Source organism: Tauraco erythrolophus, chromosome 2 (assembly GCF_009769465.1).
Source record: "Tauraco erythrolophus isolate bTauEry1 chromosome 2, bTauEry1.pri, whole genome shotgun sequence".
Taxonomy (NCBI): Eukaryota; Metazoa; Chordata; class Aves; order Musophagiformes; family Musophagidae; genus Tauraco; species Tauraco erythrolophus.
In genome coordinates, this window is record NC_141466.1 from 32,837,931 (window position 1) to 32,889,046 (window position 51,116).

The 51,116-nt window shown below is 40.9% G+C and overlaps 2 protein-coding genes across 6 annotated transcripts; both read right to left on the reverse strand.

Annotated features, from left to right (window-relative positions):
• Positions 1 to 2,967: 2,967 nt before the first annotated feature.
• CYB5R4 (cytochrome b5 reductase 4) lies at positions 2,968 to 47,326 on the reverse strand. 4 transcript variants are annotated; one of them, XM_086631330.1, is made up of 17 exons: positions 47,252 to 47,326; positions 45,813 to 45,966; positions 42,842 to 42,942; positions 40,640 to 40,724; positions 36,755 to 36,796; positions 29,073 to 29,127; positions 24,087 to 24,144; positions 23,884 to 23,977; positions 23,286 to 23,318; positions 22,478 to 22,600; positions 13,734 to 13,874; positions 12,418 to 12,570; positions 11,613 to 11,763; positions 6,216 to 6,380; positions 6,027 to 6,113; positions 4,477 to 4,641; positions 2,968 to 3,589 (listed from the first exon to the last, which is right to left on the reverse strand). In XM_086631330.1, exons 1-17 carry the CDS (start codon positions 47,324 to 47,326, stop codon positions 3,535 to 3,537), a joined length of 1,737 nt encoding a protein of 578 aa, XP_086487456.1. In that variant the 3' UTR covers positions 2,968 to 3,534. The 4 variants fall into 4 exon arrangements, with proteins under 4 accessions (XP_086487456.1, XP_086487457.1, XP_086487459.1 ...); XM_086631331.1 differs by lacking the exon at positions 6,216 to 6,380; XM_086631333.1 differs by lacking the exons at positions 6,216 to 6,380; positions 47,252 to 47,326 and adding an exon at positions 46,742 to 46,798.
• Positions 47,327 to 48,089: 763 nt separating this feature from the next.
• Positions 48,090 to 50,545, reverse strand: RIPPLY2 (ripply transcriptional repressor 2). Of its 2 annotated transcripts, XM_086608219.1 has the most exons (4): positions 50,266 to 50,545; positions 50,157 to 50,194; positions 50,056 to 50,121; positions 48,090 to 48,255 (listed from the first exon to the last, which is right to left on the reverse strand). In XM_086608219.1, the coding sequence occupies exons 1-4, from the start codon at positions 50,455 to 50,457 to the stop codon at positions 48,090 to 48,092; spliced, it is 462 nt and encodes a 153-aa protein (XP_086464345.1). In that variant the 5' UTR covers positions 50,458 to 50,545. The 2 variants fall into 2 exon arrangements, with proteins under 2 accessions (XP_086464345.1, XP_086464344.1); XM_086608218.1 differs by lacking the exon at positions 50,157 to 50,194 and having other exon boundaries at positions 50,056 to 50,120; positions 50,221 to 50,457.
• Between the last annotated feature and the right edge of the window lie 571 nt (positions 50,546 to 51,116).

The window sequence follows — 51,116 nt, forward strand, 5'->3', positions numbered from 1 at the left end:
CTGCTAAATGTTTCAAAGTTCCTTTTGGAAAACTAAAAAGGGTTTGTTGCTTGGTGAAATACCATCCAGAGATGGCCCAGAGTTTTAATTCAAAGGAATGTTTATCTGACTTCAACCAAGTAATTGATAAAAAGTGGGAATAGGATAATACTCTTCCTATGTCATCTTCCAATTTCAGTCTTATTTCCTGGGAAGATATAGTTCTTCTGGTCAATTCCCGCACAGCACATGAGAGCCTATTCCCTCTCTCCTCTCTTCCCATCCAGTAACTCCAGATCTGCAGGCAAGCTTCAACAGAAGCTGGGTAGTCTACAACTTTGCTGAGCACAAACTTACTGTAAAAGTAATTTTAACCAACTGAAAGCTTATAGGAAGATCCATTCAATTTCAGCAATGCAACTCAGTGAACTAATGCTAAAGAATCAAAAAGTTGTACCAGTACAGGAGAAACAAAAAGCCACCTTTCGGGAAATTAACATGTTGCATTCCCAGATATGTGCAAATTCTTAACAACTTACACCATAGGCTGACAATCTTGGCAGGGAAGCATCACTTAGAAATACTGGAGATGTGTGTATGTATATATGTATTTTCTTAAATTCCAGAAGATATTTAAGTATTGATCTCTTCCTCTGTAACAACCAACCATAGAATATAACCACCAGAACCTGCCAGGTAACTTGAGGCATTTTCTGAGAACTAGATGCCACCACAACAGAACTGTAGTGCAGATATATTGGAAAACCTCACTTCCACAAAAATGAAAAAAAAAGGGAATAAATTAAGCTACTCACACTAATTGATTATAATTTGTGACAGTCAAAATATCAAAATATGAAGCTCTGAATAAAAATGCTAGTTCTGTATTATGTAAAACAAGACAAGTCAATAAGTCTATTCAGTCATCTCAAAAGAAAGCAGAAACACTCCCTCACTATTTAATGCTCAACATAGAATCATTTATGTTGGAAAAGACCCTTAAAATCATCAAATGTTGTACTTTGTAGGAAGGATCATCAGCCTTTTTCTCTCCCCCCATGCAATGGGATCCCCATAGCACATTGGTCCAAACGATAACTTGATGTTGATTCATGGATGATCTCAAGCAGGAATCTCCAGACTTTCCCCTTGTCTAGACCAGATTTAGATACACTTCTGAACTTAGTGCTTGATAGTGCCTGACAGTGAATGAACCAGAAACCACCAACAGCAGCCATTCAAAAATTTTAAAAGGTAACACGTTTGCATATTGAATCTTCCAAGGATGTCTCTTTTGCTTGTCACAGTCTCCTTTTGCTCGTCATCAGTAACATCATCATCTCAATATTACTCAGTTTTGATTGCGTATTAATATTTAAAAAAAAAAAAGGTCAACAAGCCCTGGAAATAGATTCCTCTTTTCCCTGTGGACGTCTTGACGGACTTGTAAGGCCAGCTACCAGTTTGGTTGCTTTCACTGCTTCATATTTAAGATCCACATGCCTTATGACACTGAATGTAATCAATCATGTCAGGGTCTTCCTTGCTTCAGGATGACAGTCCTAAAGTCTCCAAGAGCACAACTTTCTTCAAGCTGCAACTGTAAACAGCAATTACCACTAGTACACCAGACTGGAACCAAACTCTCAGAAACCAAAGGGGATGCACACTAACTGCACAAGCTTCTAGACCTAGTCTGAAGTAGTACCACATCCATGACTGCCACCTGGACAACACCAAGCCTTTGAGAAGTCAAATATACATATACATATATCTAAAGATGTATATGGCCTATGTCCTAAGGCAAAGGATAAAGTCATTGATGTACTGTCTCTCAACAGCCACTTATCCAAAATACTTTCTTTTATCCTTCCGGATAAAGGTAGATAAGGACAATCAAACCACAAAGGACAGGATATTGGCAAAGTAACCTGTTAAAAAGCTGAGAGGGAGGCAATTAATGCAATTCTTTTACACAGACCATCCCATCATATCTTGAGTGACATGAGAAATTCCTCATTAGCCTACGAAAGATGTAAGGTTTAGTCATTAACACCAAAATGTAATTTTTAAGTCATCACAGTAATCTTCATTTTTGACAAAAAATGAAAAAACTTCAATGAATGTTTTGTTTTCCCACTTTCTGCTCAGTGGAAGAGAAATCTGTTCAGAGCTTTGTAGTATAAATCTCCACAAATAATGCATTGCAAAATTACAACTGAAACCATTTAGATCCTTCTAGATGACAAAATGATGACACTACCGCTGTGTCTTCTTAAATAACTTGTGACCTATGGGCAATGACTAACAACCAGATCCTTTTCTAACTTCAAGTCTAATAAACAAGAGGGTGCTGAAGAGATGACAGCTCAGTTTAGCATAGCCAGTCACTGTCAGATAGCAATTTAACCTTTTTAAGGGCATTATTAAAACATATTCATGAATGCTCAAGTATTAATGCCATAACCACAAGTCTGGCTTCTTAGGAGGAAGAAATACCCATTCAATACAATAGGAGGATGCAAACAGTGCTAGATGTCATACGAAACAATGCCTACAGATATTACTGACAACATCTAGAAAGGGAGTAGCTGCCTTTATGCTTTTTCCTCTCCAAACTGTTATTAGACAGCAGATTACTGCCTCATGTAACGGAGTAAAAAAACCCACTGATTCAAAATAATCTCATTTAATACTACTTCAATCTGTCAAATATTTTTAGTACTTCGATGGTCCTTACCCTGGTATCTGCAGGCTATAAGGTGTCATGTTTTTACCCTCAGAATTGCCCAAGACAAGGGATGCCTGATGCCTTGATCCCCATCATGACAAGGGATGCTTTGTGTGACAGCAAGGTCACACAAAGTTTTGTGGGAGACCAAGACTGTGCCTCTGTCTGAGTTCTCAGCTGGTGTCCTAAGCTTGTGCAAACTCTTCTGTAAGACATTATAAACTGAAAACACAAAAAATTTACAAAAACGCGTAAGGTAATGTAAAATTGGTATTTTTTTATTATTTGATGTAAATTTTTATATTTTACCAAAGGTACTTCTATTCTTTGTTTACAAAGCCAAAAATGTTTCTGGATCACTTGCAAGTCAAATAGAGATATCAGATGAAAAAGAACATTTTTCAATGACCGGTTACCTGAGTTACAGTGCAATATTTAATTTCAGACAGTATTGCTCTTAAGACTTTTTACAGTAAGAAATAATACACTTTTCAAGTCAAAACCTAAATCAGTGCTTGTCATAAATTTAAGAATTCCCATGAACCAACAACATGAAATATCTTACATAATGCATACTATACATTTTTGCTTGTCTCTACAATAAATTAATACCCTGGATGAGTTAAGTATTAGCAAAAATATTTACAAAAACATGATAAAACACAGTATAAAATTTTTTCAAAGATATATTTCTTCCAAGAAACAGTTTGGTAATAAGAGTGAAATTTCAAGTCTTACAAAATTGCTTCTCACTTATTTAAAGTCATGAAGGTAAATAAATAAGATCGAATTACACAAACAAACATTGATATCCTCATATAGGTTTATGCAGTAAAAGCATGTATCTCTTCTTGGGAGTATCCAAGATCCTTCAGATATCTGAAAATCAGAAATCAAGTTGGTAGCATTAATATTTGGAACTCAAAACCCACCACAGACACAGCTGAAGCATAATTTCAGCACCACTATCTTGTTTTCATTCAATGAAGTTTACCTTTGCAAATACATTTAGAAAACGATTCACACCCAGAAACCCGTATGTGCTGCCTGATCTTTTAGGTCACTGAAAAAGTTTCTAAAAATGAATACAGGTATCATGTGAATTATCTCAGATTTCTCAAGAGGTAGTATAAATATTGGTCAATTCCACCCTCCATTAGATCCATGCATCTGAGTTCAGTAGGGCTGCAGAAATGCAAGTGATGTCCATACTGGTTCAATATTTTATATATTTTATCCTTAAATATATGGCAGTCAAAATAAGGAACGTATCAGGTACAGACAAAAATAAATGCATTAATAAAAAAAAAAAATCAAGTGCTTGTGATAGAACTGCTTTGAATTTTGCTTTTAATAACTTAATTTGTCAAGCTAACAGCAACACAGAAAGCTTATCTCCTATTATAGCAACTTTTCTGTGAACATTGAAATAAAAGCAGCATTAAAAACCTTGGGGAAAAGAAAGAAGTCATTGTTAAAGAGATGCTCTTAGAAAGTTTAGGGCAACTTACTAGAGCTCATTAAATTTACATATTATTGGTATTTACTTATCTACACACTAAATATACTCCTAAAGTATGAGGTTAGGTTTTTTTTTCTTATTTATTTATTTACTTTAATTTTTATTTAAAATGTTTTCTTGCAAACCAGAAAATATAAGGCTGTTTTTGAAAAACTACCAAGTGAGACGCACTGTAGCTGGTTAGGTGATCAAATTAAAAAAAAATAAATTCCTCATTCTCTAGTTAATTGTTTAAAATACTCACTGTACTCCTTGTTCTGTAAAAGGTGTTGGACCACAGACGCAGATAAGCACTTTGGAGTCTTTTCTGCTTCTTTTCACAAACTCAGAGAGAAGAGACGAACAAATCTTCCCCTGTTTACCCACCCAGTCCTTTGTTGGTTGTGAAAGAATGAACTGAACCTCAAACCTGGTGAGCAGAAGACTGTGTCAGAAATATTGCCGCCTCTGGTTAGAAATCTGCTACGCAAAACGCTAGTGACCAAGAGACACAGTGATGTTTCCTATGATTACTTTCTTGTTCTGCTAAGCTCCCACTGCACAATATCAGATCTCACAGACATTTAGTTGTTCCTACCAATCAAGTCAATCAAATCACCTCCAGTATTGTGTACGTAATTATTTAACCCAATCTTTCAATCTTAATTTTAGCTACATATTTCACCTTACAAAGAAAAACAGCTGGTATCCATCAAGATGCTAAAGCACAGATTTTACTGTTCTGTTATTCACTTACACAAATGTTGGTGGAGCTCAATAGACAAGTAATGAAATAAGAATTCTTAGCCAAACTTGTGAAAATGTCAGTACAATGTCTTTAACGAGAAAATACTGTTTTAAAAACCCCAGTAAAAGCGTAGTTACTGAGTAAAAAAACCAAGCTCTTGTGTATCTGAGGCTCCTAGTGAAAGGGAGAAAGGGTTTTTACTGTAAATTTGCACAATGTCTAGACTATGAAGCTTTGAATGTGCCAGACATCACCAGGTTATGAAATAATATTGATTTTTCACTTCAGTGTTATGAAGGAACAAGTGAAGTTAATTTGTTCGTACGGTTTCAGCTAAGAATTAAGTAAGCATAAACAAAACGTACTTCTATCATGTAAAATCTAGGCAGTGACAATTTATCTAGTGATAAAAGCAAAAGTACTGAAATTTAAAGGCAACCTGGTATTCCTATCTCTCCTGACAGAACCATGGCCTGTGAAACTAAGTTGATGTTACATATGCACCAGTGCATTTTAATCTGTAATTACACTGTAATTGAGGAAAAAAATGCAACAATTAATAAGCAAAAATGAAACTAATAGGCCTAATTTAAACTCTGAATTTCTAGATAAGCATTTTCCCAACTAAGTACTAATAAAGAGACTTTTCAAAATTTCTCTCTAAACTCAGAATGTTGTTTCCAGGGTACACTGCCCATGTCTTTCACTTCTGTGCTGCTCCCTGCATATCTCCGTTTTCTACTGCTAATATTATTCACCTTCAAAAAGCTTCTCAGACAGTCTTAACAATCACCTCATCTAAGATATCATCTCCAATAAGCATCTGTTCATCAAAACAAATCCCTGGCTTCCTATGGGACCTACAGAGCATAATGGCATAGCTTGCTGCTATGCCTCTGTGACCGATATGAGCACATCTCTTTCCACTCTCTCATTAAATTCTTAGCCAAGTTTCCAGAATCAGGATCTGTCTTTGTGTCAAAGCTGTACTGTTAGTTGAAGCCCCAAGACTTGTTCTTTTATACACTGTGATTGTACAAGTTGCTCTCCACAAGACTTTTAAATACCTTTCATCTTTAAGAGCTAATTGCTCTAGTTGGTTTCTCCAAAGTATGTCATCTTCTGTTTTGTTGAAGAAGATCAGCTTCACTGTCCTTAGAAGAAAAAAAAAAATTAAGAATCTGACTGTAGATTGTTTCTGTATTTGAAACACGTTAAAGAAACAGAACTTACTGCATTATACAGAAGCCTTTTACTTATATTTTGTTTGTTTTGCAACTCTGCAATCCTCAAATCTTTTTGCCACTAACTGAACACAGTGCCTTTCTTGCTGTACCTGAAAGTCTGTTGGACTCGTAACCTCTCTTCTAAAAGTCATAACCCTGCCTGCAATTGCAACCTCTAGTTCAGGAACTGCTGTCCTAAGAAAAATAAAGTCTCTTGAAGTTACTAAGACCTGACTAAGAATACAGTATAGCTTGTCAAGTTTTATCCAGTGGTTTCTCAGTATTGTTTGAGCACTACTACCTCAATTAATACCTAGTATATGAACTTTGCACGTTTTTAATATTACATACACCAGCTTGTAGAGGTGAAATTGGAATTTCGAGAAGGTTATTAATTTCCTGAAGATGGAATTTAAACATGTAGACATAAAATTAACTCAACTTGAAGAGCAAACTACAGGTCTTTACCAGGTTATCTCATTCCTACTTTATTTGTTGATTTATAAAATCTATTTTCCTAGAAAGCTACAGTTTACAAGCATTATATTTGCTCATGTAAAAATAAATGCTCTGTCATTAAGGTCAGTGCTATTATTTCTTCAGAATTTTATGCTACAACAGAGGTAAAACACAAAGATTGACTGTACAAAACAGAATTTACAATTTGATAAAGCCAAATAAACCTAACTTCTCCTTTATTGCTAACAACAGACTAATACCCTGGGGACAACTGATATAAGACAGATCATCTCCTGTTAAATGTAAGCAGTTCCTGAACTGCGACCCACAGGGCTTTAAGTTACTGCTGTTTTTTCCCCACTCAGGCACAGCTCTGAGCTGAGAGAGCATGTTGCTGTGGTGGCAGAAGCAGTTAAGTTCAATGCCGTACTTGCAGGAAGCCAGAGCACCAGGATACCTGGCACAGAAACGCATGCAGAACCACACGGGTACCTGTCAGGGCCACCACTGAGGATGAGCTAAGCCTGCTGGTCCTTCACTCTACACAGTTCCATAAACAAGGCACTCCACTACCTACTCTCCTTTTACGTGGTTGGAGAAGAAAAGGCCCTGGGGAGACCTTCTAGCAGCCTTCCAGTACCTAAAGGGGCCTACAAGAAAGCTGGAGAGGGACTTTTTACAAGGGTGTGTAGTGATAGGACAAGGGGCAATGGCTTTAAACTGAAAGAGGGGAGATTTAGATTAGATATAAGGAAGAAATTCTTCCCTCTGAGGGTGGTGAGGCACTGGAACAGGTTGCCCAGAGAAGTTGCGAATGCTCCATCCCTGGAAGTGTTCAAGGCCAGGCTGGATGAGACTTTGAACAACCTGGTGTAGTGGAGGGTGTCCCTTCCCATGGCAGGGGAGTTGGAACTAGATAATCATCTTCAATGTCTCTTCCAACCCGAACTATTCTATGATTCTATGTGGCCAACATTGCTTTTAAAAGACTAGCACTAGACACAGTATTATGCTTACTTGATGCTGTGCTGAAACTATTAATTCCCATCACCTCATCCTCTGTACCTTGCAGAGAACCATCTTTTACACATGCACACCACATATGCTAGGGCTTCTGTGGAGAGTTCATGATCTGCAGCTGTTCTTAAGATGCAGCTGAAAAGCCTATATTCTCCCAACCTGAAGACAGCACATTTTTCTGACTTCTAACCTTTTCCCTTTTTGCAGTTTGGTCACACTTGAAGATAACAGGAAATCTCTCACAAGCTACATCAAATGCCGAAGATAACAAGATCATCTTCTACTTATGAGAAGCACATTCATTTTCTGCTGCCAAAATATAAAACTCAGGTATGATAGTTGTGTATAATACACATCATCAGTAGTGTTATTGAGAGAAAGAAGTTCCAGATGCATTACAACTCAAAATAAGTGACAAGGTACAAGCTATGAAAAACTTGCCCAGTATAGAACAAAACAGCCTCAAATCAGCTATGCTGCATCTTTAAATATTAGAATAAACTCATTCAGAAGCTAGCACGTGCCAAAAATTTATGTTTCTTACATGCTGCCCAGGGCCCACTTCCCTGAAAACATGGAAAATAAAGCTCACTTAAACAATGTAGTGCTGTCAAAGCTGGCATGTGCACCACAGCATCAAGCGCTACTCAGACAGGGAAAAAAGTCAATAAAAATGCATAGGAAAGCCATTGGGAACAAAAGTAGGAACTGGGTTATCTAGGGAATAATGCTTTGGGACACCCTTACTGATTATCCCCAGTGTAGATGAATGTGTCTGTTGTAGTCCTTGCACAGTACTCAGCACTATAAAGAGAAGAGACAACTCAAAAACTTGGAATGAACTGATAACAGTTTTGCTACAAACAAGGGAGAATATAGCTAAGAAGAACAGATGGAGATTTAGATATAATCCTCACCAGGACAGAAGAGCTAGTTGAGAGAATGATGAGAGAAATTTAGATAACAAATGAGAAACTTCATCAGCTCTTTGGAAGGAAATAAGGAGAATCTAACATACTGGAAAGTACCTTAAGGGATGCAGATTTTAATACACTCAAAAAACTGGTACGCGAGGTCTTATAGAAAGCTCTATATAGAGAGGAGTTAGAGACCCTGAGAGGATTTTAACAGAGAGGAAGAAGAGGAGGTAGAAAAAGTTACAAAATCATCTTCAAAACCAGAAAAGCATGATGATGAAACTGGTACACTATATTAAAAAAGAACATGGGAACAGAAAGGTGATTTAGGAAAAGTTGAAGACAAAACAAGATACAATTATCAAGGATAATCAAGAATAGACTACAAGCATCCTATGCCTATTTGAGAAGAGCGTTAGCCCACTACCTAGCGTTTAGTGCTACCTTTGTGCCTCAGTCTTCTTTAAGAAACATTGTCTACCTGATTGCAGTTATACACCACCAGTAAAAAGGAGCAAAAATCTCATCTTAAAAAGGAAAAAAAAAAATAAAAATCACCAGCTTAGAGGAGTGATACTCTTTTTAAGTTAATACTTTGGCCAATACAATTTAACCTGTAAGAGAAGAAATAAGGCTGAAGGAAGAGCATTATGACTTCATGCACAAAAGGACACTGCAGACAGGAAGAGAACAAATCGTTTTCCACACTTACCATAGGCAAGAAATACAGACTAATACCTACCTTCCACATAGGCAAGAAATAACAGACTTAAAAGATAATAGGGAGACTTTGGCTAGACAGTAAGAATGGAAATCCAATGATCCAAGCCCATTACATCACAGCAAGTGCTGCCTAAGGAAGCTGCGGATTCTCCAGCGTTCACAGTGCAGCCCCAGGGGTTCAGCAGCACTTGCCCAGTGCTACAGACAGAAGCTGCTTCTGCATCCTCAAGTGACAAGTCGGTCATTATTCAGATCTCTCCTCAACCTTCTCTCTGAAATTTGTGCTCTACTGTACTTAATTCAAGTTTATACAGTAAAATAATTTTATGCAAATTATATTTATATTGGTTTTATATGTAATTTTATATAATCTCATGTATAAAAGTTCTATATATAAATAGATACACACACAATAAAGACACCCTTGCAATATTTTCCTAAAAAAAGTGAGGGCTAAACAGCAAATATAAAGTCAAGAAACTAAGTTGCCTAGAGCAGTCATAAACATCCAGCTTTAAGTGTCTGCACATAAACAGAACCTGTACCAGATCAAGTCATTCTAGTGCCTAATGAGCCTCCATGGTGAGAAGGAAAAATTTGTTTACTTCAACTCGTAAGAAAATATATGCTGTTGCATCCTAAGCTAATTGTTAGCGCTGAGTTCTCATAGCAAACTCTGCTGAAGAGAGTTAAAATAAGCCACTCTGGTCATCTTTCAAGGACAGAGTAGATACCAGCACTATCTGTGCAGTCGTAGTCTTTCACGCATGTTATCTGCTGTGTTTATACTGGTTACGGACAAAACATCAAGATTTGCATCTGGTCTCCTTAGTTGTGCTTTCATATTATCACAATTACCTTTACCTGACATACTAGTTTCCCCCTCAAGAAGAAAAAAACCAAAACAAACAATTATTCCAAATTCACTTCTTAGCACTTCTTAGTATATCTGAAGCTTTTTGTCAGATGATAGATTTATATTTTGGATTTACAAAGTCAGCCAGCCACGTGTTATTTGCTACTGACAATACACAATGCTTTGGAAGAGCCAAACAGTACACAGTGTTTCTGCTCACAAAATAGGGTTATATGTAATTGCAGGACAATAAACAACACAAGAATAATGTCTGGGTTTAGATGCTCTTCTAGAAACAGACTTCTGCAGTACATGTAATCCCTTTTAGCTTTACTATGAAGACTAGTGTCCAATTAATCTCCCTACGTTGTTTCAAAATGTGCTTCATGAAGACATAATGTACCAAAACATCCCGTGCTTATATTGAATAAAACTCAATAACAGAAATTAATCTCCATTACAAGAGTCTGAATTCAAAGGTACAGGAAAAGAGCAGCAAGTCTGTTGAACGGTCCTCTGCAACAGCTTTAAAGAAAATACAGTTCAGGCATATTTTTCATTTTTATACTCTCCCAAATTACAACAGTTCACATTGACAAAAATGTCATCTGCTAAGAAATTCTGCAAGACATGATTCTAGAGGCAAACTTTTGCAAAAAGCAACAGAAGCACCCGTCATGTCTATCAAAGTATACTCCTGCAGTAACTCTATGCATTTGTTTTTGAAGTTTAGCTATTGTATACCCTCTTACAGTTGTAAATGGACAATCACATCACACAGAAGTACTAGTTCTGGGGTTCTGAAGGACATAAGGGGCCAAAACAACCTGTTCACTTGAACAACAAGAACTGCTGCCTTCTGCACATTTTACGAGTGGAGTACAGAATCCATATGCAATACACATCTTTTTATGCATTTGAATATGCTTAATGTTATGCTTACATAAGTCTCACTTTTGTGAAAACTGGGACTCATCTGGTAAAAATGTGTTACTGTTGCTTAGCAGGTGAAAACAATACAGAAGTATGCTAACTATTCAAACAAAATAAAGAGAAGTCATAACTAAGCAGCTGTAAATCTTCTCAGTTGAAAAAACAGTATCAACATTGAAATATTTCAACACTAGAAAAAGGCACTCAAATGCAAAGCTAGTTTTTAAAAAATAAAATCTCAGCTTTTCTACTTGGTGAGCTCATTTGCATCACAACAAAAATAAAAAATGCCAGTGAGCCCATTTTACTGATGGTAGCCAATAACCAAATGTGTAAGCTCCCAAAGATTCTGACAGACTATGCCCTAAAGCATGCCAGCTTTTAGCATAAGACAAATAAAAATGCTTTCATACAATTTATTAATTTTTAAGAATTGTTTTATTAACACTGAAGCTTGCCTATGATATCCTTCCTATGGATTATTCTACCTTGGGGTTAAATCATAAGAACTGTACATACCGGAGGCAACTAACTTCAGTCAGAGCAAAATTCAGGAGTTTAACCATCGGTGTGAAGCCTGTGCCTGCTGCCAATAAAAAGAGATCTTCTAAAGTTTGAACTTGTGACTTCTTGAAGTTACCTTCAGGATTGCTGACAGAAACATAGTCTCCTTTATAGCAAAAAAAAAAAAAAAAAAAAAAAAAAAGAGTAAACACTAATGACATAAAACCCAGCTAATTAGTATTCTGATTTTTAAAAAGCCCTTTCATATTGCCTTCTTCTTCGTGGTATTAGGGTTCCTTTCAGAAGGAAACACAGGATCTTTCTTGTTAAAAGAACAGATGTTCAAGTAAAATGTCTTGTTTTGGTAGATTTTGTACTATATGAGTACACAAACATTTGCAAAGTCAGTGTTAAAAACCTGTCTCATATCTGAAACAGAAAACTAAGTGCATCTTAAGTCTTTAAAATTGACCTAGCTTTCTTTGTTCAAAAGTGTAAAAAGTTGTTCTAAGAATATATACAATCAAATACAAAGTAATCAACTATGATGTATGATACAGTTGACATATCTGAACAGTTAAATATGAACACATTTGGAAGATCAGCCAGGAGAGCTTTACATAACGGACAACTCCTAGTTACAGTGACGATAAGCCTGAACATTTGGGGCATGGAGAATAAGGTTTTAAAAAAAAAATTAAGTATGTCCTGATGTATAAGTAGGTAAACAATAAAAACATCACAATACCCAGACAGTCAATCTGAAGAGATAAAGCATTCACTGCAAAATCAAACATAAAAAACTCCAGCATATATTTACCAATTTGTAGGTGGTCAAGTGCCCGTGTGAATAGTCCACAGGAATAAATTTTAATCATTAGATATATACGTGCACCAGCATTGCAAGATGGTTCTTTGAAATCCAGTGGCAAAAAAGGCAATACAGGTGTATATGGTTTTACTACCTCTGTTCCTAGACAGAAGACAAAAAGACGAAAAATTCTGTATATTCAGCAAATCTACCGCAAATAAATACCAAAATAAGCAAACAGCAAACAAATAATCTGCATATCTCTTAAAAATAACACCATATCATGCTTTTAAGCAAGTATGGTACTTTCCACTGCACCACTTATTACAGTAGCCTTCTACTTCCAATTAAAATATTCAGGCCACTGTACTGTATGTTATTTCTACATTACTTAGCAATTCAAAACATTGGAAGAAAAGACCTAGAGTCATCCCCAATGAACATGAAAATCTAATTGAATTTGCATTTAATTTCAAGTACCACAGCTTGATTTTTCTAAATTGAAATAGCAGGTTTTTAGTGCTGCATGATTATATTTTCTTCCGCTATCATTTCAAAAAGCTATTGTATAAGGACAGAAAGAAAGATTGCAAGAATTGGACACCAGCAAAGAATTAGGTTGGGAGGAGGACAAACCAGTTCGCAATTAAAGGATATTTCAAAATTCTTCCAATATCTCTATCATGTATAGAGCAATGCAGTGACCAGCATAACCATTAAAAGGCAAATTTTTAAAAGTACCCTTAAAAAAATAAAATGGATATTTCTTTGACCTCTCATTTTATTTAAGTTTGCCTTTTACAAAATTTTGAAATAAAACACCTAAACAATGCTTTTCAAGATGCATCGCTCTCACAACCTCATGTTATCATTAACATCATGCAACTGGAGCATAGTGTTACCATGACTCCTATAAATCCCTCAGAGAAAAAAAAAAAAGCAAACTCGCAACATTACCCTCCGCATGCAAAAAAGCTGCAAACTAAAAGGAACTATTAACTATTAGTTAATCATACATAATACATTTACAACGAGCTTCTCTCTCTTCAAAGATGAACCACACTACTTCAGTAGAGAAAATGTTTTAAAGGGAGAGTTGAAAGACGAACTGATAAGGTCGATGGTAAATGCCAGTCACCTCGACCATTAGCTTTCCAGCAATATTAATCCAGTCAGTTCATTATTAAGCACTGATTGTAACCCTGGAAGCACAGACTTTCTAACTACAACCAGGGAATTAGTGGCCACACACTTGGCATTCTCCCAAGACTATGAAAAGGGATTTATCTTGATATATCCATGGCTACATTCTCAGTTTTTCTTACCTGCGATGATTTTTTTGAGGTACACATGTTGCCCAGCGGGGACACGGAGGTGTGTGTTCTTAGGCAACATTAAGCAGAAGAGCTTGGTGTCGTGCGTAACTTCTGTCTTAGAAACCAACTTGCATTTTCTGTAGAACAGTCCTAAAAACATGGTTTTACTTGTTACTGAAACGTCAATCTCTCTTTCTATTCTTATACATCTTCTAATAAGAGATAGAGAAAGGTATGTATTTCACTATATAGACTTATAAAAAGATTACAAACCGATGCTTCTTGTATCATTATATTCTTCCTGATTTTGGACGCTTATAGCCTTACATCAGGCTTATGATAGACCGAGTTTGTGAGTTATCAGCATTGACTGAAGAAGTAGAAAACACCAAATACTACCAGAAAGCAGAATCCCCTGTGCTACATTGCACCTGCATTAAATTCACCATATGACTACAGCATGACTACATATATGCAGAATAATATCAGTTTGGGTAATGCAAACAAAATGTAAGCAAGGCACAGCACCACAGTCCTCAGTAACAGACTATCTAAACCCAGCCAGCATCCCACATATTTATTAGGCTGACCACCCCACAGCGTTGCAGTTTCACTGCTATTAGCACAACGAGTATTTCTGACACAGCTTTGCAAAATTTCTCAGGTACACAGTACCAATACTCAAATGCTTACACTCAACAAAATGACACGAACACCTGTGCCTAGGTAGGCAATGCACACTTCAGCATTATCAATAAATATTTTAGACATGAATTGGTGCCTTTTGGCTAACTAGAAATTATAAACTCCCATTATATATTCGCATGCTTACTTAAATTAACTACAAGGCCATATGTACAGCACAAACTGTTGTTGATACAGCTGTTTTGGAAGCAAGGACATGGGTTTCAAATACAGTGCTTTTCAACCTGTGTATCAACTAAATGCTGGGCAAAAGGTAACAAAAAAAGAAAACATTAAAAAAATTAAAAAAAAAAAAATCACTATGCATGGGTCTACATTTCCACCAAAATTTTTCCAGAAACTGAGAAAGAAACCAGGGAAAGAACACTGCTAAGCAGAGTAACTATAAAAAAACCCACTCCCTTCTACATTCCTATTAGTGATGGGGATTAAAAAAAAAAAAAAAAAAAAAGAAAAGAAAAGAAAAAAGACAGTGGGGAAAAAAGGGAAGGAAAACCCTGGAAAAAACCCTGGAATATTTCCCCTTTGTCTCTGAACAAAACTAAAAACTAGAACAGTTTCACCAATATCTTATGGAAGCTTAAAGTAATGTGTTTTCCCTGTATTCATAATAGGCTCAGAGCAAGATAAGCCATTTATCCTGCCTCTGCTACTGCAAGGGCAGTAACTGACCATTTACACTGGAAATGATCTCTGTGCCAAAGCACTCAGCAGAAGGCTGGCCAGACCTGCACCCATTTTAACTGAGCAGCCATCCTGATCTATGCCATCTGCATCATTACACCACTTCAGGGTCTAAGAGAGGATTGGAAAACACAGCAAAATAGAGGGCTATGCCCTGCTGATTACAACCAGAGACTGCAGAAGGTAAGTAGGGGCACAGCACCAAAAAAGAAATACTTCAGAGAACAAAGGGCAGGGATGCAAAAACAACAACATAGTAGCTTTCATTCTGGAATGAAACATGCTTACAAAGGTTAATTTAGCAACAAATGCCCAATATAGGAAGGTAGTCCTCAACTCTCAACTGCAATATTCTATTAACTGATACAGGCCTGTTGCTGTTGCCACCATAAGTTAGTATTTGACTACTTAAGAACAAGTGCTCCAGTCTTCCTAAAATACCAGGGGGAACAGCAATTGCTGCATAAGGCAAGCAACAGCATATTGTACATATCTAGGTACAATACCAGAGGTATAAACTGAAGATGGCCAGAAGTCATTTTTCCTTTTCTACCTTTAGAAAAGCACTTTTCAGCTAAGCCTTTGTTTCAGCACTGCAGTATTATAGCTCTGACCTGAAATACCAGCGTGACGATACCACATTGCCTAAACAGGTCTGTAATTCAATCAGTTTCATGGGCTATAGGATATTGGAAGCTCAGCCCAGGAAAGAATACAAAAAAAAAAAAAAGCAAGCAACAAAATCCCATGAGCAGTACTATCTAAACTTCATAGTTCTAAAACAAGCCAAAAAAAAAAAAGGCAGAGAGAAGAAGCCTCTTCCTTACACTAATCCCACCATGTAATTTACCATTTTCAATGTAAAATTTTTAACCAGCCAGCCCTAGTGAATATTTTCATGTAAAGCCTCTCAAAATCTGACAGGTTCATATATGAGAATACTTGAGCATGACTCCCTTCTAACGACACTTTCTGCACTGAACCAATTTCAGTGAAGCAACGTTTCTTCTTCCCCACTCTTTTTCTCATGTTATTGAAAAATGCTCAAATCTCTAGCATAAATAGCTCAGCTACTCATGAAACAGGATGAGATACACAGGACATAAGCTGCAACTCAGGAAATTCCAACTAGGCATCACCACAGGGACGGTCTGGTCAAACACTGGGACAGGCTGCCCAGAGACAGTCTCTGGCCTTGGAGATATTCAAACCTTGACTGGACAGCTTTGAGCAGGAGGTTAGACCAGAAGACTTCCAGAGGTCCCTTTCAACTAAGTTGGTCTATGATTCTAGTATTTCTTTAGGTCTTACTAGTTAGAAGCAGAAGCACCTTGATCTTTTGTATTATGCCACTGCACCAGCAGATGCATCTTTACTTCCTAACTTTAATCACATGCTGATTCTCTTTTGAACAGTGATGGAGTACCAGAAAATCTGCAATCAGTATACATCACTTGTACATGGCCTAAACCCTGAAATCAGCCAAACTTCTTTCTCTAGTCAACAACTCTTAAGCGAGTCTTGCCTGACAGAGGGCTTATGCAAGTTTCCAGTGAAGTCTTCATTAAATGCCAGACAAAATGCAAAGGAAATTCTAAGCATTGCTGCAGCTCAGGTGACCACTGCCATTGCTTCCTTGCTTTTATCTCCAACAGCACCACTAAAGGAAAGCCCAAGCCAGCAAGGCTGGCTGAATTTTATTCTTAACTAGGGGTACAGTTTAAGAACAGACACCAATTGCTGGACTTAAAAAAACCCAGAAACAACAACAAAAACAAAAAAAAACAACACAAACAGAACAAAAAGGCTTGAGAGGGTCTCAATAAGCTCCATTCTCCTTCACCAGTGTTCTCTAAGAGTCATTTAAGGACTGCTTCAAGTATTTCAGTAGCTTCATCTAATGAATTCATTATGTACCACTATTGCACAGTAGGTGGCCATGGCATTCTTCTGCATACACTTTTCTAAAACTATTTAAATACCCACTAGTGAGTTATCCACTGTAAGTGCCTGCAGAGACATGACGTAAAGCCTCTGACTCGGAATAAATCTTTCTTCGTTAACATTTGCTCATGTTTTTCACCTAATATTCTACAAACTGCTTATTTTGAATCAGTAAACATTCCAGAAGCACCAAAAGAACACCTTCAGCCCTGAAAAATTAAAAGCAATAGTTCCATTTCATACCAATCTCGAAGTAAAGCAAGACATCAGCAGCTTTCTGGCTATATGAAAGGAAGTTTATAAGTTTGTTGTAATTTGTTTTTCTACCATTTGTTTGAAAAACAATACATACTGATTGCAAAGTACAGTATACAAACAAATATGCTAAGATTACTGCCAATTCTGCAGTCATCCCTACTAACACATATTTTTTACTTGCATTTGGCTATTTCTATTCTATACACAGTCATTCTAACGCATTTTCCAAACTGGCATGCTAAGTATTTATTTTTTTTCCCTTAAATTTCATTCTTACTGTGTAGAAACAAATTTCAGGGCAAAGATATTTGGTATTATCACATACAGCCCCAACATCAGTTGCTTATTCTATTGGCAACAGCTGCTAAGAAACCAGAAAAAAAATGTAAAAAATTGTACTTAATTCCAATAATTCAAAGTTTCACTCTCTGTTGACCACAACTACAGTTGAACTACTACTCACAAGTCAAAAACAAAAGCCCTAGACACCTAGAAATACTTATGTACATGCAATGTTTTCTTTTCTCATTCAGAGCAAGAAGTGTTTTGAAAGGACATCGTAAGCAGATTTGTAGTCAACAACAAAATTTTATTTAAGTGGTCAGTAGCAAGGATCTTGATTTTTTTAATTTGGCAGAATTCAGTTTTTCCACCAAAACAACTATCACACTAATACAGAAAAATCAAAGACAGAAGATCTGTTATTACCAACTAAGATGAACAAAGATAGCTGAAATTCAAGGTGGGGTTTTTTTGGGTGTTTTTTTTTTTTTTTTTTTAAATAATTCCACAGTAAAAGCTAATTTTTTAAACATTTTTCCAAGTGGTGTCTTTCTAAACAATCTTTGATAGACTGCAGGTCTATGTAACAGGATTACAGTGCTTGCCTATCACCTCCAAAACTTCGCTGCAATTCCATCTTGATACAGAAGCATGATACACAGTGGTGATCACAACCGATCCCCTCATGAGTAGGCTTCCATATCTTATTTCCCAGAAAAGCCACCTGCACAAAAATCATGTCTTAACATCTATGAGAAAAGCTGCACTCTATCATATATCATATATCTGTGCTATAGATATCATATATCTATCATATATCTGTGCTATATGTTGGTTTTTGGTTTTTTTTAACTGGGGAAGTTCTACCTCACTTTTTTTAATATCGCATTTAAATTTCAGAGGACACTGGCACTATGACCACTGGTTTTTGTTTATGCTTCCTAACGACCAGTTTCGTAACAGCTACCGAAGAGTAATGTCACCAACTTCCCTACACTGACAATCTAATTATACTGAATTGTGCTTTCTATGCAATGCTGTTGCATATACATAATTGTACCTCCAGAAAACAAAGCACCTAATCCTTCTTAAGGAGCAGAAGCACTACTGAATACTCTTCTGAATCTACCAACACATCCTAAGATACAGCGTAGTTCCCTGAAATTACATTAATCTTTTTTTTTTTAAAAAAAAACACTCAGCTTTGAAGAAATTCCACCATTTTGTTCTTTCCTTCCAAATAGTTAAACAGATATACTGGCCAAAATACTAGTCTAAATTCCGCAGAAATTTGAGAGCCCATAGGCAATTTACCTGGGAGTATGACTTTCCCAGCTTAAGGAGAAAAAGTAGGGGCTGATGCTTATTGTTTCTTCATAGCATAAAGTTATCATAGGCTTCCAGTATCATCTCTGCATTACGTCATTGCCTCTGAAGAAGAGCTTCATCACTTTTTTGTAGAACTTAGAATTGGCTGTTGTAGAAAATAAAGATGAAATAACTTAAAAGCATAGGGACTTGGAGCAGGTGTGGTGGTCACTCCCCTTCCTTTACAAACTAAAGTTCATGAATGTTGTCATATGAACAAGTAATAGCAACTACTTAAAATCAAGTAAAGTTTTCAAGTGCCAATCCTGCCTGGTATTCAGCCCTTCTTCCTGTGCTTTGAATAGAATGGAAATGTTTGAAATTATCAATACACAAGGAAATACTACAGAGAAACTCAAAGAGAAGAAAAAGCTGAGGAATTAGACATCAGTGCTCCCATAAACACTTACTGTTCACAGCCTCAGAATAACCTTGCCACCAAACTGGATGTGTAGAAACACGATTACTTTTATCAGGAAGTGTCAGTAACTTACCAAAAGAACTATGAATACACACAAACTGAGTAAAACACATAAAAAACAGGTATAACATGATAACATAACTACTTTCTAATCTGTTGCCAGATTTTCAGGCACTTTCAAGAAGTGGAAATTATCAGCTACGCTGGCTTCAAACAAGACTCTCATACTCATGGGAAATAAAAGGTAACACTGAGAGTAGGCACTGGAAGATACATAAATCCAAGTGGAAAAAAAAATCAGAATATTTAAGGCAATGCATCTGTGCTACCTTATATATAGCGCTGCATAGAAATACCAGATACAAAGCTATAAAATAGCTTTAAGTAGCCAGTTTAGGTCTTCCAAGCAAAGCAGCTCTCACAGGGAACTACTTCAACACTGGTACTGCTTCTGCTTCAGTTCACACTCAAATCACAATATACCTTATGCCAGCTGTTCCACCTGCTCTTTTCAGCCATGATAAAACTTAAGGAACTCTACTTCTCAGTGAAATAGGGGTAAGTTACTTCATTTACAGCATGCACATCACTGGGAGTTTTTAATAGCAACCAATAATATCATATAAGTGCAGCTATTTACAAAGCTTGTATGTCCTCCCTCTGTCTTGTTTACAGTCCTCACTGGTCTTCTCTCATCACAGCTACACACTGGTATAGTGTAAGTGGCTAAGCATCTATAGTGAATCAGACTCTGGTCAGTGACACACGAATTTATGCCATCTTATTGCAGGATTTACTTGTCCTTTATTATACTTGACATTATGTTCTGCCTGTGTTAAAAGCACTCCTAGTGTGGGCAGAGGTAACTAGGCAAACTGCATGTGTACAACCTCGATAATACTACTAATCCCAGCACGCAAAATAAACTGAAGTGTAAGTAGTATTAAGGACAACCTCTGTATCTGCAACACACTTCATACTAAGTGTTTCTGCATTTTATCAAAGAACAACCTATTTCTCTCTTCAAAGACCTATTTAACTTCATATACAAAATGCATCAATTCATTTATGAGGTCAGAATTACTTACAGGCTGGAAGTCTTGATTATTTCATTTCCAGAACAAAGTCCGTTTGCTTTAGAGAAAACTAATACATACAAAACCAACTGCACACCCAATAAAGGCAAGGAAATTATCTAAAGCTGTTAATTACTGTTTCTGTGCTGACATTGCACAAGGTATAAGTTTCTTCATCCATAATATTATTTTGCTCCTGCAGAAGTGGAAGCAAAATTGAAAACTCAGCAAACTAGACTAAGAGAGCACAACTCTGAGCTGAAAAGGAGAGCGGCTACTCAAGACCAAACTGAGTGAACAGAAGCCTCCAAAAAGTAGATTTTATGGCTGAGCTGAAAGCACAGGGTTGGAATAAAGAAAACACATCGAGGCCTGAACATTCTTCTTCTACAAACCTTCTGGCACGTTCAATTTTAAATTTGGGTTTTTTTTAAATTAAAAACCTGAAGAATAAAAGTTTCAGGAATAGAGATTAAAAAGCTCTAGATATCAATATATTTGCTAAATTTGTCACCTCTGTAATCAGGGCACTGAAGAAACTCAAGCTCAGCAAGCCCTTTAACTTAAGATTTCTGGAGACTCAATTTAAAGTGGTCTGAACTCAGTCAGTGAATACATAACAAAGTTATCCAATACCTGTAACACTTCTCTGAATAACATGACAAATGCCATGTTGGAGACTGACTTAGAAAAAACTGCAGAATAACCATCTAGGAAGCATTGGTTACTAATGCTTAATTTGGATTCTTGACAGTTGCATCCAGTCATCCTCACCGTCCTCATTTGAAAGGATCTATACAGCCACTATGTTCTACACCTTTTGTTCTTTCAGGTTATTTTCTCTTTCTGTTTTCCATAATTATGAAAAGTGATAAAGGGGTAGAAAATGAGCATTTGACAGTGGACAACATATTAGTCCAGGCTGTATGCCCTTAAACAGAGGATTCTATTGAAAAATCTAATATTAAAGTGGATGACAACAGTTTCTGAAACTCTCATAAGGAAAATTACATTGTAGATAAGCTAAAGGTAACTGAAGTGATGTATTTTTATGCAGTCTTCCTTTTTGTACCACAGTAATCTCTCAACTGGCTCAACTGAGAGCCAGTAAGAGGTGTAAAACACATTGATCAACATTTAATTAGCTCTTAAAAGTGTATAGCTTTGCTTTCACACACAATAAGGTAGACTAACATCGAACAGTCAACTTTTGAGCATTATTAGACAAGAGGGCCAAGAGGGCTTTTAAGAAACCAGACAGCTGCAATAACAGCAGGAGCATGCTTATTACATCATGTAATTGTGCAGAAATTTTTACTTTAGCTGAAAAAAAAAAAAAAGCAGCACACTAATCAGGCTAATGCACTTCCATGCTGCATCAAGTTCATGCTATTCTGTTACCATAAAATGAACTCATAGGCAACATCTACTGCTTCTTGCAGACACACCAGCTTATTCAGAGCTGGCTTTGATATCTACACATGGCTTCAAGTGCCTTATTTAATCATAGCTCAAGTTACAAAGATACAGGGTGCTGGAACAAACAACACTATAGCATTAAAAGATGTTACTACATCTGTAGTAACAGTTGGGAGTGGAGGTTTTTGTTCCTTGACTACAAGGAATGATTGACACAAGTCCATGCATCTCCTCAGGATCTACCAAGGCTTTCATAAGGACGCAAAGGATATTAAGCACACAGGCAGCCATGAGATGCGACAACACTCAAGCAGTCTTCACTTTGCCCTACTAGGTTCTTTCAGTCTTTCCGCAAGCCTGGAAGACCACAAATCCTGTTGCAGGACAAAACAAATCAACAAAGTAAGGCAAGAAACCACCTCTAAGCTGAACCCTTCCAAGAGAATTCTTGAGTAGCTTTCAACAAGACCAGATAACATTGCTAAAAGAAATGAAGTATGACTACAAGGAAAGAAAATCCTAGGAGAAACCAGATACACCTAACATGCTCCAAAAAGTCTTAAAACAACTTGTAACATGGCCACGAAGATGCTAACCTCTGTCCGTGCGTTTGATAAACGTATTATGACTCTCCAAGGGCTGTCCCAGCATCTTCCAATGAATGTTATCCTTTTTCTTTAAGATAATCTCTACTTTCCCAATTTTTTCTGCAATATTCACTAAAAGAGAAAAAGATTTCATACTGTTACTTTTAGATACATTTTGTACAAAAAAAATTTTACTTTTCCATTATAATGACATTTTAGAAGGATTAGTCATTTCTCAAGATACGCAGAATTAATCCACTGAATTAAAATATCAAATTAAATGTACTTCCAGCTATCTCTTTATAATGTTTTACAGTGCACTTAGAACAACAAGCACTAACTTAATATGCATAATTAATGTATCCTATTTTCTAAATACATTGAGAAAAGCTTTACAGCCCATCTGGTCAAAAAAAATGCCCATGAATTCAGAGTCCTCATTTACTGGAAATTGGTAACTACCACTATTTACTTCTTCCCTTCTTTTCAAGGCCATTTGAATGAATAATTAAATCCAAGAAAATCCCAGTCTAAGCAAAGAACAGTTTACAAACACACAACAGAACTAACGTCTAATTATTTTAACATTTAGTCATACTCAGAGGGATGAGAGCACCATCAACTTACTACCTTTACAGGCCCAAATGCCACAATTTAAAAAAAAAAAAAATTCAATGTTACAGTTTGATTTGATTCATTGTGTCAGAACCTGGCCATTAAGCAAAGCTAAAGTATCTGATGAGTCAGAAAAACAAACTGAAGTTCCACATTGTGATATTAGAAGAGATACAGAAGTGCTGCAAGAGACAGAACTTACCAGCCAAGTCATCTTGAACTGCACCATCCAGGTCTGAAACAAAAAGAAACAAACTCTATTTTAACCAAAATCATACTTACATTCTAGTCACCATATATACATACAGTTTAAGGCTAGAAATACAGAGTGAACTAAGCCTAGAATCTTATGCATCTTTACCTGGCCCTGAAATTTCAGTCATGTATCATAGTCCCAGGGACTTCTGCAGGCTAATACACAACATGAAGAAAGGCATCATTTTCCCCATTGCTTTTAACAATGACTCGTATAAAGCTAACAATCTGCATTTATCTAAATCATTCCACTTGCTCTTTTTGAATAAAAGCATTTCAATAACCATCAAAAACATGTGAAGAAAAACTTTACACTTTTACATCAACTCCTTACTGCACTTTATTCCACATGTAAAAAATTAAGTACATACTAAACAAATGAAGATGTGAGTTGATAAACAATGAAATTCCTTTACATCAAAGTACTTTGAAGTACTCATCTCTAATGAAAGAGGAATAAAATTATTAATTGGTATATGTAAAACACATAGTAATAAAGTAGAATGAAAATTCAGTATTTTCAACTGCAAAATTACAGTACCTACCAACTTCTACAAGATATGAGTGCTCATCCATGATGATCTCTCCCCTTAATCGTTTGTCTCGACAGTCAACTATCACCAACTCTGCATTCATATCCTTTCACAGACAAGGGAAAAAACAAACAAACCACATTTCAATAAAGTTCTCCCAGAATTCAAGCTGGGTCACAACTGGATCTTGTAATTCTTTCATAAAATACACTTACCTTCTGCTTAGTATATATGACAATGGTGATCAAACTATCTGTTTGGAACCAGTCATAACTGTAAAACAAAAAAATACAGTAAATAAAAAAATATATAGAATCATAGAATGGTTTGGGTTGGAAGGGACCTCAAAGATCATCTAGTGCCAACCCCCCCTGCCATGGGCAGGGAAACCCTCCACTACACCAGGGTGTTCAAAGCCTCATCCAACCTGGCCTTGAACACTACCAGGGATGGGGCATCCACAACTTCTCTGGGCAACCTGTTCCAGTGCATCACCATCCTCACAGTGAAAAACTTCTTCCTTGTATCTAATCAAAATCTCCCCTCTTTCAGTTTAAAGCCATTTCCCCTTGTCCTACCACTACATACCCTTGTAAAAAGTCCCTCTCCAGCTTTCCTGTAGGCCCCCTTTAGGTACTGGAAGGCTGCAATAAGATCACCCCGGAGCCTTCTCTTCTCCAGGCTGAACAGCCCAAACTCTCTCAGCCTGTCTTCAGAGAAGAGGTGCTCCAGCCCTCGGATCATCTTCGTGGAGATGATCCTCCAGAGGAGGACTCGCTCCAGCAGCTCCATGTCCTTTTTGTGTTGGGGACTCCAGAGCTGAATGCAGTGTTTAGGTGGGGTCTCATGAGAGCAGAGCAGAGGGGCAGAATCACCTCCCTTGACCTGCTGGCCACGCTTCTTTTGATTCAGCCCAGGACATGGTTGGCTTTCTGGGCTGGCAATGCACATTGCTGGCTCATGTTGAGCTTCTCATCCACCAGCACTCCCAAGACATTTTCCTCAGGGTTGCTATTCTTTCTTTGGGCATATCAATATATATTTAATTGGCAGTTTTCAAGAAGAGCTTCTTTTATGAATATACAAGCCAGATATCTCTTAAAATAGTAAATAATCTAAGTCCAAAGCCAATACTTTTGAAAAGAATATTAAAATAAAAACAGTGTAATTATGCATCCTGATAATCAACACACCATAGCTAAAATTATATGGCATTCGTTTTACTTAAAAAGCACATGCATCCTCTTCGCAGCATATGAACCTTCCTAACAAGATGATTAAGATAGAATCATAGAATCATAGAATGGTTAGGGCTGGAAGGGACCTTCAAAGGTCATCTAGTCCAACCCCCCTGCAAGGAACAGGGATATCTCCAACTAGATCAGGTTGCTCAGGGCCTTGTCCAACCTGGCCTTGAACATCTCCAGGGATGGAGCATCCACCACCTCTCTGGGCAACCTGTTCCAGTGTTCTACAACTCTCATGGTAAAAAATTTTTTCCTAATATCCAACCTGAACCTACCTCCCTCTATTTTAAAACCATTACCCCTTGTCCTATCATAACTGGCCCTCCTGAACAGCCTCTCCCCATCTTTCCTGTAGGCCCCCTTGAGGTACTGGAAGACCGCTATAAGGTCACCCCGGAGCCTCCTCTTCTCCAGGCTGAACAGCCCCAACTCTTTCAGCCTGTCCTCATAGGAAAGGTGCTCCAGCCCTCTTATCATCTTCGTGGCCCTCCTCTGGACCCTCTCCAACTGGTCCATGTCCTTCTTATGTTGGGGACTCCAGAACTGGACGCAGTACTCCAAGTGAGGTCTCACGAGGGCAGAGTAGAGGGGGAGAATCACCTCCCTCGACCTGCTGGCCACGCTCCTCTTGATGCAGCCCAGGACGCGGTTGGCCTTCTGGGCCGCAAGAGCACATTGCCGGCTCATATTGAGCTTCTCGTCCACCAGTACTCCCAAGTCCTTCTCCTCAGGGCTGCTCTCGATCCAATCACCACCCAGTCTGTATTTATGCCTGGGATTGCCACGACCCAGATGTAGGACCTTGCATTTGGCCTGGTTAAACTTCATGAGGTTGGTACGGGCCCACCTCTCCAGCCTGTCAAGGTCCCTCTGGATGGCATCCCTCCCTTCCAGCGTGTCGACGGCACCACACAGCTTGGTGTCATCGGCGAACTTGCTGAGGGTGCACTCCATGCCACTGTCCACGTCACCGACAAAGATGTTGAAGAGGGCCGGGCCCAACACGGACCCCTGAGGGACGCCACTTGTGACCAGTCTCCACTTGGACATTGAGCCGTTGACCACTACTCTCTGAGTGCGGCCATTGAGCCAATTCCTTATCCACCGAGTGGTCCATCCATCAAACCCATGCCTCTCTAGTTTAGAGAGAAGAATGTCGTGCGGGACAGTGTCAAAAGCTTTGCACAAGTCCAGGTAGATGACATCCATTGGTCGACCCTTGTCCACCGATGCTGTCACCCCATCGTAAAAGGCCACCAAGTTGGTCAGGCACGATCTGCCTTTGGTGAAGCCATGTTGGCTGTCACCCACCACCTCCTTGCTCTCCATGTGCCTTAGCATGGTTCCCAGGAGAATCTGCTCCATGACCTTGCCAGGCACAGAGGTGAGGCTGACCGGTCTGTAGTTGCCCGGGTCCTCCTTGTTCCCCTTTTTAAAAATGGGGGTTATGTTCCCTCTCTTCCAGTCATCGGGGACCTCGCCAGACCGCCATGACTTCTCGAATACAATAGCCAGTGGCTTGGCAGCTTCATCCGCCAGTTCCTTCAGGACCCGCGGATGGATCTCATCAGGTCCCATGGACTTGTGCACCCTCAAGTTCCTCAGATGTTCTCGAACCTGCTCTTCAAGTACAGTGGGCGGTGGTTCATCCTCACAGTCCCTGCTAGTTCTTTCCACAGCTTGGGTGGTAAGACAAGAGGCTTTACCATTGAAGACTGAGGCAAAAAATTCATTGAGTACCTCAGCCTTCTCTATGTCCCGGGTAACCAGAGCACCAGTATCCTTCCGGAGGGGGCCTACATTCTCCTTGGACTTCCTTTTGTCCCCTACATACCTATAGAAGCATTTCTTATTGCTTTTTATATCCCTTGCCAAATTCAATTCCTTCAGGGCTTTAGCCTTCCTCACTTGATCCCTGGTCACTCTCACAGCTTCTCTGTATTCCTCCCAGGCTATCTGTCTCCGCTTCCACCCTCTGTAGGCTAACCTCTTCATTTTCAGTTGGTCCAGGAGCTCCTTGCTCATCCACGCCGGCCTCCTGGTCTTTTTGCCCGACTTGTTCTTCGTCGGGATGCACCTCTGCTGAGCTTGGAGAAGGTGCTCCTTGAATGTGGACCAACTTTCCTGGGCCCCTTGTCCCTCCAGGGCCACCTCCCACGGCACTTTGCCCATCAGGTGCTTCAAGAGGCCGAAGTCCGCCTTCTTGAAGTCTAGGGTACAGAGCTTGCTGAATGGTTTCCTTGCTGCCCCATGGATCTTGAACTCCACTGTGTCGTGGTCACTGCAGCCAAGGCTATCCTTAAGTTTCACATCGCCCACCAGTCCCTCCCTGTTGGTGAGCACAAGGTCAAGCATGGCACCCCTCCTTGTCGGCTCCTCTATCATCTGCAGGAGGAAGTTGTCATCCACGCATTCCAGGAACCTCCTGGACTGCCCGTGCCCTGCCGTATTGTCTCTCCAACAGATGTCAGGGTGGTTGAAGTCCCCCATGAGGAGCAGGGCTTGTGACCGCGAGGCTGCTCCTATCTGGCTATAAAGCGCCTCATCTGCTCTGTCCTCCTGGCCAGGTGGCCTGTAACAGACTCCTACCGTAACGTCCCCTATCCGTCCCCGTCCTCTAATCTTGACCCATAAGCTCTCTGTCAGCTCCTCCTCCGACCCCAGGTGTAGCTCCACGCACTCCAGCCGGTTGCTGACGTAGAGATCCTTCACTCCAGACAAAAGTATTAAACAGCCAGGGTGGCTTCCAAGAGTTATCAATTCCACACACATACCACAAAACGACAGTTCACTTCAACTCCCCAAAATCAAGATTTTATGCTCCTATTCCTAAGAAACAGCAGGTCTTCAAATGTAATTGCTTGTATTGCCTTATACTTACCAAGAAGTAACTTACCGACCCAACCCCAGAAAAGCTACTCCTTTCTCCAGTCTTTTTCATGGGGACCATACATCTGAATCTCATGCCTGGCTCTCCACCACACACCTGTAATTCTCACCTGATCCCAGCACCTTGAAGGCTCTAAACCTAGCAAGTGGAAGCCAACTCAGTCCCCACAACAAGATTAAGCCCTCGCATCTTCTCCCTTCCCCAATGTCCTAACCATTTCTGTCTACTGTTCGGACTCTCTGACAGAAAAGAAGGCAGAGAGAGGATGCTCCCTCCAGCAGACACTCCTGGCAGCCAACACATTCTAGGCTGCACATCTTCCAGTCACACACCAGAACAAGCCAGACACACAGGGGAAGAAAGGTAGCAAGGTTTGGGGAGCACTCCAGAAGATAAGCCACGTTCCATTTGTTCACAAGCCACAGCATTTTACATGACTGCACGTAACCAGCCCAGAGATTACACGGTCCCAGGAGACTCTGATGCAAAGTGCGAAACTGAACCTTGGCAACTCAAGGCATCATGCAGTAAAACGATACCTCAGTGATAACAGCAAGTATATCACAGTGGGGTTTTAGGGCCTGCTTTGCATATTGTAGAAACTTGACTACAGATATCACATCTTAATATATTCCAGCTTGAAATTAAGTTCTTTTCCAAAGCATGCCAACTCATATGTTTATGGACAAATTAACTAAAGTCAAAAAAGAAATCAGCACAGTTGGAATCACTTTCCAGGAGTTTTCTCAGGAAGGAAGGTTGAGGGTCCTGCCAATACAAGCCTTACATTTGTATACGATACAAGGCAGTGCAATTGGTAGAAACCAACAGTGCAAGCCAAGAACTTTGCGTCATCATCATCATCTGCCTATACGGTCAATGTGACCTTTGGCAAGTCATTTAAATCTGAACCTCAACTTTCCTGCTTATAAGAGGATGGCAATGACATATACTCATTTAGCAGAAACATCAAGAACTAACCATGGAAAAAGCCTGCATTTGCTAAAAACTGCACAGAATTATTAAATACAATGTTGAACAGACAACGAAAGACACAAGTTTACCTTGGAGTTAAATCTTTAGCAGAAGCACTCAGTACTTTCTTCTCACGAAGCATACCTACAAAGAACAGAGCCATTAAAATATTTGCTGTGATGCTCACTTAATAGAAACCAGAATCAGAGATGGTGGGGGTTTTTTGTTTGTTTGTTTGGGGTTTTTTATTTGTTTGTTTTAAAATTGAATGTTCTAAATACCCCTCCACAATATTCAGTGGCTTTATTTCCACAGGCAGCCAGAAGTATCCATGTACTTCTTAAATTTTGGTTTTCATTCAGCACTTTCTCTTGGAGAGCAGGCTCCTAAAACATGAAGTTCTACTTCAGAAATTAAGAGTTCCACATACAGAACAATACACAGAACCTACGCGTGCAGCCCTTCTGGTACATGTAGCTTGGTCTTGGTTTCATCTGTTATTAGCTTATGCTCTCAGACTTTGTGATAGTGAAGCATGGAAAAAAGGTTATCTGAATTAATTTCCTTTAATAGAACTATTTGTTTATGCAATTCAGACAAATTCAATTTGGCACCTCTGGTCTAACCTAATTCACAAGTCAAATTTCACATCAGCCAGTTGATACCAGCCTTAATCTACTTTGCACTTTGCTAGGAATTGTCACAGAATTCAGCTACTCACTTTAATGAACAACATGAAACACTCTGAAAAAGCCTTTGCTGGGAGGCGACACTTGGTCAGTCTTTGAAAACACCAACTGTACTAATCTCTAGTCTAACAGAAACTCAACATATTTGGCAAAAACTTGAGCAGAGATGACAGATAAAAGCAACTGCAATCCTTCATCAATTTTAACACAAAGAAGTTATATAGAATCACGATGGAGGAAGCTGCACAGACTGAAATATAGTATGACTTGTAACACCACAGGAACAGTAGGAGTTTTCCTGGACAGTGGTTAGGCAGAGGTCTAAGACAACAGTGTGTAAGTACTGGTTTCAAGCCCATTCAGAAGCAAGTCTTGCAAACCTGAAACAGCTATGCATAAAATAATTAACATATGAACTCTCAGTTACCTAGATGATTATCTTAAAAATGCCAGTAGGTTTCTTAGTTTGACTACAAGCTTAAACACAGTAATTGAGTGGCTCCACCATGTAGGAAGTAGATAAAAACAAAGTGAGCCACTCTAGTGTAATCCAATCTGTCAAAACTATTTGATCATCCAGATGGAGGAATTAACGCAAAGCGATTAAAACTCGAATTGCTTATTCTTTGATCCTTAATTACCCCTAAGTACACACCATCTGTATCTGCCAAGGAAGCTAACTGGCAGAGCAGTCAGATCATTGCAAAAGAAAACCTATTATCTAATGATAAAAGACTTCTCAAAAGGCTAAGCCTTTCTTGAGGACACACATCATATGCTTAGGTTGGCCTCCATGGATAAGCGGAATTCATGGTCATACACACTTCTGCTTGCTTTTACAGGTGAACAGAAATATATGAACAGCCACAATAAAATAAAACGTTCTGGCAAACTAAGTTATTTATGAATTATTCTTAAATAGTGGAAGATGCTACAAGAAGTCACATTGCAATAAAAAGATAATTACTCAGGTGATCAATGAATCAAAGAAAAAACTCTACTGGTCATGGTGGTCATAAATAAAAAAAAAGCTGGTGGTGAAACCAAAGGCTGATGGCAGGTATGAAATGAAGGAGTTTAAGGTGACCAGGATGAACAACAGAATTATAACTGCATCTCACGAGCAAACTTCAGCTTGTTCCAGGAACTGCTTTGCAGAATCCCATGGGATAGCAAGGCTAGTGATAAAGAGTTTCTCACATTATCCTTGTAGCCACACCAGAAAGAGCTGGGTTTGATAGGTGGACTACAATCTGGATAGAAAATTAGTAGGACTGCCAGTCACAAAAGCTGTGATCAACAGTACAAAGTCCAACGGGTGGCTAGTTACAGCTGGTATTCCCTAGGGAACAAGGAATATTGTCTGATACCATCATTAGCAACCTGAAGGGCACACACTGTCCCACTGTCAGGAAGTGCATGAGCAAGAACAAATCCTGGGAAGCAGTAGAAACACGAAAGGTTATGGCTACCATTCAAAAGGACGTAGACTGAAGAAATAGGTCAATCAAAGCTTCAAGAAGCTCAAAGCAAACACAAAATTTTTCATATAGGGAAAAAAAAAAAAAATGATGCAACAAAGTGAGCAGGAGGCCTAGCTGGATAGAAAGGAGCTTTGCAGAAAACTTTCCAGGGACTTAGTAGACAAGCTGACTTGGGGAGATACTGCATACTTGTGGTGATGAAGAACAACTTTATCCTGAGCAAGGGCATAGCAATCAGTTCAAGGGAAGTGATGATTCTTCATTGTTCAGCACTTGTGAGACCACATCTGGAATACTGCGCTTGGTTTTGACTCCTCAGTGCAGGACAAACATCGACACAACAAATCAAGTCCAGGGAAAGGCCACCAAAACGGTCAGCAGCTGGAGCACAGGATATATGAAAAGAGGCTGAGGGAGGCGTGTGTGTTCAGCCTGCAGAAGAAAAGGCTAAGGGCTAAACCCAACTGGAGTCTTCAACTACCTACAGAGAAGGGGGTAGGAGAGAAGGAAGTATAAAGAACATAGCCAGACTCTTCTCAGGGAAGGACGAGAGGCAATAGACAAGTAGCAGTGAAAATTCTGGTTGGGGGCAAGGGAAGGAGGAGAGAAGAAAATAAAGCCAAAATACCATACCCGGCCCTCTTCAACATCTTTGTCGGTGACGTGGACAGTGGCATGGAGTGCACCCTCAGCAAGTTCGCCGATGACACCAAGCTGTGTGGTGCCGTCGACACGCTGGAAGGGAGGGATGCCATCCAGAGGGACCTCGACAGGCTGGAGAGGTGGGCCCGTACCAACCTCATGAAGTTTAACCAGGCCAAATGCAAGGTCCTACATCTGGGTCGTGGCAATCCCAGGCATAAATACAGACTGGGTGGTGAATGGATCGACAGCAGCCCTGAGGAGAAGGACTTGGGAGTACTGGTGCACGAGAAGCTCAATATGAGCCGGCAATGTGCTCTTGCGGCCCAGAAGGCCAACCGCGTCCTGGGCTGCATCAAGAGGAGCGTGGCCAGCAGGTCGAGGGAGGTGATTCTCCCCCTCTACTCTGCCCTCGTGAGACCTCACTTGGAGTACTGCGTCCAGTTCTGGAGTCCCCAACATAAGAAGGACATGGACCAGTTGGAGAGGGTCCAGAGGAGGGCCACGAAGATGATAAGAGGGCTGGAGCACCTTTCCTATGAGGACAGGCTGAAAGAGTTGGGGCTGTTCAGCCTGGAGAAGAGGAGGCTCCGGGGTGACCTTATAGCGGTCTTCCAGTACCTCAAGGGGGCCTACAGGAAAGATGGGGAGAGGCTGTTCAGGAGGGCCAGTTATGATAGGACAAGGGGTAACGGTTTTAAAATAGAGGGAGGTAGGTTCAGGTTGGATATTAGGAAAAAATTTTTTACCATGAGAGTGGTAGAACACTGGAACAGGTTGCCCAGAGAGGTGGTGGATGCTCCATCCCTGGAGACGTTCAAGGCCAGGTTGGACAAGGCCCTGAGCAACCTGATCTAGTTGGAGATATCCCTGTTCCTTGCAGGGGGGTTGGACTAGATGACCTTTGAAGGTCCCTTCCAGCCCTAACCATTCTATGATTCTATGATTCTATGATTCTATACCACTTCACGTTCTGTGAGGGTGGGGTTGCTCATGAGCAACCTGACTTAGCATCGAAGTTCACCCTGCTTTGAGCAGGAGACTGGACTGAACAAGCTCCAGATGTTCCTTCCAATCTACTATTTTAGGATACTCTGAAAACTTTCTGTGCCTATTGTTTTCTTTGTTCTTAGAACACCCAGAACAAGCTTGACCCGTATTTGTACACTCCAAATATTACTAAGAACTAAGAATAGGAATATTTATATTACTTAGGCTAAAGAATTCCAGCTGGTTGAACCTCAAGATCTAGTTTTTTGTACTTGAAACTCTAGCTCAAACTCTCCTCCCATCACCCTTTTCCAGACCACAATTTTTTTTCAAGGTCTGATGTGCATATACTCAAACAGCAGCTTGTTTTCAGATGGTGGAACTGCCCAAGTAATTTTTTTTTTAAATTTATTATTATTAGTATTACAAAAATCATCATCATAATAGTTTGCGTGAAAAAGAAATTCAGTTTAGCTCAAAAGCACAAGTCTGAAAAGATAATTTTTAAAATAGATCTTTGACACATATTTGTTCTCAAACAAAAATGTCATCTACCTGGACTTGTGCAAAGCTTTTGACACTGTCCCGCACGACATTCTTCTCTCTAAATTAGAGAGTCATGGGTTTGATGGATGGACCACTCGGTGGATAAGGAATTGGCTCAATGGCCACACTCAGAGAGTAGTGGTCAACGGCTCAATGTCCAAGTGGAGACCGGTCACGAGTGGCGTCCCTCAGGGGTCCGTGTTGGGCCCGGCCCTCTTCAACATCTTTGTCGGTGACGTGGACAGTGGCATGGAGTGCACCCTCAGCAAGTTCGCCGATGACACCAAGCTGTGTGGTGCCGTCGACACGCTGGAAGGGAGGGATGCCATCCAGAGGGACCTTGACAGGCTGGAGAGGTGGGCCCGTACCAACCTCATGAAGTTTAACCAGGCCAAATGCAAGGTCCTACATCTGGGTCGTGGCAATCCCAGGCATAAATACAGACTGGGTGGTGATTGGATCGAGAGCAGCCCTGAGGAGAAGGACTTGGGAGTACTGGTGGACGAGAAGCTCAATATGAGCTGGCAATGTGCTCTTGCGGCCCAGAAGGCCAACCGCGTCCTGGGCTGCATCAAGAGGAGCGTGGCCAGCAGGTCGAGGGAGGTGATTCTCCCCCTCTACTCTGCCCTCGTGAGACCTCACTTGGAGTACTGCGTCCAGTTCTGGAGTCCCCAACATAAGAAGGACATGGACCAGTTGGAGAGGGTCCAGAGGAGGGCCACGAAGATGATAAGAGGGCTGGAGCACCTTTCCTATGAGGACAGGCTGAAAGAGTTGGGGCTGTTCAGCCTGGAGAAGAGGAGGCTCCGGGGTGACCTTATAGCGGTCTTCCAGTACCTCAAGGGGGCCTACAGGAAAGATGGGGAGAGGCTGTTCAGGAGGGCCAGTTATGATAGGACAAGGGGTAATGGTTTTAAAATAGAGGGAGGTAGGTTCAGGTTGGATATTAGGAAAAAATTTTTTACTATGAGAGTGGTAGAACACTGGAACAGGTTGCCCAGAGAGGTGGTGGATGCTCCATCCCTGGAGACGTTCAAGGCCAGGTTGGACAAGGCCCTGAGCAACCTGATCTAGTTGGAGATATCCCTGTTCCTTGCAGGGGGGTTGGACTAGATGACCTTTGAAGGTCCCTTCCAGCCCTAACCATTCTATGATTCTATGATTCTATGAAATATGAGGTTCTCGGGCACACTTTGATAATGGCAGTGTTTTGAAATTTTGGTGTCTTTTGTTTGAGACAAGTATGAACAAATGTTGAAAAGCGCATTATGCTACACCCACACTGACTGTTATCACTAGCAATATATTCTGAAAACTTCAGCTTTAATTGCCCCTAACATTACATACAAACGATAGTCATAAAAGTCAAGGATACATTTGAGTTGATTGACCAAAGTACACTCCAAACACAATAATTATTTATACATTTTAGATTGATAAGACAAAAGTGTCTTCACTAGTGCCAACTACTTTGAAAAATCAGAGCCCATGCTTCTCTTTCACACTTTCAGACAGCGATGCTTATTTCTAGACTCATTTTGACTTAAATTTACAAGAGCTAAGCACCAAGATGCCAGAACTGAATATGAAAAATCTGATGGAAGATATAACTTCAGGAACTGACCTCTCCTATTTTGGAAAACGTCTTGCCAAACAGGCAAACTGCATAGAATAAGCAAGCAAGAGTATTTTGGCAGTTTCATTGGAAACTACCACCAGAATAATTTCCTATGTCTCCTGACAAGTCATGTGATCTGGACAATAAAAGTTATTGCTAGGTGCAGGAGGGGAAGCAAGACAGAAGAGAGAGGGAATATCACTTATTTCTCTTTACCTGGATCCACTATGAATATGAAAGACACATAGGAAAGCTCTGGACAGCTAGACAAGCACAAAAACTAAGGAATTCATGAATCAAAATAACCAAGAGGAGAACAACATTGAATTAGATGTTAAAATTAGTCTTTTTCTTGAACACAAAGTATTTAATGACAACTAGCTGCTAGTGATATCATTCTGATAAAGCACAGTTTGTTTTCTAATTCCCCCAGTCCTTCAGAGCAAGATTAATAGGTTCCTGCAACTTGTTCATTGCTGAAGAAAAAAAAGGAAAGTCAGGCAGCAGACCCTGTCAAAGTTTAGTGTAACATCTTAAGGCTATAGAGCAAAACATGAACAAATAAAGTCAGTATTGTTTACTTTTATACGATGTATGTTTAACTTTTTGGGTGGCTCAATGCTTGTGCATACTAAAAGGTAAACTGCCTTTTAGAAGTCAAATGCAACATCCACAGAACACAAAGGGAGGGCAAAGAAGACAGTATGAGGAAAAAAAACAAACTCAAATTTACCAGAGAAAGCATGAACAAGTTATCTTCCCCTCACTGGGTCTGCACTTGACACCACCCTGAGAACTTCTCTGGCTCCCTCTTAAGACACATCTAGGTTTCTGCTCCTCCTACCACTCCAAAATTTGACTGCTCTAGACTCCTTTTCCAAAGTTTCAGCCTAGACTTCTCCATGACCAATTTACACCTGTCCTCTTTCATGCCAGTAGATCAGCCTTGAGTTCAAATTGTATTACTGACCTATGCAGGTGTTCATCTTATTTGCTCCACCAACACACTCCCATCCCACCTCATTTCATGGGACTTTATAAATCATATTCTTTTACAAAGTCTCTTATACTAATACGACTAATCAGTCTGTAACATTTCCCTAAAAGCATCAAAATCAAATGCATAGTTCTTGATCACTAGCAACCAAAGCTACCTCCAGCACTCAAGGAAGGGCTCAGTGAAGGCTTGAATGGTTCCCCAACTCTACAAGGACTACTGTCAACCTCATGATATAATTCCAGGACTATACCTGCTTCTCTTAGAGCTACATCAATTGTAAGCCCAGTCATTCTCACAGTTACATTTCAAGTAGTTCAGTCATGGTGTAATCAGCTAATTCATCTCCATTTCAACTTACCTCCCAGTGATGACCTTCCAGCTTTTAGTAGAGACTTATTAATTCTAAGTGTTCCCCAAGATTCTGTCTTGTCTCTGCTACTCCAGCCCCATGGCCACCTAGCTTTTCTGATACAGAGAAGGATCAAAAAGCCTGGCAATTTTGTAGTGGCAGATTTCATAGCACACTAATTTGTGACCTATCTTGTCCGACTTGACCAGAAAGCTTGTCCATCTCATATCTCCCTTACCTATACTACCCTGCTATAGGCTTATAACGTTTTTAAACACTGAATTCACAATACCTGATTAGAATTTTGCCTTCTGTAATTTCCACAGATCACTAGAGCCTCAACATCAGATTAAAATATAAAGACAGACAGAAGTCTGGATAAACACCGCTCATTTGATAATATTCAAATAAGTTTAAGATTCACTCTCCACCTGACTCCAGGTGAATACTTACCATTAAGCTGTTTCTTCTCTTCAGACAGTGTAGAAGACATCTCTACAAGCATTAAGAAAAAACAACGAGCACAACAGTAAGAAGTGACAGCACAGTACTTGCACACATCACGCTAAAGAAATAAGTCAGGGTAAGTATTTTCAAATAAAACTTCCAAAACATTAACAGATTGACTAGGAAGCTTCAAATATCAAGAAGTTACAAATAAATGCAGCACTGATTACTATTCCAAAAGATGATATATAATTTAAAAAATACTATGGTAAAAATGCCTGAAGTTGCACAGTACTAAAGGGTAGGAAATGCAAGAACTCTGGCACTTCAAAACAAACATCACAGATTATCTTGTGCAATTATAAACCTCATAGCTGAGAAGCTTGCTAAATCCGTCAGACTTTTGATGACACTTGTCTCACAACAACAGACTAGACACTGAATCTGACTGACCCAGTGCTTGGCAATCTAAACTCAATCCTTGGCAGAAACCCAGGAAAAAGCAAATCTTCCTATAAACTCCTTCTGTCAAATGGTTTTCTTTGACTAGTTATTATCTCAGTTTTTCATTAAATCTACAGTGTGCTGCAACTACTCCAAACAAACAATAGCAGAAAAGAGAAGATAAAGACCAAGCAGGTGAATTACACAGTGTCAATTCACATACAACGCGCCCAACTCAAGGGGAAAGGTACTGCATCTCTCAATCACATATCCTTCGGTGCATAGCAAATCTGTGGGGAAACTAGTCCTCTGGATGTATCCAAGCCCCTTTCTGCCTTCTCTACATTGCACATTTCAGAATATACCAGTATGAAGGCTTATTTTGTGTTCTCTTTAATGGGAGTCAGGTTTGAGGAAGTGGGAGAAATCAATGTGTGCGTTCTTCCTGCTCCCTTCTATGAAAACCAAAATGTGAATGTTTCTTCCCTGTTCTTCTGAATCCCTCCCAGTGCTTCACATCACAGCAGCCAGGATTAGAAGAAAAATGCCATTGTGAGAAGTGAAGGAAAGACTCCTAGAACAAAGCACAAAGCATACGGTACTGCAAAATTACTTCAGAGCTGAAGAAGATTCGCCTTCATCAGAGGCTTTCATGTTGTGCCACTATAAGGTAAAAACAAAACACTCCACAAGATGAATGGGACAGTTCACCCAAAATTTTTGATGGAGGCTGTATTTGTCTGTGTATTTCAAGGTCAGGTTGGATGAAGCGTTAAGCAACCTGGTGTAGTGGAGGGTGTCCCTGTACATGACAGGGCGGTTGGAACTAGATGATCTTTGAGGTCCCTTCCAACCCTAACCATTCTATGATCCCGCTATACACCACTTTGAGCTTTCTGCCAGGTTAGGTGAGTCATTCCCAAAAAATCATTTCTGACTAAAGATAATTTTGTGTGTTCAAAAGTCTACTCTCATTTCACTACATTTTAACACACTGCACTGAAACTGGAGTTGCAATTTTAAAGACAGTTGGAGGCATTTCCAAGACACAGCCCTACTTCCCTTCCTTGGATGACACCATAGCTCTCACTGAATTAACAACAACAGAACATGCATTCTGACTCCCAAGTTATGTCACCACTGAAGTAACACAGGGACATATACCAACGTGTCTATGAGAAACAGCAGTAGTATTAAAAGATATCAGACAACAAACTAATGCCCATGCTAATGTTTACAGCTCAGTACCCTGAAGGAAAGGCAAGCAGTTTAATGCTGTACAGGTCTGATGAGGGAGATATTGAAATCGCCTCTTACGTGCCTGGGTACTGATGTAGTTACTGCACTGGCCTTCTAGGCAAGTACAAACACTACATGTTTCAGTGCACAGCTCCACCGTAAACCACAGAGGGACACTTGAGAATTTCCTACTACTATACCACCAAGCAGAGTTCCCAAAAGACAAGCTGACAAAACATTAAGTATCACCAGCATCTTCAAAAGACTCTTCCTTCTTAAAACAAAAAACAAAAAACAAAACAACCCCACACAAACCAAAAAAAAAACCACACCTAGCGTATGCAAGGACAAGCTTCAGCTTCGTTAAACAGCTCAGTGAGCAAATCATGGTACCATCTTTCAAAAAAACACCAGAACACAAGAAACAAAAAGTAAGCTAAACAACCACAAATCTTCCAGCAATGCCCCCAAAACCTACATCTGCCTTACCTGCACAGTACTGAGATTGTACCAAAAAGTAAGTACTAACACTTGCCCTACTACCACTCATCCTCTGTCACAAAAAGAAAGCGATGTATTCCATAATGTGAAGTCCTGTCTTTCCTCTACACTTATGAGCCCATCTAATCTTATATTCAAAAACATGCACCTTAATTTAGTATTTTTTTCTTCAATTTTCTTCTATTTTCAAATGCAAATTTTGCTGGATATGGTCTTCTGGAAGGATGCAAGACTAGAATTATTGCTGGCTGATAGTGAAGTTAGTCAATCACGTTTTTGATAATTCAAGAGAGAAGGATACATAACCTCCCAGGACACAAAGTAAACTGTGAGAATTTTACAGTACAGAATTGCAGCAAATTCAGTCTAATCAGTTTGATTCTTAATTAATCTATCAAGTCTGAAATGGCTAAAAGAGACATAGGCAACAGAACTGTTTTTTACACAGCTGGCAACCTTTATCCTGCAAATTTTCCTACAGCAAAATGGACAGAACAGTCCTATTACACAAGAAAGGAGAAAAAGCAAAGAGCAGAAAACGGACTGTCGTAGCTGGCAGTGGCAAAGACATGTTTATTTTTAACTGACTGGCTGTCACAAGAATTCCTTCCAGTTGCACAAAGTTAGCTTAACGAAACTGGCAAAAGTCAGGTTTACTTTTAAGCATCTAACACAGCTGACAAAGTAGCAGTAACGTATCTGTAACACCTCAACTCCACAAAGCAGTTACGCTGTTGACGTTTCTCCACACTTGGCAGCATTTACCTTAAAAGCTCCACACTGGAATTAGCTACCTAGCAACCCGGAGATGTAAAATACTATTCTCTTCATGCATAGACCGAGCTCAACGTACTGTTAGGTGACACGATGTAAGCACTAAGTATGCAGCGCACCTTGTCAGAAGTTGAAGAGCTACAAGAGACAGCTCAATTTGTGAGCTAAATGACACCACAGAATTTGAGAAAAATAGCTGCAAACATTAATACTTTCATGTTTTCACTGCAGTTTTGCTAAGGGTCAATATTCAGTAACAGTGTCTGCTTCCTAGGTATAGGCATTTTTTGCTGTGGCCTACAAATCAAAACAAACACTGAAGATTAAAGTCTCTGAAAACCATCACCAGCATTTTAAGACAATATACTACATCTCTTGCTGTCGCGACTCAGAGGAGTCTGTTGTCTCAGCAAAATTTTCTCCACGTAAATTCAAACCAAGGGACCCAATAAAGTGTTCTGGAAAGAATAACTGTCCATAAAGTGTATTCAAACATCTCAACACATATGCAACTTGCCAGACCAGTGTCTGGTGCTGAAATCACCAGACTGAAAATACAGACTTTTATTTCAAGATGAGAGAGCTGCCTATGACAGTTTGTTCTCTGGGATCAGAAAAAGAAAGACGGATCGAGAAATCTTGGGGAAAAAAAAAAAAAAAATTATTTCTATATACATATGCACATAACACACACATGCGTCTGTTTTCTGATGACTAAAAAGAAGAAATGTAGTAATACATGCTTATAAAAGTCTTCATGCATAAACCAGTTTCATTTTTAAGTATCTGCTGTAAGAAGACTGAACATATGCAACAGGTTTCATCTCCATGCAAGAATAGAGACTCTCCTCATAAATACGACGATTTCTCAGAATTTCCAGATAACTTTGGAATAAAGCATAACAGAAATTACTTCATTCTTAAAAACCTCACCTTTTGGAGCAGCGATAGGCTTGACAGCCATTCTCCCAACAAGACATTCCTTCAGCATCGATTCATAATTGACCCAACGATGAACCTATATTAACAAAATTGGTTTTCACAAGAGTTGTAATTCTTAGTGTATTGTTCTACGCACTGAAATAGAAAAGTTCATTTTTGTACAGAGGCTAATGTAATTAATTTAGCAGATTTTTTTTTTAACAGATAACTCATTATTGCATCATTAAGTACTTATTTTTACTTCTACTACAGATAGCATGTAATTAAGTGAAAAAATAGGACCATTAAAAAAGTGACGACAGTTTAATTTATTCATTTTATGTTTTGCAGTATCTGAACATCATAATCTGAGGTACAGAAAATATTTCAGAAGGGTATTTTATGATGTATGCTATGCAATTAACAGAATAAAGACCCTGTCTTTACCACAAGGGTAATTAGTCTTGTTTAGATACAAGTGAAGGGAAAAGGGTTGAAGGAAACAAAGATACAGAATAGTAGTTTAGCCACACAAACACTTCCTACCAAGTTGCTGTATTTCTGTTTGTTTCTGTTGTACTATCAGTGAATTATATGGAAATTACCTGTTTTAGAAAGTCAAATAAAGTGAAGAAAAAGCAGCAGCTTTATAGACCAGAACTGGAGAACTTGCAGAGGAAATGGATGGCAGAAAAGCCAATTCCGATAGCACATCCAGGATAACATCAAAGGAAAAGAAAAGGAAACAGTGCTTCGTAACAAATTTGAATTGTACGTAGAGATTTAAAAATAAAAACTTTAAACTGGACAAGCTGAGGAGATGAGATAAAGAATACCATCCACAAGTTGTAGCTTCCTTATACACAGATAACAGAAAGAAATGTAGTATTCTGAATGACAGTTAATTTCTCCAGAAATTTTAGAAACACTAGCAACCTACCAAACTCTTAAAGAGGTCAGTATCCGACAGACACGGAATGCTAAAGCAGAGGGGACATCAACAGAAATGCCTCCAGAACAGGAAAGACATCAGCCAGAAATAAAAACGTTAACAGCATATTTTAAGGATCTGAACATCGCTTTCCACTTCCATGACAAAACAAACTAAAAAAAAAAATAAAATGTAGCAAGTACATATCTGAACTTAGGAACAACTTGAGGGGCTTCCCCAAACATTCCTGATGTCAAGACTCCAGTTTCCAAGTGCATCATGCAATACCTGACAGTGATCCAGCTACAGAATTCCAGGCCACAACTTGACACTGGATGAACTTTTAGGAGAGAAACTCCAAATTTCTCGAAACCAAAGAACTACGCCCAAATCCAACACTTCATTTGTGAAAGGATGAACCAAAAATAAACTTAACAAAGTTAAAACATAATCACATCTTTACTTACATTCATTGTTAAAAACGTTTTGCAAATAAAAGCATAACACACTGTGATGCACGAACCGTACAGAAGTAACAGATTTCCTTTCAGAAATAGAGGAGGATTTCTTTCTGCTCTCTACCAGTTTCTCAAACTCTGTGAGTCAAGGAGACTCAAAGTACGTCTGTTTCTGAAAAAATACCAACGCAGTGAATCATCTTTTACAGCACCAGGTTTGCAAGCGATTCTTTACAGAGAGTACAACCATTCTGAAGACTCTGTATTTTCTGAGCCTTTTCAAAACATTTAAAGAAATCGTAAACAAAGAAGAGACCAACTGCCATCTTGTGATTTGTTCCCAACCAGTTAATAGCAGCCCCAACTTTTTTTCTTCGTATTTTGTTTGCTGATAATGCAGCAGCCAAGTTAACAGACAAAAGAACACTACATACGTTTTTCAAAAACTGAAAGTTCTGCAAGGAAAATGCTTTTCAACTGACAGCAATTAGTCATTGTAGCAATTTATTAAGAAAGTGGTATCTCAAGTTGTTGCTAGCTTTATTGCTATTTCTGCTAAAAAATTAATAAAATGGTCAAATTGAAGCATCATTCCAACTACATAAAGTGACAGTTTCATTATTGTCTTTTGGTATAAAGTTTAAACTACATGCCTCTCTCAATACACATAAGTGTCATTCTGTGCAGTAACCCATTGCCTTTCCTTAAGTCTGAAACAGTTCAAATCACCATTTCCATTGGAATGCCCTAAAAATAATCAGAAAACATGCTTTTTTCAAAACACCTTTCAGTGGTCAAGTGTCATTCGCTGCCAGCTGTTCTCACCTGATCAAAGAGATCCGTACCATCAGTTCCTGCTGCTTTCATCAGTTCATCCTCACCACCGGGATGATATTCCATGTATGGTGTGACATTATATACAAATCCTGCAGAAAATGGAATATAAAAACGTGAGCAGCATTTCTACAACCACTCTTACCTCCGAAACCAGTCAAAGGTTAGTGCACACAAAACACTGTAACAGCAAACAGCAGACATGATTGGAATAAACAGCATGACTTTCCGAAAACAGAAACATGTTACACAATTGTATAGAGCACAAGACGTATCTTATTACATAGAGAGACCAATCCTACAATGCCCTATCGATTGTCCCAGTGAACGTCTGGAGAAACCTCCAGGGTTAAGGCTTTTAACAAAATAAATCCTTGAAGTTGAACATGATGTATCCTAGCTAAGGGGCAAAAGAACCAGAGGCTGGTTTAAACAGAGACATAAAATTGAGCCAGTTAGCACACAGAATTGTTTTCACTCTCCCTTCCAATGAAGTTACTCCTAAAGCGCTGTCATAGTTGCTTCCCCACCACCCATCACCTATGGAATAAAATGCCTACAGGAACGAACTGCCTCCCATAAGGAAAAGCTGCGACCATCAGCAACAAAACAAACTTCCATTCTTCAGATTCAGCAATACAAAAAGCTAAACACAGCCTATGCTCATTAAAGGCTTACAACTCGGGTACCAAATTTGTCCCAGCAAAAGGGCTCAGCATTCTTTCTACATGAGTACTATTCTCAGTATTTCCAGGGAGATAAAACAACGCTTCTTCATAGGTCTGAACTGATGAAGTGTAGTTATTGTTGCTATGCAACCGGAGTCAGAGCCTGGAGAATACACCTATAGAGAGATTTAACTACAGACATATTGCTGCTAACAGGACTATCACAGGCCTACCTTTAAAGACATCTAACGTTACCCAAACGTGAAGCTACCAGAAGTGGAACCGTGCCAGCGCTTTCATAAGATGCTTTGAACACATTGAGAAGTGTACATTAATTACTTCAGGAGACGTAGGCGTTCAGCACTGGGCTGGAGGGAAGCATACTTGGGACAATCCTAGTGGGTAAAAACAACCATCCCAGACAAGAAAGGAAGGATCTTTGCATGTTTTACTGACCTGATCTTCTGATGGATGTATCCACTATGCCATCTTGTGTGCAGCTCAGACTACTGCATGCAATAAAATCTAAGTATCTACATAGTTAGGACCTCCTGAATATTAGTCAGATGTTCAATTTACCATGGAACTTGCAAGAGCAAAAGAAGTCTCATTTACATACCCTTCATGCTTTTTTTAACCCCCTGACATCCCACTTTATATATAAATAAATTTGTGGCCTACATGACAACTTTCTTTGATGATCATCATACTGGGTTTTTGAACAAAACTAGCTCTTGTTCTTCTTTTACTTTACATTCCTCTCATCGATTTCTGTTTTTTCTTACAGACACAGTCTAACTACCAATGCAGAGACCTCATTTAGCTTTCCCATAATGACGTTATTTTACTACTAGTCCACATATCAGGTCTACAGATAATCTACCAGGATTCCCAGTTATGCTGCTTTTTTTCCATTAGTAGTCCTAGAACAAAAAGGCAGAGCTGGAAAAATTTAAAGATAGATACAAAAGCAGCACGATGGAGTTCTTGGAAAAACCAACCTCGGAGATGCAGTTGAGAGGAAATAAGAGAATAAAAACAAAACAGAAGCATTTTTAAGCAGTGATCCTGTCTGCAGTAGTAGATGTTCCTTTCTGAGAGAGAGAAAAGAACAGACCTCCACAGTAAGCAAGCTTTCTTTAGCTCTCCTCCCACTACAGTTTTGCTAGCATGTGCAAGAGCAGCACACAGAGCATTAACAATCCTATTATTTTGTTCAAAAGCCAGCACTGAATGACATTTTACCCTTACTTTTGCTCTCATCCCCTTTAACACCCAACAAAAACACAGTCACACTCATATAGAAATTCTTAACTTTCTTTTGCTGGAGTTCAGAGTTGACATTATGTCAAACATCAGTGCTGTTCCTTACCACTAAATGAACCGCTCTTCCGAGAGAAATGTCACATTAGATACTCTGAGCCTATTAATTTACCTTCACAAAAGTGCTGTTATCTCATAACAAATTTAAGGCAATATTGGTGTATTTTAGCCTCTAAATGATTAAATTGGAGAGAAAACATTTTACTCCTTTCTGTAAGACCACTAGGAACTTCATTTTTGGCACTGCAAACACTCTTCTAGCCACAGCTATTGCTCTAAACCACCTTTCACACATTGTTAACTTAAAATATGCAATACTTCCAACACTTGAGCTAAATTTTCATAAAAATAGTAACATAAATAGAACAGCTTAGTTATCACAGGTATTTGTTATGCCAGCTAGAGATCACAATTGCACTGTGTGGCAACCGTCATTTGCATTACTAAGTTTAATAAAGCAATATGTGGGCTTGCACTCTTATTTCCCAAAGACCATTCTACAGGTTAAAGTAACATTTTTAATATTTCTATGCCTTTGGATGCCTTAAAGCAATGACTAAAAATAGTCAACTGCTAAGTATAATAAACTCTCCAAGACTGAGGAGCGTAAGTACATGTCAGCATTTTCGATGCCTTATTCTTGCTAAGCCCTTGTTATTTGAGGCACCATCTACAATCTTGTGTTTTATTATTTTCATATGCATATATGAAATAGGCATAAAATACGCCCACTAGGAAGACTTCTTAAGAAAGACTTCAAAGCAAAGAAAATCTTTGCGACACAACATCTCTAACTTGAACAAAGTTGTGTCCAATTATGTCAAGATTACACCTGACGTAAACACAGAAGACACACAGTTTGTTTTGGGGTGTGGCGTTTGTCGTTGTTGTTTGGGTTTTGTTGCTGCTTCTTTAGGTACAGAAGAGACAAGCTAGGCAAAAAATGCAGAAGCAACATCGCAGCAACGAACCTCTTATACATATCCAGCAGTCCTCCTTTTTGTTATGTTTCGCAAGCTCATCCTCAGTCACTTCAATTAGCCTTCCCTTTAAACCAGTCAAGTCCTTCCCACTTTTAGTTAGTCGAATCCAATCCATAAGACTCCTTCCTGGTTTTAAAGGTACCTGAAAAATAACATACGTACAAACATTATTAAAGTCTAAAGGAATAAAGAGTCATTCAACACACTTTTCTGAGCTCCCTAGGAGGACACAGACAAAACAAGAAACAACACAACCCGTATTCTTCACTGAAATTTGGGAGTCCTCAGCAGTAAGGGTGCTTAAGGAAAGGTCCTATCTAGTAAACGAGACAAGGGAATTCTTGAACATCGACAAACATTTAGACAATCCTTTCCAAAGCAAACTGCAGATATCAAGTCCTCCTGTGGTGGTAGAAAGTTTTTATCAGCATCATTTGAGATACAGCCTAGAAACTTATGCGCAACAAAGAAGAGAGATTTGAAAATCATGGCCAGGTAGCACAAGGCAGGAAAGTTTATCTATCTTCTCAGCATTTATAAAGACTTTCCACAAGCCCTACAGCAACTGGGTATCTCACCCAGAGAAAGCTAGGACTGAAGTCTTCCAGCTTACCGGGGACGCATTAGCCATGATCTGCCCTGAAAGGCAGAACAAGATCTTTAGGGTGTCTAGCCCCTTCCTTTCCAACAGCACCACAGACTGGGAACCCCTTCGATCCAAACTCTAACAGCAAGGAATTGCGTCAAAGAATCGTGGCCTTACAAAACGGCAGCAAAACAGAAGCGACAAAACCGAAGAGCACGTAGACCCACATCTACCGGGTGCTACTTCAGCCTGAGTTTGCTTTCCAAGTGAGGTCTGCAGACACCACGCGCCCCCAGAACCACTACCCCAAAGACGAAGAGCCAACACGTACAGCGTAAGCTGTGCACAGCAGTTTCAAGCTGAAAGTCCCCGTCTCTGCCCGGGAGGAACCTCGAGACAGCCTGCGAAGGCAGAGCAGGAAGCCTTATCGCCACGAAGTGATTATATTTCAGCGAAGGAGCGGAGCCAGCCCCTCGCCCGGGGGCTGCCGGAGCTGCCGCGTCCCCTCGGCGGTTGCCGAGTACGCGACCTCCCGAGGGACGCGGCCCGAAGCAACCCTGCCCCCGCCGCACCCGGGAGCCGACCGGCACACCGCGGCGGCTCCGCCGAGCGCGGCCAGGCCTCGCAGCCGGCCGACACTAAGCGGGGGAGCCGCAGACCCCGCCGGGCCGGCGTCCCGGCCCGCACCCGCGCCCTCCACCCCGCCAAGCGACGGCCACCGGCAGCCCCGCGGCCGGGGCATGAGCGGCCCCACCGGGCTCGGAGCCGCGGGGCCGGGGAAGGCCCCAGCGCCGGCTGCGACGGACTCGCGCCCCCGCGGCGGCAGCCGAGCTGCCCCTACCTTGGCGCGGCCGCCCGCGGACACCCGTTGCTGGGAGCTGGGCGCGGGGAAAGCCTGCGGCGGCACGTTCAGCATCTCAGCGGCCCGGGCCGCGGCCTGCGCCCCGGCGGGCGGGCGGGCGGAGCGCTCCGGCACGGGGCGCAGGCGCGGCGGCGGGCGGGGCGTCGGCCCGGGCGGGGTTACGCCGCGGCAGCGGCCTACCGGCAGCGGCCGGGTCGCGTCAGCGGGCGGCGGGCCTCGGTAGGAACCGCCTGGCACCAGGCAGCCCTGCTGCTACCTCGGCCCTGCGAGTCCCGCGGCGAAGCGGGAGCGGGCTTCCCCCCAGGGCAAACTCTTTCTTTAAAAGCAAGAACTAGAGTAGATTTGAACCCTTCTCTCTATCTGGAAAACAGCTGTGCTGTTTCTGTTTTCCATGTTTGAAACTCCGTTGTAACAGCAGGCACAGCATTGGAATACTTAATGATTTCTTGATACACTTCTGCATGAAGCCTGCTAAATCACACTGAAAAAGCTTTCCTTGTGTCCTCAAACTTTGAGGAAGTCACGTAACCATAGAGCCCTTTAAAGCAAGGCATCCATTCCCTGCTCCTAAAATTGATGTCCAAGTTATGGTCTACAAAATATAGGACTTTAGATAAAAAAAATACTAGTTAATACCTTCCCTGTCTAAAACGGGACAGGAATAGAACAAAGGAAAAAGACTCAGATAAAATTACAAAACATTTCAGTTTTATTAAGAATAACTTACAAACAAATAAATTATCTTAAAAAATACTATAATACATTTTTATATTAAGTTTAAATTAAGTCTTAGAAGTCACATTGGCCTTTCCTGCCATCAGCAGTCTGATTCTGTTCTTGCATCTTGCTCCAGTTCATCTTCATCATCTTCACTATCCGAGTCTTCATAAAAGGAAATTGTAGCTTGAACTGGAAAATTTTTCAGAAGTGCTTCAGCTTCCTGATATAAGTAATCATAGCACCTTGATTTGGGCCAAAATAGTCTGAAAAATGTATACAATAGGTTTGTTTTATTGTTATTACATATTCTATATGTAGGCTGACAGACAAGAAACAGCAGTGAAATTCTGTCAAGACAAGCATCCTACAGAGTTTTTCCTCACATGCTCAATTGCTAAATTGCCTTTTACATTTAAATACAAAAAAATACTTTCTGGATTCTTTATCTGAAGAGATAAAGATGCACTTAGAGCTCTAGTTTTGTGGCAAAACTACTCTGAAGTGCAAGATCCACTGCATCTTAAATGTACCACTCCAGTACCTCACTGACAGCATCACCTGGAGATCTGCACTGCCCTCACTGGAACTACTCCTAGGGAATACAATGGACGTCAAACAAGATCCCAAATATATTTGGATTAAATTAGTAGTTTTGCTACTGAAGATCCCCAGCCTAGGTAGTTGTGTACAATGGTCTGAGACATCTTAAAGTGAAAGGAATATTTTTACTCTGTCTTTCCAAGTAGAGTCATCCAACCAGCTCTTTACAGAAGGTGCCCCATGGGTCTAAGTTTTAAAGTAGTCTGAGTCCTATCCAGAAATTACCATTAAAATTGCTGATAATATCACGCTGTAGCAAGGGCTATCAGCTAGTTGGATAATATATTCCAATAAATATTCTCCGCAGTTCCTGGTTCTTTTCAAGTAGCATCTTCCTTTGCTTACAGATTGGAAGTTTTTGGAAGAAACAGACAGTAGAAGTCCCAAGAGCTGAGAGGCTAGCGCATTGCAACATAATGAAATGCTGACCACACATTGTTTGTAACAGAAGTACATTAAGGAACAGAACTGGATAGTTTTCTAGCAGTTACAAACAGTGCTTTACAGACGCTGCTTCCTTTGCAGCCCGAAGTAACTGGCACTTGCTTTGTAATGTCTTTCCACATTCCTAGTGTTCCCTGCAGCAGTCACTCGTACCTAAGCATGGAAGCAGTCCCAGTGGAGTCGGAGTCTGTGCAATCTACTTAGATAATCTGTGCATCAGTATTTGAAGGATCAGAGCCCAGCTTTGGGAGAAAGCTGCATCTTGTCTGGAGGAACTACCTGTGCCATTACCTGAAGCACCTTGCAACACCTACTGGTATTTCCGAATACAGACTCTCCAGCAGATTCAACTATAGTTATTCCATTTCCTTTTCAGAACTGACAGTGCAGATACTTTCATTACCTTCGTCATTAAAGCAGTGGTTACATGAATATCTTTTCCCAGCAATGCTGCCTTACTGAGTCCATACCCTCTCCTCCTGCTACTCTCTCCCCCATGCCTGCACCTGCTTCCTTGCACCGGGAGGACACTGGAGGTTTGCACAGCCAGACAGCCTAGGAACTACTCCCCCACCTCTCCTTTTTAATCCCGGGCACAGGAATGAGTAGCAAGGTGCTTCAGCCAACCCTGCCACCACAAAAAAAAAAAAAACAAACAACCACCAAAACCAACAAAACAACACATAACCATAACACGTCCCAGTCCCACACTACAGAAGCATGTCAACATCCCGTCTTAAAGGATCTGGTAAATCCGCCGCAAGCGCCGGCAATCATTTGCCCAACGGCCTGTCAGTTCAAAAGCACTTTTTCCGGGTAAATCACCCCGAAGGCACTTCAATCCCTACATAATCGCGCGGGTGGGATCAAACGGGGCGGGGGAGCCGGTGCCTGGCCCGCCAGGCGCTACACGGCCGCGCAACGGGCTCGTCCCTCCCGGCCGCGCAGGTCCACGGGCACCGGCTGCCCGGAGGCTCTCCCGCGGGAACGGGCAGCGGCGGCCCGGGACAGCCACTCACCTGACGGGGTGCGCGTACTGCGCCAGCTTCCGGGGGGCTTCCGCCGGGCCGCAGGGGCTGCGAGGCTGGGGAGGGAGGGAGGGAGGAGAAAGCGGAGGTGAGCCCGCGGGCACGGCACCCAGCCCCCGCCCCGCCGGGCCTCCCGACGCGTTGCTATGGCGATGCCGGCGGCGGGCGCGCGCTCCCCCGCGCCGCAGCCGCCCCACTCACCGCCTCGCCCGGCGCGGGCACCCAGGGCCTCCAGAAGGTCGCGGACCTGCGGGGCAAGGGCAGGGCCGTCAGGGAAGGGCCGGGCCGCGCCCCGCACCGTGGGGAGGAGGAGAGGAGCGAGTACCCCTGCGGGGGCAGCGCCGCCGAGGGCGGTCGGGGGCAGCCGCACCCCATCCCGATGCCGCCCTCCATCCTCCGCCGGTCCGCGGCCGTTCGCCTCGGCCTGCACCGCCCCGGGCCTGGAGGCTTTTATAGCCGCCGGCGGCCGCTGCGCGCCGCGGAGCCCACCTCCCCCGGCTCATTTGCCAGCGCCATCAACAAAAAGGCTCCGCGCGAAGGCGCCGCTGTGTAAACACGGGGCGCGGACGCGTGCACGGCCCAGATGGCCCGGGGGGGGAATTTGGCAAGTCGGTGTTAATCGCACTCGAGCGGACACATGGCTGCTGCCGGGGGCGGGGGGAGCCCCTGTGGGAACGGGCGCGGGGCGAGGCAGCACCGGTCGCCGTCCCGCCCCGGCGGCGGGTCAAGCCGCCGCAGGCGCGGCCTTTTGTTGTTGAAACCGCGTTTGTTTATCCCCCGAAGCGGCGAGGCGAGGCGTGTGGGGAGGGAGGGGAGCCCCGCCGCGCCGCCGGGCACTGCGGTGCCGGTAGCGCCGGTGCCGGTAGCGCCCGCCGCTCCCGCTCCCCGCGCCCGAGCCGGCGGGAGCGCGGGCGGGGTGCGCAGGCACAGACAAAGGAGTTCCACCCCGGGGCGGCGGAGAAAATGACGCTCCTTAGAGTGGTCCTTATTTCCTAGGATGTCACCCCCCGAAACGCTCCGTGACCTGTTCCCCCGGAGATAACATTGCTTTC

Coding starts and splice junctions, on each gene's coding strand:
- RIPPLY2 (XM_086608218.1), bottom strand. CDS start 50,457: ATGGAGGGCGGCATCGGGATGGGGTGCGGCTGCCCCCGACCGCCCTCG. Junction 50,121..50,220: donor GGAGCGCGCGCCCGCCGCCG/GCATCGCCATAG, acceptor CTCCCTCCCCAG/CCTCGCAGCCCCTGCGGCCC. Junction 48,256..50,055: donor CAGTACGCGCACCCCGTCAG/GTGAGTGGCTGT, acceptor TACATTTTTCAG/ACTATTTTGGCCCAAATCAA.
- CYB5R4 (XM_086631330.1), bottom strand. CDS start 47,326: ATGCTGAACGTGCCGCCGCAGGCTTTCCCCGCGCCCAGCTCCCAGCAA. Junction 24,145..29,072: donor GCTAAAGATTTAACTCCAAG/GTAAACTTGTGT, acceptor TTTGTTTTACAG/TTATGACTGGTTCCAAACAG. Junction 23,978..24,086: donor TCATATATACTAAGCAGAAG/GTAAGTGTATTT, acceptor TGTCTGTGAAAG/GATATGAATGCAGAGTTGGT.